The sequence below is a fragment of the Manis pentadactyla genome, chromosome 11 (assembly GCF_030020395.1).
Source record: "Manis pentadactyla isolate mManPen7 chromosome 11, mManPen7.hap1, whole genome shotgun sequence".
NCBI lineage: Eukaryota > Metazoa > Chordata > Mammalia > Pholidota > Manidae > Manis > Manis pentadactyla.
The window spans coordinates 74,571,212-74,640,120 of record NC_080029.1 but is presented as its reverse complement, the minus strand read 5'-3'; the positions used below and the strand labels follow the sequence as shown (position 1 = coordinate 74,640,120).

At 48.4% G+C, this 68,909-nt stretch overlaps 4 protein-coding genes across 11 annotated transcripts in view; 3 read left to right on the top strand and 1 right to left on the bottom strand.

The window, feature by feature from the left end:
- NFATC4 (nuclear factor of activated T cells 4) overlaps positions 1-4,673 on the top strand; it is a 9,203-nt gene extending 4,530 nt beyond the window's left edge. Inside the window, exons 4-10 of one of the 2 annotated variants that reach the window (XR_008992528.1) lie at positions 129-328; positions 642-814; positions 1,291-1,431; positions 2,355-2,410; positions 2,688-2,814; positions 2,970-4,130; positions 4,282-4,411. Coding sequence is in view for 1 of the 2 variants with exons in the window: in XM_036884576.2 (XP_036740471.2) it covers positions 129-328; positions 642-814; positions 1,291-1,431; positions 2,355-2,410; positions 2,688-2,814; positions 2,970-3,551; positions 4,282-4,349 (1,347 nt within the window). In the remaining variant the exon portion in view is untranslated. Of the gene's footprint in view, positions 1-128; positions 329-641; positions 815-1,290; positions 1,432-2,354; positions 2,411-2,687; positions 2,815-2,969; positions 4,131-4,281 lie in introns of both variants that reach the window. The other variant, XM_036884576.2, reaches the window with a different exon arrangement.
- An 18,849-nt stretch (positions 4,674-23,522) lies between these two features.
- On the top strand, positions 23,523-62,912 carry KHNYN (KH and NYN domain containing). 7 transcript variants are annotated; one of them, XM_036884407.2, is made up of 9 exons: positions 54,835-55,105; positions 55,203-55,310; positions 55,488-55,708; positions 56,521-57,635; positions 57,779-57,909; positions 57,994-58,090; positions 60,685-60,792; positions 60,992-61,093; positions 61,653-62,912. In XM_036884407.2, exons 2-9 carry the CDS (start codon positions 55,289-55,291, stop codon positions 61,903-61,905), a joined length of 2,049 nt encoding a protein of 682 aa, XP_036740302.2. In that variant the 5' UTR covers positions 54,835-55,105; positions 55,203-55,288; the 3' UTR covers positions 61,906-62,912. The 7 variants fall into 7 exon arrangements, with proteins under 7 accessions (XP_036740306.2, XP_036740308.2, XP_036740302.2 ...); XM_036884411.2 differs by lacking the exons at positions 54,835-55,105; positions 55,203-55,310 and adding an exon at positions 23,523-23,807; XM_036884413.2 differs by lacking the exons at positions 54,835-55,105; positions 55,203-55,310 and adding an exon at positions 54,636-54,824.
- Positions 31,224-41,510, top strand: NYNRIN (NYN domain and retroviral integrase containing; the record flags this gene model as incomplete). The annotated part of the gene is given in 28 exon segments (XM_057489039.1): positions 31,224-31,380; positions 31,383-31,498; positions 31,500-31,677; positions 31,680-31,728; positions 31,763-32,003; positions 32,006-32,474; positions 32,477-32,524; positions 32,527-32,651; positions 32,653-32,786; positions 32,788-32,805; positions 33,655-33,695; positions 33,698-33,730; positions 33,733-33,838; positions 35,339-35,440; positions 35,662-35,763; positions 36,981-37,033; positions 37,036-37,212; positions 37,215-37,728; positions 37,730-37,821; positions 37,824-37,988; positions 37,991-38,155; positions 38,158-38,424; positions 38,427-38,543; positions 38,546-38,600; positions 38,602-38,738; positions 38,741-38,789; positions 38,791-39,159; positions 39,161-41,510. Coding segments are annotated over 28 exon segments (4,761 nt in total), but the record flags the coding sequence as incomplete, so codon positions are not given.
- CBLN3 (cerebellin 3 precursor) lies at positions 48,872-54,399 on the bottom strand. Its single transcript, XM_036884416.2, has 3 exons — positions 53,630-54,399; positions 53,192-53,311; positions 48,872-52,855 (listed from the first exon to the last, which is right to left on the bottom strand). Exons 1-3 carry the CDS (start codon positions 53,927-53,929, stop codon positions 52,658-52,660), a joined length of 618 nt encoding a protein of 205 aa, XP_036740311.2. The 5' UTR covers positions 53,930-54,399; the 3' UTR covers positions 48,872-52,657.
- Positions 62,913-68,909: the final 5,997 nt, after the last annotated feature.

Below are 68,909 nucleotides of genomic sequence, written 5' to 3'. Positions count from 1 at the left end.
CTGGGAAACCCTTCCAGGATATCCTTTATCTTTCACCATCCTCACCCCTTGGTGGACTGAAAACCCAGGAATGGATGAAGGATGAGACTGGGGATTTCAGCTGGGTGGCCCCTCTCTCCTTCTGCCAGCTCTTAGGTTACAGTGAGAAGCCCCTGACCCTACAGATGTTCATTGGCACTGCAGATGAAAGGAACCTGAGGCCCCATGCCTTCTATCAGGTGCACCGTATCACAGGAAAGATGGTGGCCACGGCCAGCTATGAGGCTGTAGTCAGTGGCACCAAGGTGTTGGAGATGACTCTGCTTCCTGAGAACAACATGGCAGCCAAGTAGGTCCCCCTTTCACTTCTCCTCAGTCTTCAGGTTTTAGGACCAACCTTTTCTGTGGGGCCTAGGCTAGGCCTACTCTTCCTCTTCCCAGAAGAGCCAGACATCAACCGTAGGAGCTGGTTTCAGGCCTTATCACCATTTAGAAGAGGAGTTTGGGGGCTGGGAGCTCTTTTGAGACACCTCCTGTGGTTAGAAAATAGTCCCCTAGGCTCCCAGGGAAGGCCATTCAGGGCTTTGGATGGAGGGTGGGGCTTCTCTCTTGAGGGAGCGTCACCATTCTGGGAGGGCTTGCCTTCCATTCTTTGCCTTCAGCATTGACTGTGCTGGAATCCTGAAGCTTCGGAATTCAGACATTGAGCTGAGGAAGGGGGAGACGGACATCGGGCGCAAGAACACACGTGTGCGGCTGGTATTCCGGGTCCATGTGCCCCAGGGCAGCGGGAAGGTTGTCTCCGTGCAGACAGCATCTGTGCCCATCGAGTGTTGTGAGCAGAAAGGCCCTGTACCATCTCTATCTCTTGTGACTCTCTTGTCTGTGTCTGTCTGTCTGCCCATCTCTTTTGCATAGTGTCCTGTGCCCTGTCTTTCCTGGGTAACCCTGTAAAGGACTCAATCCTTATTTCTGTCGTGGTTGGGGTGGGGGCAGTATTCTAATTTGCCCTTGCCGCAGACTCTGTCTCTGAGCTGGACCAGAGTGGCCCTGTCCTCCAGCTGCCCTGCGTGGTCCTGTGCACTTGCTGGGTAACTTTCTGGGCCACCTTGTTTACCTCTCTTTCTGCTCGGGAGCCGCTCCTTACATGGTCTGTGTGACCTCAGGTGTATATTGGTTCACTTGTGTGTCTGCCACTGATGAGGGCTCCTCCAGGACCCTGTGGCAGTTATTTCATGGAGGGCATGGGCAGAGGGGGCTGTCCTCTCCACACTCAGCCCAGCCAGGCCTCTTTCCTGCACTGCTTTGCAGCTCAGCGCTCAGCCCAGGAGCTGCCTCAGGTGGAGGCCTACAGCCCCAGTGCCTGCTCTGTGAGAGGAGGAGAGGAACTCGTGCTGACTGGCTCCAACTTCCTGCCAGACTCCAAGGTGGTATTCATCGAGAGGGGCCCCGGTGAGTATCCACTGGGGAAGGGAGGGCAGGCAGGAAGAGCTTGTGTCAGGCAGGTAAAAGATCGCTGGCACTGTCACCAGCCTAGCAACTTGAGTCTCAGTGTCCTCTGTAAAATGGGACAGAGCCTGCCCTTCCTATCGTACTGTCTGCTTCTCATGGGGAGCTGAGTATGACAGCAATCTAAAAGGCTCGCAATGATAAACAAATGTAAGGAATAGACACTGGTTTTATTAAAGAGGAGTCAGCTTTGAGATAATTGACCCCCATGTAGATGTGAGGAAGAGGGAGGAAGTAACCTACATCTTCACAGCCTTGAGCCCCTCTCTTGAGCTGTGGGCCTGGTAGCACAGCTATGATTATAGGAGCCTATGAGGTGCCTCAGGATGGTGCTGCAGGGTTGGAGAAGGGCAGACGGAGGGGTCCAGGTGTTCCCACTAACCTGAGACCTTTGTCCTCCCCCATCCCTGCCCACCAAAAGCCCAAGGTCCTATACTCAAACTTAGCACCCTGGGACCATGTCAGAGCAGATTCAGTGGTTCTGAGTCATGAGACATGGGGTCTCATTGCCTACCTTCCAGCGAGGACCATTACCTACTTTTGAAGTTCCTCCCAGCACTGTCATGGGAAGGAATGTTTGGGTTTGGGTGGAAAATTAAAGAGTTCATTCTGTCACTAACTCCCACTGGTCCCTGGGCTGGCCCTACCATTTCTCTTTGTCTCCATTTGCTGCTCTGTACCTTGGGGACAGCTCTAAACCCTGCCTCTTCCATAGGACTCAGTAAACATGCAGTGGGCTTCTCTGTGAACCAGGTCTTGTAGAAGCCTTCTGAGTCTGGCCTTGGCTCTAGCAGGAGGGGAGATGGGGCTGGGCAGGGGGCAGTGACCATGAGGTTAGGCTGGAGCTCTCTGTCCCTCCTGTACAGATGGAAAGCTGCAGTGGGAGGAGGAGGCCACAGTGAACCGGTTGCAGAGCAATGAGGTACCAGCGTCACTAGGGCACCAACCCTGGGGGCGGGGGATGGGACAAGTCAGGAAATTCTCAGCTGTGTCCCTTGACCATGGAAATGGACTCCAGAAGCTACCTGTTCTTTTCTGGAGGAGGCAGCCTGGCCACTCTGGAAGCAGGTTCATCTCTAGGGAATGAACTTTGCTCCTCTGTCATTGGAATAAGCCAGGAGGTGGAGTTTGGGTCCTTGGAAGGGCTTGGCTGAGCCTAGATTCCAAGGGCTCCCTGCCTATCCTGTGCTCTTCCCCAGGTCACGCTGACCCTGACTGTCCCTGAGTACAGCAACAAGCGGGTGTCTAGGCCCGTCCAGGCCTACTTTTATGTTTCCAATGGACGGAGGAAGCGTAGCCCTACCCAGAGTTTCAAGTTCCTGCCTGGTACGCTCTAGAACATCCTATGGAGGGGGTATGGGGAGCTGGGGCAGGGGCAGAGGGATGGATGGAACCTGGGATGGGAAGATGGCTAGAGGCTGTGCAGTGGGGGACTGCCAGCCCTCTCACCAGTGTGTCCTCCTGCTTTCTCATCTACCCAGTGATCTTTAAGGAGGAGCCTCTGCCAGATGCATCTCTCCGGGGCTTCCCTTCAGCATCGGGTCCCCCCTTTGGCACTGACATGGACTTCTCACCACCCCGGCCCCCTTACCCCTCTTATCCCCATGAAGACCCTGCTTATGAAACTCCTTACCTGTCAGAAGGCTTCAGCTATGGCACACCCCCTCTGTGTCCCCAGACAGGGCCCCCACCATGCTACAGATCTGGTCTGCGGTTGTTCCCTGAGACTGGGTGTACTACAGGTTGTTCCCGCCCACCTCCAGTCTCCTTCCTTCCCCGGCCCTTCCCCAGTGATCCCTATGGAGGACGGGGCTCCCCTTTTCCCCTGGGGCTGCCATTCCCTCCTCCAGCCCCCTTCCGGCCTTCCCTGCCTTCATCCCCACCTCTTGAAGGTCCCTTTCCTTCCCAGAGTGGTGTCCATGCCCCATCTGCTGAGGGATTCAATGAGGTAGGGCCAAGCTATGGCCCTGGGGAGGGGGCTCCGGAGCAGGAGAAATCCAGGGGTGGCTACAGCAGCGGCTTCCGAGACAGTGTCCCTATCCAGGGTATCACGCTGGAGGAAGGTGGGTGCGGGACCAAGGGCTGTGAGTGTGAGTGTATGCACGAGATCGCTCTGCATGTTTGCTGAGGGTTAGAGCTTGGCTTCTCAGAGGCTGGGCATCCTAGTCCCTTGAGGCCAGGTGGAGGGTCTCAGGAGGCAAGTTCTTGGTGTGTGTGGCCACTTGAATCCAGCTAACTGAATTCTGAAGGGTGTGTGGAGTACCTGCCCCAAGCCCTTCTCTTGCCTCTGCCCTCTGCCCCAGATCCCACCATCTCAGGGCTAGACGGACTGTCATTCAATTCAGCTCTTTCAATTTGCAGATTCAGACAGTGAGCTTCAGAAAGGGGCAGTGACTTCCTGAGGTCCCAGTCAAGCATGTTTTCCCTTGCCTCAGCTTTCCCCTACACATGGTGACTGTGGTCAGGATTGGTGACAAGGAACCTTTGTGTTATTCACCTCCTTCCTCCCACTGGCTACACCCACCTCTGGCCCTGCTGACAGCGAATGCTCTGACACTGCAGGCCGAGCCAGCAGGAAAGGGCTGGGAAGGGGGCCTGGGAGCCCACATGGATGTTGTTGAGCAAGATTTGATTGGGAGCAGGTATCAAGACACATTCGGGAAACTGAGGTCTAGTGGAGGAAGAGCCTAGAGGCGTCCTAGCTTGAGACCTGTCTGGAATGGATTTGGGGGTATCTCTAGAAAAGGAGGGGCCAGCCACTAGCCCAGTCTCTCAACTGCCCCTCCTTTGCAGTGAGTGAGATCATTGGCCGAGACCTGAGTGGCTTCCCTGCACCTCCTGGAGAAGAGCCTCCTGCCTGAACCATCGTCTGGCAACCCTACTCCCACCCACCCCCAGCACTGCCCACTTTTCCTTCCTCCTGGTGTGGTGGTTCCAGAAGCTTGGGGACAATCTGGTTCCTCTTTCCCCAGCTTTGCCTCCTCCTTCCTGCTCCTAGCTCCCTGCCCCTAGCTGAGGTGTGGCCCCCGGGGCCTGGTGCTGCCTTGGAGGGCCGGGATGGGGTGGAGACTGAGTCTGGGTGCCAGGACTGACTGGAGTGAAGCCTGTGTCTAGATTGTGTCCAGGCCATGGTGCTGGGAGCCTGGGGACAGGTTGATGGGTAATAAACTGCTCACTTACCAGTGCTTCAGGCTCCAGGACTCTTTGGAGAGTGATGAGGCCGCTTACTCCAGCCCTGGCCCAAGGAGGCTTAGAGGTTGGAAAGAGATAGAATGTGGCTGGGAACATTGCATCCTAAAGAATTTGTCACTGGAGAGGGAGCAGGAGAAGATTTGAAGGGGCTCCAGAGGCTCCCTAACTGGGGTGAGGTTAGGGACCAGGTCTTGAGTAGGCCTGTCCTCCCCAGGGATTCAGATTCCTTTAGGAGCCTTGGGATGGGGCCTGGTGATCTGTATATTTTTAACTTCTTTACTTTTGTGGTCACCCAGATGATTCTGATTCATAGCAAAGGTCACGAAACATTAGTCTAGGACCTCTTCCTAATTTTATAGAAGGAATCTGAGGCTCAGAGGGGGAAAGGGGTTTGCCCAAGTTTGCCCAGCTAATCAATAGTAGGTTAATTACTCCTGCCCCAGCCTACACTCAAATGCCCTGACCCACAAGGCTCAGGCCCCTTAGGCCCACCTCCTTGGGGAAGGGCAGCAGGTGAGGAAGGGTCATCATGGGTCCATCCGCTCTGGATCCTCCCACCCTTGGGAACTGTGAGGACATTCTGGAAAGGTCTGTGCTTCAGAGGTATACTGTTGGGAGCCAAGCAGCTCCCCAGCAGTTGTGATGCCACCTGTCCTGACCCAGGGCATTGTATGAGCTCCTGGCCTATCCTGCAGGCACCCACATATCACCACTGACAGGCCAGGGCTGGAAACCTGGTTTGTCCCCTGTCTTGACAGCCTATGGTTTGGAGAAAGTCAGACCTTGTCTGCCCTGCTCACCTGGAGCCTGACACACTGTAAGCTCTGAGTACCACCTGCCTGAGTCGGCTAGGCTCAGTTGCAGGGGGTGGTACCTAAAAGATACTCGGGGAGTTAGGACTTGGGACACTCACCCCTCACCTCATGGGTAGTGGGGTCTCTCTATGCCCAGTGGATCCAAACAGGCCTGGCAAGTACCTGTGTGTTCAGACGCTGGCTCTGAGTTGGAAGACCAGAGAACCACAATGCTCCCTGCAATCCCAGTCTCCAGGTAGCAGCTTTGCAATGAATTTCCTTACCTTCCTCAACACAAATTGCTGTGAATCAAACTGACATCAGGTGATTAGCTTACTGGGCTTTGGCTGCTTTTCAAAGATACCCTCCAGCAGGGGCCAGTCATTACCCTGTAATCTCCAAGTCAGGAGGGACCCTAGAGTGCATGTAGAACATCAGATTTCTTCAGCTCCACCCCCAAAATGTCTGAAAGGGGTGGGTCAGCCTTTGTGAAGGAAAAGCTGTAGTGATTGGCACTCACTGCCTCTCAAGGCAGATGGTTTCATTTTCTGCCAGGGCACTGCCATTCATTCATTGCCAGACATTTATCCCGCAGCTACTAAGTACTAGCCAGTGGGCCCTGCAGGACTTCTTAGCCTCATGGGAGAACAGTAAGTAAACAGCTCATAAAAATTCAACATTCCAACTCAGTAGGTATTTCTTGTACAGTTAGTGTGTCAGGTTTTGGGTGGGGTTTAGAGAATAATTTTAATACAGGGTGCAGAAGGAGCAGAGAGCAGGGCAATCAGTGCAGCTATGGGGGTTAGAGGGAACTTCAGGGCATGACTCCTAGACTGAGAATGTGAAGCTTGATGGAATTGACCAGGCCAAGAATAGGGGAAGGGCAGGTCAGGTGAGCACCGGAATGGGCAATGCTGGAAGAGGAAGGCTAATGGATTGGCACCCTTTGAGGTTCTGTTTGGTTGGGTGGGGGACAGGTGAAGTTCTGGAAGTGGGTGACTGTGAGGAGAAACTGGAGAGGGGAATAGGGGCTGGATTCTGAGAGGCCTTGTGGCCATGCCAGGGAATTCAGTCATCCCAGTATGATGGGAGTTTCCCACTAGACAGTATGCTTTAAGGTGGGAGTGGTAACAGTAGATTTGCCATAAAGGTCTTCCTCAGTTTGGGCTGACATCAGTCTCCCTGGCACTGCTCTGCAAGGGCCTAGTTCTGCCCACTGGGCCCATACTTTACAGGCCTAACCCTTCTTCCTATTGGAATTTTCATGTGGGCCCACCTCCCAGGGTCATTGCTTTTTCCCAGGATCGCTGCAGACATCTGGCTCCCTGAGGCTGGATCTTCAGCTGGTGCCAGAAAAGACTTTCTTGGCCAGGATTTCTCCAAAGTGTGGTCTGAGGATTTCTTGTATTTGAATCACTAAGGAGTTTTATTTTGGTTTTGGGTTTTTTGTTTATTTTCTGTTTTGGTTTTTAATGTAGATTCCTAGGCAACCCTTGACTTACTCAGTTATATTTGTTGGGAGTAAGACCCAGGTATCTGCATTTTAAAGAGGACCCTAGATGATTCTCCAGCATAGGAAAGCTTGCCAACTAGAGTCATTTGTCAATTAAGTGTCACTCCTTCCTACACTAAAATCTCCCTGCCCTTTTTTAACAGATCTTGTCTGGGCTGCCCTGGGTGAAGGATCACCTGGAAAAGTGTATTTAGGAGAGGGGGAAGGGCACACATATTCCTGTTAATGCAACTGATCTCTGCCCTTACCTGGCTGGGTCTTGCTACTTAGATAATCTGAGGATGGCCTCAGGGACAGCCTGAAGTCTAGTGCAGAATTAGCTGCCCCTAGAACTATTGAGTCTCCTTCTCTGCCTGAACTCAGCCTCTAAGATGCCTGGGAAGGGCACACTGGGTAGCTTTCCAGTCGGATTTTGGCGTTTCTTATAGGGGTTCTGTGATGCCTTGGAGTACACCACTGTTGTGAAGGTGGCTACAGAGGAAGGGGGCAAGTGCACTGCCTGGAAATTCCCAGTGTGGAAATGGCATGGGGTTTGGCTGCTTTTTTGGGAACTGGGTTTAGTGTTCTCAGTGACTGACTGCTCACTTAGCCAACTCCCCGCAAAGTCCTCCAGGACCTTTGCTCTGTGCCAAGCTCTGTGCTGGGCACAAGGGACATGGGCATCACACTGGGGCCTTGCTTGGAGCAACAGACCATCCAGTCACTAGTAGGGGAGACTTTCTTGCCTTGAAATGGGGGGGAGGTGGTTCTATCAATGCTGTCTGAGAGGCAGAAATGATATGTTGCTATGGAAACCCTGGGAACTGAAGCCAAGGGGGAGGTCAGAAAACATTTGACACAAACAGGTGGTTTTGATCTAGGTCTTCAAGGAGGAGGGACTTATTTTGGTAAACAAGATAGGCATGAGAGAAGGGGACATGCCCAAGGGTTGAAGCATATGAGGTAAGACCAAACAGGTGGGAAGGAATTAGACTTGGGATAGTTTAATAGGCCATGCTAGGAAGTATGGAAAACAGTCTTTTGCTCACTTGGTGAAAGGGTCTACCGGTGTGTGAGAATGTGTCTGTGTGTGTGATTTAAGGTTTAGAGCTATATGGAGACATAGTGGTAGGGATACCAGAAAGAAGGGGTCTGCAATCCAAGAGGAGTCTGGGCTCTACCTACTGCTTAGCTCATCTAAACACAATGAGAAAAGATTGGGGTGGGGGGCCGGGGATAGGACAGGTCTTGGGGGGGCAGTCCTGGTTCAGCCATCAACTATGTGTGTGATCTCTAGCATGTCCCAGGCCCTGGCTGCCTCATCTGTAGAATTTGTTGAGCTCTCCTATGTGCCAACCTCTTGATAGCTACTGGGGATAGAACAGTAAATGAGACCAACGTGGGTCCTTCCCTCAAGGTACTCAGAGTTTAACAGGCAATTACAGAACAGTGCATAATGATGGGGAAGTAGTAAGGCTTTGGGACCTTATAGAAAGGTCCTGGACAGAAAGTCAGAGACCAAGTTTGGGTGAGGTGGCAGCTCCCTGACTATGTTCCTTTTATGTTCCTCTGCGTAATCCTTTTAGCTTTTTTTGAATGTCTTAGTTTCCTAGGGCTGTTGTAACAAAGCAGCACAAACTGGGTGACTTTAAATAATAGAAACTTAACTCCCTCGTAGTTCATGAGACCAGTAGTCTGAGTTCATGTTGTTGGCAAAGTTGGTTCCTTCTGGAGGTTCTGAGGGAGAATCTGTTCCACTCTTCTCCCCTAGCTTCTGCTGGTTATTGTCAATTTTTGGTGTTCGGCAGTTTATAGTAGCATCACTCTAATCTGCTTCTGTCATCACATAAAATTCTTCTCTGTGTTTCCTCTGTGTCTCGGTGTCCAAATTTCCCTTAAAAAGTTACATGTCATTAGATTTAGGGCCCACCTGAATCCAGCTGGACTGCATTTAACTTGAATACATCTGCAAAGACCCTATTTTCAAATCAAGTCACAGTCAAAGGTACCAGAGGATAGGACTTAAGCATATTTTGTTTAGGGCTGCTGAATTTGCTGAAAAGTTTTGCCAATCACTCTGATCCAGTTGTGTTATGCAAAACTGAGTAAAGATATCCATGTTTGAGTCCAAACAATGCAGGAGAAAGCAGTGTCCTCCGATGCCAGGTTGGTGGAAGTAGCCATAATGCATAGGATTCCCAAGATTAAGATGACTTTTGAAGCAGCAAAGAGTAGGACTTTTAAGGTCAACTGCTTCACTCCTCAGGAGATTCTCCCTCTCCTGCTGTTCTTGGACAATCTCAGTGTTATTTTATTTGGGATGCTGGGAGATCATAGATTTACTTAGAACTACATTTATAAACTGGAAGGAGTTAAGATAAAAAAGGAGTAAACCATTACGTGAGAATGGGTATTAAAAGATCTGAAGATTCCCCAGAAATAAATCCCTTTAACTATGTAAACCAGTGTTTCCTAAATGTACTAAAGCACGAAGCTCTTTTCTGTAGGACAATATTATATTAGTTATCTATTCCAGTGTAACATATTATCCTAAAACTTAGTGGCTTAAAACAATAATAAAAAGTTCTCTCATGGTTGCTGAGGGTCAGAGATTTTGGAAATGACTTGGCTGAGCAGTTTTGGCTTTGAGTCTTTCATGAGGTTGCAATCATCTGAAGTCTTTGTTGGAACTGAGGGATCCATTTTCCAGGTGGCTTATTTACACGGCTGGCACATTGATGCTGGCTGGTGGTGGGAGGCCTCATTCTTATTTCATGGGTCTCTTCACAGGGCTGCTTGAGAGTCCTCATGACATGGCAGCTGGCTTTCCCTAGTATGAGCCATGGAATTCAACCCGTGCCATATCCATAGTACTCTGTTGGTTACCCAGACAAGTCCTGATTTAGTGTGGGGACAGGAGTTGAGGTTCATATGGGATCATCTGGAAGGCTGGGTACCATAAATATGAAATTTGTTCATTCAGCAAATATTTATTGGTGCCTGCTATATGCCAGGCAGTGTTCCAGATACTGAGCATGCAACCAGGAGCACCTCTGTCCTTGTGAGGCTCACATTTTAATGACATCTCACTCAATATCTGATTGAGGCAATTTGGGAAATACTGCTTCACAAGGATGCAGGAGGGTAAGTGAAAAGTCTGAATATAGAATGTTAAATGCTAAGATAGGGCAAACTCACAGTACCATGAGAACCAGGGCTGCTAACCCAGGCTTGACATTCTGAAAAAGGCAAAGTGATAGGCACAGAAAACAGATCAGTGGTTGCCAGGTGGAATGATTAGAGAACAAGGAATAGTTGACTACAAAGGGACAGCAATGGGAACTATTCTCTGTGACATCATGGTGGTGAAAATATGACTATATGTCATTGTCAAAATCCATAGAGCTCTACAAAGACTGAATTTAATTATATACAAATCAAAAAAAATTAAATCCCAGCATAGCTTGCAGAATATACCATATGAATCTAACTGTATTATAAGTATGTATATGAAAAAGGTGGGTAGGGGGAAGAAATGAAGATGAGTAATTTGGGAAAAACAATGCTTTGACTGAATACTGTAAGGCTAAAGACAAAGGGGACCATACATAAACATTATATTTGGTAAGTCTGTTACAGGTGAACAATTCTGAATCTACTTATCATGTGTATGTGTCAAACAAAGAAGTAGATAAATTTTAACTAATGGGAGGTAGGTTTCTCACTGTCAGAGAAAGAAGGGGTGGTTGGCATAGTGTGGGGTGAGAAAGGCTAGAATAAGCCCTGTAGTGTTGGGTTTGAGTTGGAGATATCAGTAAGTATTCATGCTAATTTTATATACACATATATACATAATATTATAGAATATATAATAGATTTACATAGATATCTCTATATAGATCTATAACCCATAGATATCTGTATAACATACATATGTGGGTGTATGTACACACACAGTTGGAGATAAATATAGGTTTGGTGTGCATATATAGCTAATATACATACATATATTTGCTAGCTTTGTCTGTTAGGAGAGCCTAAAAGAAGTGGTACCCCATTAAAATGAGCACACCTAACATCCAGACGTTGGTTTCTAAATACCTATTCTCCAAAAAAAGGAAGCAGTATTCCTTGGGAAAATGGAAAATTCTAGGGCTGGCACATGGAAAATACAAGATAATCCTGGAGCAAACTGCATTGCAAGAAAGTGCTGAAATAATGGGGGTGGGGTGGGGTGAGGAGGTTGGCTATCAAACGTGAGCTAACTCAAAAGATGTTCCAATGGCTAGAGTGAAACAATTTGAGCAATGTAACAAATACTAATAATATTTAATTATAACTCAAAGAATTAAAATAAGTATCTGTATATCCATGCTGATCTAAATAAATGATTGAATAAATAACTCACTGAGGGAGAAGGGATAGCTTCCTTTCAGGAGAGTTCCAATTTATAAATATAGAAGGAATGAGGGAAATAGAAAATCATCATTAGATCATCACAGTAATAATTGCTAAAGGCAAGATTGTTGATGAATGCTAAAATCAGTAGATAAAACTTTAAGGATAGACAGGACATTTGCAAAGTCTCAAATCACATGCTCCAAAATATGTTAATTACTATGAGGGTTTTAAAATACAATTGCAAATTCTTTGATACCCCTTGTGTTAGGAGACAGAGTTCAACTCCTCTTGTCTTGAATGTGGTCTGGCTTAATGACCTGTAAATAAAGTACGGAAGGGGAAAAATACTGTAGCTACTTTACAGCGGAGAAACCAGATAAACACCACCTTAACCCAGCAATTGAGGTTAACATCACCAGCAATAATTTATGTTGATAGCAGGTGCAGGTGTCTGATATGATGCATTGAGAAGCCCATATCACCTCTGTGATACTCATTTCCAAAACCCATAACCTTATTCTGTTCATGACAAAGCACCAAACAAACCTAAATTAGGGACAGTCTACAAAATTCCTAACCACGAATCTTGAAATGGATTGAGATTTTTATTTTTGTTGAGTAAAATACAAGCATATTTTTATATTGATTCCTGCAAGGGAGGGAAGCTGAAGCTCTAGCAGAGGGAGGGGCAATCCATTCTAAAGCTCTGTGATTTTGAAACTCTTGGAGGCACAGCCCTGTGTCTGCAGCTCTCAGATCATGCATCCATTTGGATATGTCACAGGCATCTACTTTAGATGCACTTTCCACTGGACAATAATTCTTGGTTTCTTCCCTTTCCTCCATCCATACAGCATTTGTTTGTGTCCTTGTCCAGCTGGAGAATCTGAAGAAGAGAGACCCACTTCCTTTCCAGTGGGAATCTTCAGTCTTGCTTGGCTGTGCTCTTGCGGAGCCTGGAGCCTGGTGTGGCGGGGATCAGTCTCCGAGTTATCATGTAGGAGTGCTAGGAAGGTGACCGACACCAGGAAGCAGCAAGAACAAGGTGGGAGAGGGCAGGGTGGGGGGCAATTCGCCCCAGGAGGAGAAAGGTTAGAAAAAGCCGTGCCCCTGTTTCTGTGGGAGTTTCATATCTAGATCCTCTTCTGCATTTTTTCAGACAATCCTGACACATTGGTTCCCCTTTCTCAGTGTCATCAGTCCCTTGGACCTTGGTAATCTTCAATTTGCCTTGTTAATTGTACTTTTAGGGAGATTTTTTTTTCTCCCCTACCAGATTGCAAGATCCTAAAGAGCAGAGACTATGGTTATATTTATAACTCTTTGAGCCTCCTTGTGCATTGAGTAATAAAACATGTCTGTGATGCATTAGGGGAGTGCTTTACATGTTTCACTTCCAAGTTTGCTGCAATCCCAAACCAAGGTGCAAGAAATATTTATTAAGAATAGCAGCAACGGAAGATGACACTTAGGAAGTGCTCACTCTGCTCTAAGCCCCTCATCAAGTCCTTTACATAGCCCCTCTCATTTATCATCTCTTTTAATCCTCTTCCAACAACCATAGGAAATTGTACCTATTTTCATCCCCATTTCATAGGTGAGGAAACAGGCACAGAAGGCTTAAGTACTGTCTACAGTCACAGCTCCCCAGGGACAGAGCTGGGATTTGAAGGCTATTGCTTAACTTCAGATCCAGCAATATTCCATGGCACTGCAGCCAATTCCTTATCACATGGGCAAAATCAGATGAAAAGCAAACATTCAAATTAGGCACCCAGACAGCCCAGAGATTGAACTTCAGACTTTTAATCAAAGGCTCTGGGATTCACGCTCATGTTTCAATTTCATCCACTTCTTAAGTAGTGAAACACAGGGGTTGGACTGGTCCAAACTGTGCTTGAGATCCCTTCCAACATGAACACTCCAGGAGTTTATGTGGCAATGGCAGTGTGTAGAGGACCCTGAGGAAGGAGACCTTCCCACTCAGGGCTGCTAGATAAAATACAGGACACCCAAGTCCCTCCCTCTTGTCACCCCTTGGAAGGGAGAGTGGGGAAAGGGTAAACAGGTTGGGTGTGTGTGCAGATGAGGGGCAGAATTTGTTTTGAGCCCACACTGAACCCCTTTCTTCTCCATTCTTTTGGTCCTTTAAGAGTGTTGCTCAGCCTCAGTGAGAGGTCTTCTTCATTTCTTGTCTCCCCGGTGGCCATCTTGTCACCCTGGCTGTGGAGACAAAGTACTTGGAGTCAAGCAGGTGCTGAAACACTTTATGACCACTAACGTGGATGATAATGTAGAGCACATAAAGGTTTTTCCAAAGCAGAGGAGATTAAACTTCAATTCTACTTTGAGTTGTTTTTGTATTATTTTCTCCTTCCTGAAAATTCAAACACTTCCTAATTTAGCAACCCATTGGTTGCTGATGACAGTTTCAGTTTTGTAGTTTTGGGTAGATCTGGCATCCATCAAGACTCTCCATGGTTTCTTTGAGGTTGTAGTTGGTCAACATTCTTTTTATAAGGAATATAAAACTAAGGGAAAAGTGTTGGTCTCTGTGGGGATTAAAAAGGCATGCATGACAAAGGCCTACCCTCAAGGACGCTGCTGGCCGTGATAGGAGTTTGTCATATAGCCATGTTTATTTGTTCACAAAGGATTTATTTAATAGTAAGTACCTGGCAATGGTAGGCACGTGGGACACAGAAATCAGTAAGATAGGATTTCTGTCCTCCGGGGCTCACATTTAGGAGATCACGAAGTGCTCCAGAGGCGTGGTGTTGGTTGGCATGGTGCTGTAATGATTTCTGCCTGTTACCTGTTGCTGTAACAAACCACCCCAACTGAGGGGCTTAAGGCAATGGCTTACTTGCCCTTATGATTCTGTGATTTACCCTGGTGGTTCTGCTCTCACCTGGGCACACTCTCTCACCTGGGCACCTGGGGGCAGCTCTTGCCTGGACACCCTGGGGCAGCTCCTGCCTGGGCACACTCTCTCACCTGGGCACCCTGGGGCAGTTCTCACCTGGGCACCCTGGGGCAGCTCTCGGCTGGGCACACTCTCTCAACCTGGGCATCCTGGGGCAGCTCTTGCCTGGGTACACTCTCTCACCTGTGCACCCTGGGGCAGCTCTCCCCTGGACACACTGAGGCAGCTCTTGCCTGGGCACACTCTCTCAACCTGGGTACCCTGGGGCAGCTCTCGCCTGGGCACCCTGGGGAACCTCTTGCCTGTGCACCCTGGGGCAGCTCTCACCTGTGCACCCTGGGGCAGTTCTCGCCTGGGCACCCTGGGGCACCTCTTGCCTGGGCACACTCTCTCACTTGGGCACCCCGGGGCAGCTGCAGTTCAGCTGTGTGGTCCTGGCTGGCCTCACTCCCATCTCTGAGGCCTCAGCTGCCTGAGAGTACTTCAGGGCTTCTCTCCACAGGGGTTCGCATCCTCCTGGGCCATCCTGGGCTCCTCTCCATGATAGCAGGGAATGCTCAGAGGGTGGAAGCCAGCTCACAAAGCCTTGGCTCACTGTTGCCAGTGTTGCTCCCACAGCATCCCGTTGATCAACACAAGGCTGGGCCAGAATCATGGGGATGGAGGAATAGACTCTGTCTCTGGTGGGAGGAGCAGCAAGGTCACACTGCAGTGGCTTTGCGAATAGGGATGGGCGGAATTTGTGGCCACGTTTTGCAGTCTATCACAGCTGCCAACATAAAAATAAAATTAGATTTCACATAAAGATCAAGTTCACTTTTTCCCTTGGAAAATGGGGAGATTTGGCAACAAGCTGCTGGAGCTGAGTACTACTGGCCCATTTAGACTGCACATTCCTTCTCCAGGTGCTCATAGTCCCCGGCAATCTGTATTGCTGCCTGTAGCTGTGTCAGTGTTAATAAATTGTTATATATATATTTTTAATTAATTAATTAATTTTTTATTAAAGTACCATTGATATACATTCTTATGAAGGTTTCACAAGAAAAACAATGTGGTTATTACATTCACCCTTATTATCGAGTCCCCCCCATACCCCACTGCAGTTACTGTCCATCAGTGTAGTAAGATGTCACAGAGTCACTATTTGTCTTCTCTGAGCTACACTGTCTTCCCCGTGACCCCACACACATCATGTGCACTAATTATGATACCCCACAATCCCCTTCTCCCTCCCTCCCCACCCACCCTCCCCCACCCCTCCCCTTTGGTAACCACTAGCCCTTCTTGGAGTCTGTGAGTCTGCTGCTATTTTGTTCCTTCAATTTTGCTTTATTGTTACACTCCACAAATGAGGGAAATCATTTTCAATTTGTCTTTCTTTGCCTAACTTATTTCATTGAGCATAATACCCTCCAGCTCCATCCATGTTGTTGCAAATGGTAGGATTTGTTTTCTTCTTATGGTTGAATAGTATTCCATTGTGTATATGCACCACATTTTCTTTATACATTCATCTACTGATGGATATTTAGGTTGCTTCCATTTCTTGGCTATTGTAAATAGTGCTGCAATAAACATAGGAGTGCATATATCTTTTTGAATCTGAGAAGTTGTTTTCTTTGGGTAAATTCCTAGGAGTGGAATTCCTGGGTCAAATGGTATTTCTATTTTTAGTTTTTTGAGGAACCTCCATATTGCTTTCCACAATGGTTGAACTACATTATTATATATTTTAAAAAGACCCTAATGTACTGTTGGGTGGTAATGATGTTTTAGTTGATCCATGTCTTGTAACAAAAGCATCACACTAGCTGGGATGTTGATAGTGAGGGAGGTGGTACAAGTGCAGAGGGAGGGGCACAGGGAGCTGTGGACTTAACACTCAACTTTGCTATGAACCTAAAACTGCTCTAAAAATAAAGTCTTTATGTACAAAGGAGGGGGAGGTGGTTTCTGAGGTAAGTTTAAGAAAGACAGGTAAATAAAGTTCTTTTAAAAATGCAGGACTTATCAGGCAGAGAAAGACAAATATCAAATGATTTCCCTCATTTGTGGAGTATAACAACGAAGCAAAACTGAAGGAACAAAATAGCAGCTGACTCAGACTCCAAGAAGGGCTAGTGGTTACCAAAGGGGAGGGGTGGGGGAGGGCGGGTGGGGAGGGAGGGGGAAGGGGATTGTGGGGTATCACGATAGGTGCACATGGTGTGTGTGGAGTCACGGGGAAGACAGTGCAGCTCAGAGAAGACAAACAGGGACTCTGTGGCATCTTGCTGCACTGATAGTGACTGCAATGGGTATGTGTGGGAACTCAATAATGGGGGTGAATGTAATAACCACATTGTTTTTCTTGTGAAACTTTCATAAGAGTGTATCAATGATACCTTAATTAAAACAGATAAATAAATAAATAAATAAAATGCAGGAATTATAACACTAGTTTTCCTTTATAACACTTAATACAATTACAATGAAATAATTATGCAATTGTTTGTTCAGATCTAGACATAGGCTCCACGAGACCAGTGACCATGCTCGCTGATGTACCTCCAGTGCTAGAACACAGTTTGGTGCCTGGTAGGCATGCAACATTTACTGACTGAAGGAGAGAGAAATCCATCTACAAGACTTGGTGAATGATTGGGTGAGAGAGGTGAGGGAGTGAGAGGAAGGCCATAGCTTTGGCTTTAACTAGTCATACCCTTGCTGGAGGCCAACCCCAGCCAAAAAGAGGCTCCCCACTGCCTGCCCAGCTTTGCTTCACTTGTGTTGGTTCCTGACCTCTGGAGCCTCCATTTGACCAGCTTTGCCCTCATTCTTTCCTCAGTGGCTTCCAGGCAAACCTCTACACGTGCCCCGGCACACTGCCCACCGGTTCCCCCACCAGCCCTCCAGCCTGACCACAGCTACTCACTCTAAAAGTCCCTTCCACCCAGCCTCGGAGCCTGGGCCCCAGCACCCAAACAGCTCAGAAACATTGTTGCTCTTGGTTTTTTGCAACAATTGCTCAAAGGGCACCAGCATCTCCTGGCACTAAATGAGGGGTACACGTGGGAGACACCAGGGTCCTCTGGTGTTCTTGGGTAGCCAGGGGTGATCCTCCCAAGCCTGCCCCCAGGCTTGTTCTAGGAGGGGTTGGAACCGTGCCAGGACTGAGGCAAGGCGGAGGGATCTCTGTATCAGGTGTGCTGGCTGGGACAGAGACTCTCTTTGCCAACTCCAGCCAAGATAAACAGTCATCCTCAAGTCTATGGATTACCTCTGTTTCAGAAATAAGTTCAAGAGAGAGGTGGGAAGTGTATCTTTGTGTCAGAACATTCTTAATAACAGAAGGAAGAATTTCCTCCTTAGGTATTGATATATATTTGTCTAACAACAGGTGTACCTTCTTCCTGCTAATATTAAAAAGTTATAAAGGTAGTACCTGCTTATTAAATTAAAAATGTAAAGGACTATCAGGCAGACAGCAGAAGTCTCCCATACTTTCTACCTTCATTTAAAAATCATGCTGTATGTCTTATTTTCAACCTGTGCCCCACCCCCTATTTTAAGGAATTGATCAATTATCTGCCTCATTATTTTTTTTGGCCACAAAATTTTCCACAGTATGAGTGCACCATGATTCTGGAGAACAGTCTAAGCATGCACAGCGTAGACATTTCCCCTTTAATGCAGCAATTGTTCTTCTAAGAATCTGTCCTACAGCAATGCCCGACCAGCGGGAAAGGCCACATTACCTGAATGCTCACCAACAGTGAGCCACTGGAGACAGCCTGTTACAATTTGTGATACAATTGAGGGGAAACAGGGAATGAACCATGTAGGTATGAGAAACTCTGGCTTTGGGGACTATGAAGGGGGGACAAAGGACCATTATTAAATAGAGGACATGTTTCTTACTAATAAAAGTTTCCTTTTTAAGGGAGACAGAGAAGGTAGTGTCAGGCTATCTGGATTCTTGAGGTCTAAGCTAATTAGGAGGGACACTCCAGAAAGCAGCTTTTTAAATTAAAAAAAAATTTTAAATTAAAAACAGAGTTTAGCAAGGTATTATGAATTTGCTTTTAATTTTTGGCATAAAAACAAAATCAAACTAAATTACACATTTTAAAAAACTGGTAAGTAACATAAATACTCTAAAATCCAGAAAAATAGCATGTATTATAAAAAATCATTAACTGCTTGATGTGCAGTTGGTCTGACTTATACCTTTGTGTGACCATCCCAGGCGAGGTGGCATAGTGGGCCAAAGGAATATTTCTGGAAGTCATTTTGGCAGAGGAATGGCGCAGTAATTTAATTCTGTATGGAAATTACTGCGAGCCACATAAATCTATCCCACTAAGCCGACAGTGAAAATGTCTCCAACCCACCTTCCCCTTAGCTAGACCCCCGAACTTCCCCCAGCTGCTCCAGTGCCACCTGACACAAGGGCACGTGTGAGAGAGGAGAGTCCCGAGGAAATGGCTCAATGTCTTACACACCGGGGTTAAAATATCTCTTGAAAGTTTTACGAGAACATAGGACCGTATGAACATGCTGGGGCCCCTCCCAGGGCGTTGGCAGGGGACTGTGTGAGGTAGGGGCCCTCCAGCCTCAGTTTCCTTAGGCACACAGCAAATGTGTCTCCGGGGTGGGTGCTGGCTGGCTCGTGGGACAGCCAGCAACTGGATGGCTACCCCCCTCCCACCTTCTTTTGCACTAGGCTTTATGAAGTTCACCTTTATGTGTCTGTGACCTAGTTCCATTTAAGACAAATAGAGGAGGCTAATTCTACACCCTACTTTGCTTTGAAACTTGTATTGCACTGAATGAACATCTAACTTGTATTGCACTGAATGAACATCTACATTTAGATGATTTCCAATCTGCCATATAAAACAATGCTCCAAAGAATAATCTTGCTCATGTATTTTTTAAAGTACATATGAGTATGTATTTGTACAATGTGTTCTAAGAGTGGGACTGCAGCATCAGAGTCTATCCAGTTAAAGATTTGATGGATATCGACAACTGCTGGTTTTGGAGGTTGTAAGGACAGGCCAGCAGGGCAGGCGAGTGACCAACGCTGAGTCAGCAAGCACTGCCTGAGTGTTGCCACTCTGTAGGTGGAAGATACTATCCTGCTGGCTTTAATTTGCATTTCTCTTATGAAGAGTGAAGGGGACCCTCTTTTCATATGTTTAAGACCCATTTCTATTTCCTCCTTTGTGGACTATTTATATCCTTTGCCCATTTTCCTATCGAGTTAGTCTTTTCTTACTAATTTGTAAGAGTTCTCTAAATATTAAGGAAATTAATTCTTTGAGACATAATTGGCAAATTATTTTCCCAGCTTTTCATTTGTCTGTTGACTCTGCTTAGGGTACTATTTCCCATGGGGAAAAAATCCTATATTTATGTAACTGAATATTTCATACAAATGTTTAATAACTTCTGATATGGTGTCATTTTTAGAAAGGTCTGCATCTCCCAAATAATAAAAAATTCTCTTATGGTTTGTTGTATTTTTATGATTTAATTTTTAATATTTAAACATTTGATTCCTCAAGAATTTGTTTCGGCATAAGGGATGAGGTGTGGATATCTTTTTTTGGTCTCGGAAGGCTACCTCCTTGTCCCAAGATCCTTTATTGAAAAACGCATCTTCTCTCCACTGACTGAAAGGCTCTTTGTTGTATACTAAATTTCAAGTATGTAGGTGCCAGCAACCACTTGTCTTTTCCCTCTCAGGCCTGCAGGTGGTGACAGCTTCCCCATACTGGCCCTAGAGTACTGCCGCAGTATCTTACTGGTTTCCCTTACCCCTAGCCCCGTGTCCTTAGAAGAGCTTTTCTTTAAACTGCCTTCAGTCGTCCCTTTTGACAGGGCCATGTGTTTCCTACCAAGATCCTGACCAATATGGGGGAGCCACCCCACCCTCCACAACTCCAGTGTCCTGGTTCTTGCCTCCAGCGGCTCATTTGGATACGTTCTGACCATTCTATGTACCTCTGGGAAGCTGCTTCTGCTCTGGTGGGAGCCCGCCAGGGAGACATGCGGCTCAGGGACTCTGGCAAAGCCAGGGAGAAGCCTGCCTCCCCTCTCAGTGACTCCCCATGAAGGTCCCAAGCAGGCTGCCTAGCTCCTAGGGCTCCCTGTCTCCATCCCAGGAACTGGCTTGGCTAGGCAGGGAGGTCCTGGAATTATGGCTCTTTTCCTCTTCTTTCTTTGCCCATTCCAGGGGGACAGGGAAATAACCTTAGTCAGTGTTATATCTCAGGACCTGACTCATAGTATTGAATTTGTTGAATGAGTGAATCGATTTGATCAATGAATGAATTTAGATGAGGAAGCCCAGAGAGGTCAAGGGACTTAGCTACCTGTGAAACAGTGCACAATTCTTCATGGATGAAGCTGAGACAGGAACCAGGCTAACTGTGTTCACTGCATCCAGGTGGAGAGGCAGGAGGTAGGGGAATGCATTGGCAGGAGGGGTGGGGAGAGCCTGATCCAGGAGCAGGGCTGGGTGGCAGTGATGAGACGGGGACGGTGGGTGTAGTCAGAGTAGGGTGAGGGCCTCTAGAAAAAGACCCCTACCAAAACTCCATATTAAACAATTAAGCAAAGACAGAGTCACATTAATTCTCTAAAGTAAAATATCAAACTAGGAATATAAGCATTCTTCGTGAAGATTAGTTAAAACAAAAAAGCCAGGAATAACCTGGCCTAGAATGTTTGAACATCCCCCGGATAAGAAAATATCTCAGCATAGCCAGTGTCTCCATTGTGTCAATTGAATGAGGCTATTGTAAAATTTACTTTAGCCTGCTAAAAAGCCCAGTTTATCTTTAACTTTACCCAGATGCTGCTTTTCCTCCTACAGCCCTAATCAAGTCAATAACTCAGCTCACCTTGAAAGCAAGACAAACAGCCTTGACTGATATACTCCCAAACCAAGAAACTGCTACTCTGAGAAAGGATCAAAGCAGTAAATTTCTTATGTTAACTCTGCAAAATAGTCTGGAAAACTGATAAGAAACTTAGTGTCTCTTCAAAGATAAACATTTAGAGGCCATTTGGTGGATCTGCATCCCTAGCTCTTTGTCTCTCAACCGCCTGTAAATACCCTAGACAACGCACCACTACCGGCACTCTTGTCTCCTCCTGGCTCACGCCTGGAGCTCTGTCTGTCCTCTCACTGTCTCTCTCAATAAAAGTCTCCCTGGCTCTCTTACCTTGACTGTTTGCTAAGTTCATTCTTCGACTCTGCAAACAAGAACCCCGGCATCAGTGAGATGAGAAAGGATGGGAAAGAGGGGCTCTCTGGGAAGATATGGTGACATACTGACCAGAGGTGAGTTCGGGGAGAAAATACAAGATCTAGGAAGGGAAAATTAAAATGTATTGGGTATCTGTTCTGTCCCAGGTGTGGCACCTGTACCTGTGTGGTTTGATTTACAACCTGCGCCATAGGTATTGTTATCCCTAGCTTTATGATCTAAAGAAATGGAGGCACGAGAGTTTAAATAAATCACTCTCTTTTATGCATTTGCCAAGTATCTGTCTCCTAAGCTTGACCTCTTCCCACCCTCCATACAGCCTCTTTGAACACAGGATTAAGCCTGAGAGTTTTCGCCAAGATGTCACTGTGCTTGGGGTCCACAGTCAGTTGGAAGAGGGCAGCAAGAGTTAAGTTCCTTTTCTGGGAAAGAATGAGGAGCAGGGTTATGTGGCTCTCACAGAGCTTCAGAGGAGAGTCTGAAGCACAAGAAGGCAGGGCTGTCTTCTGACAAAGGGAGAGCAGTTAGAGGTGGGGAGAGTGGAGAGAGGCCTGAAGTTCACCCTGAGGGTCTTCTGCTTCAAGGCACTGTAGAGGGGCAGGGCACGGACCTCAGCCTGGCAGGGCAGTAGGTCCTGGAGTCAGAGTGACATAAATCTCCTTTTCCTTTTCTGGATCCAATCTGGGGAGAAACAACCTGGATCCAATCTGGGAACTGGATGGTCTGAGTGCAGTCCAGACCAGGAGCAGTGTGAGCCCTTCTCCATCTTCATCCTCGGGCCCCTTCCTTGCAGTGTGGCATCCCCGGGCCCTTGCCTTCAGGGACACAAACGTGATGGCCCAGCAGGCCAGATGTTCCAGGGTAGGTCTCATTTTACCGCTGCCCTTTGTCATGTAGGTACACTTGGGTCTGTCTGCGGTTCTGGTTTCGCAGTCTGGCAAATAAAGGTCACTGAGACACAGACTGTGCTCCCACCAGAGCCAGGTTCTTGTTCAGGCTGCAGGGTAGGGCTGCATAAGGCGCTCATTGTGCTGAGGATGCCTCCAGAATGGGTGTTGGAGGTGCCCCTGATCCCAGGGCTAGTCCTTAACCACTGATGCCATGCAGCTGGCTGTGAGTCAAGGGTTAAGGGAACAGTCAGAGGCTGCATTACTCAGAGACCCTTACTCCCATCCTAAAGCCTTCCCTCAAGACATTACTCACATTTGTTAAAAGGGGCTTTCATAAGCAAGGCAGGTCTGAAAACTGGGTGACTCTCCAGCCCCTCCAGCCCTGGGAGCTTTAGGAGTGTCTGGGCTGCCTGCCAGCACCCCGCTGTCCCAGACTTGTGTGTGTGGGCTGTGCTGTCACCCACGGCTTCCTGCTTGGGGTCCAGCCCAGGGTTTTCTCAGGCCCCAGCCTCCCGGGCTCCCCACCTGGTCTCCCTAAAACCTTGCCTCCCATTGAAAGCGAGGTACGGGTCTCTGGACTCTAGGGAGGCCTGGGATGGGCAAGGCAAGAGGGAAGAAAGGCTAGATCCCTGAAAGCAAGCCCCCTTTCCTCCCCCAACACCCCTCCTTCCCCTTCCTCCTCCTTCCACCAGGGAAAGGAGAACGTGGAAGGAACCATTAGCTTTGATCCCGGGATTCTGGCTCCGGGCCCCAAACTGGGCGGAATCAGAGGCTTCCTGGACCCTCCTCGCCCTCCTGGGCCGGGTCTCGGTCCCTCAGTCTTCTGCGCCCCTTCTCGCGGCCGAGCGGCCGTGGGGGGAGTGCCCGCCGGAGGGGCTGCTAAGTGGTGCGGGGGAAGGGCTGGGGCGGAGGGAGCCACCCCCAGGGGCTGGCCCGGCAGGAAGAGATTGTCGCGGGAGCTGTCGCCGAAAGGGGCTGAGCCCGGGAGGGCGGGCTCCTGAGTGGTGGCGGGTGGGTCCGCGTGCTGGGGAGCAAGGCCGAGGCCTGGGGCTCGCCGCAGGGGGCGGGGGCGGGGCCTGGACCCCTCCGGCCCCGGGGCTGGGGCGCCTCCCGCGCTGTGACCCCGGGGACTCTGCGGGCTCCCTCCTTCAGGGGGCGGGGCGCCAGCCGCGCTCCAGTCAGGGGGCGACCCTCCGACGCAGAAGTGGTTTGTGGTGCACAGCAGATCCAAGTACCGCGTGGCGGCTGCCAATGCAGTTCATCTTCAGGGTCACGCCGAACGCCTCCCAGAGCCGCCCCGACTCCCCCCACGTCCGGCTGCAGCTCGAGGGGCCCAGGAAGACCACGGGCGAGGCCAAGGTAAACAGCTTCTTCCCACCCCCACCCGTCCGTTCCAGCCAGACCTCTCTCTCCTGCTCCCCTGCTTCTGGGGAGACTGCGGTCTCCAGGGCCTCTCCCCTCCCTCGCCTGCCCCCCGCCCCGGATTGGCACCATGGTGGGCAGGCACTGGGCCAACCTCCCGCCTCCCAAGACCCGCAGCCTTGGTTCCTTCCCTCTGGTTCCTTCTTTCTCTTCTTCCCCACCCCTCTTGCGTGTGACTGCTGTTCCTCAAGTGCACTGAGAGTGTCCACTGGGTGTGCCCCCCATTCCTGGCCAGAGCCCCAGCATCCACAGCCCTGGTCCTCCATCTGGGGAGCACCTGAAGGTCCTGCATCCTGTGGCCCTTGCAACACACCTCTTTGTTCTCCACCAAGACTTGTGATGGTCCAGATTCTTCAGTCTCCTTTTAAGTCTCCTTAAATCCTGGGCTGCCCCTTGGGGCTCTCAGAGTTTTGGGACAGTACCTCTAGAGCAATGCTGGCATTTTACAGATGAGGTATTGAGGGCTGGAGAGGGTAAGGGGCCTTCCTGAGCGCTCAGGGTCAGGCAGGTGCACGTGCTTGTGTGCGTGCCCTGTGGGGGCAGGGTGGGGGAGCAGGCGCTGGGACCAGAACTCTGGACTCTGGGCTCCTTGCCCCACACCCTTAATGCCCTAGGCAGCCTCTTGCAAGGGCTCCAGGGTGGTGGTGCAGCTGCTCTGGAAGGCACCAGCCTTTGGGCATGGGTAGAAATCTGGGAGAAGAGCTGTGGGCCTTCAGATGAAAGGGCCTGCTCTATGGCTAGACTGGCAGGCCAGGTCACAGTGCGCCTCTCTTGCATTCTCCCTGGTTTCTTGCACAAGCTTATTCTCCACTTGGGCCTCTCAGGTTCCCTCTGATCCCCAGTCATGGCTAAGGTGTCCTTCTTTCCCCAGATTATCTTTTTCCAGAAGGAATGCTGCAGCCTCCTACTGCTCCTACGCTAGCTGGGCCTGAACGAATACCCTAATTGGTCAAGGCCACGGGTTGGGGAAGTCCAGAACATACTGGCTAGTGGGCTAGCAGGCAGGCTAGAAAGTTCCTCCCTCAGCCCCTCAGTTGAGGTGCATCCTCAGCAGTTTTAGAAGTGCTGGGGGAGGGGAGGGTGTCTGACCAGAACAGATGGGCAGGAACCGCTGAGAGTAAGACTTTTCAGTGGTTGGGTTAGGGTGGGTTAAGGAGGGGAGCCTTTTGGGTAGTTTTGGGTTAATTTGAAATACAACAGCTCAGCCTTTCTTGGGACTGGCACTTTCCAAGGTGCAGCTCCCCTAACCCCCTGCTTAAATTCTGGGTCAGCTTCTCCAGGCCTGTGGACTCCTGCTCTCACTGCTGCCCAGGGCCCCTCGGGCTGCTGATCCCACACTTACCCCTAGGCTCTGCTAATGTAATCAGTGGCCCCCTCAAACCCCACCCTGCCTCCTCATTCCCCTTTGTTTTTCCCTGGGGAAAAGCACTGTTTAAGATGGAAACATAACATGAGGAGGAGGTTCTGGTTGCTCCCTCCCTTACTGCGCAGGATGAGCAGAAAGAAGAGGAGGCTGGAGGTCTGGGGCAAGAGAGCAGGGAAGGTGGGAGAGGGTAAGGCTTTGTCCCAGGAGTTAGGAGATTTGGGATTAGTTTGCTGTCACCAAATTATGGCTGGGACAGAAGGGCCAAGGGCCGTGGAGTGAGTTTGAGGTTGGGGTTTGCTACCTTCTAAGTGGGTGACCTGGATCAAATCATTTACCCTCTCTTGAGCCTATTTCCTCATCTATAGACCAATTTAACACCTGCTTCATGGAGGGGTTGGGAGAGTAAGCTGAAATATTTCATGTTTAAGTATTTTTGCAAAATGTGGAAAAGTATAGTTTGGGTGCCAGTTACTGTTGTTAACTAGCTGAATAACTTTGAATCAGTCCTTTTTCCTCTCTGAACCTCAGGCCCTTGTTTGTAAAGTGAGAAGCTTGGATTAAATGCTCTCTAAGCTCCAGTGGTATGCCACATGAAAATATTTCAAGTGTACAAATGTCCTGTGGTTTCCCGGTGGAGATGCTGTGGCTGACACCAACCCCAGCTGTAGGGACACAGAGTCAGGCACTTTGACAATGGCCTACTATACACAGGCCAGCTGGCAGAGAGGATTGATGAGAGTAGAGATTGCAGGATGGGGAAGAGGTTGAGGGTAAGGGTACTTATGAGAGGAATAGGGATCAAGAAGGATGCATGATCATCTGGAGAAGGGCCTGGGTGTATTTCTAAATTACAAGTGGCTGGTTTTCCAGGAAAATCTCTGTAGAACTCAAAAGTGCCTTTAAATTATTTTCTTGTGGTGGGATTTAAAAAATAATGAAGACTTTGCAGAAAATCACCTTTCCATGCAGCAAAAACAAACACCGGGGAAGCCTGGCCTCTGAGGTGAAATCAGCAAGTGGAAAGGAAGGTTTTAATAATGATCAGCATTGCCCAGGCACAAGCCCTGCTCAGCCCTTCTGTCCTCCTTGGCAACAAGGGTAGGAAGGGCTGGGTGCAGAGAGGAGAGCTGATATGTTTGCTAATCCCCTTTTTTGAAATGGTGGAGATGATGGGTAGCCAGAGACTGGGTATGGGGAGCTGGGGGATAGGGTGTGGTTTGCTGACTTTTGGACTGGCTGTCAGATGAAAGTTGATCTGTTCCTGCTCCACACTAACTACCAGGGAAGCTGGCTCCTACTGATCCCTTGTTAAAATTTCAGGAAGTTTGCAAACCAGTGGTGTCTCATTGGTAGTTTGAAGTCATCCATGGTGGGGGTATTAACACCACAGAAATTGGCAAATGCTGCAAATCAGGGCCATCCCCACCGGTGGCTGATTGTTAGACACTTAACGGCACACCTAATTGTGTTGTGGGCACCTAATCCTTTTCCTTTTTTTTAAACTTAATTTTTCTTCAATTGAAGTAATATACAGTGAAAAAGTCCAGTAATTTTTTAAAAAGCTCAGAGTAGAGCACAGTGATTCTCTGCCTTGGCCCTACTGACTCCCTCTTTAGTGCCCTTCCTCCTAGACAATATTCTCAACAAATTAACAAAGGAGACCAAGAAAGGAAATCCAACACAGCATTTGGACATATCCACATTCCTAAAAATATATATATAGATATTGGCATCTTTTGATTAATCAACTTTAGGTATCTTTTTGCCTCCTGTTGTTGTAGGGGAGGATTTAGCTCCCTTAGATTGCCATCCCCTCTTTGTTCCCGATATAGCTATATTTCAGTCATCTGTTAAATCTGTATTTAATATTTATATCATTATGCCTAGATGTGTATCATTCAATCTAAGCACTGAAGTGTACTATGATTATGTTTTCTTTCTTACTTTTTAACTTCACTGGGGTTAAGAACTCCTTGTTTTTCAGTTTGCTTGTTTTTGTCTGTACCTGTTAATTCTTACAACTTTCAGTAGCCCCACCAATTTTCTACAAGATCATTCTGTCAATTCAAGCTTTGGATTTTTTCTTGGAGACATCCTTCTTTCTGTCTGGCCAGGCCTGCATAGCTGTCATCCTGATACTCGAGTGTACTGTCACTCTTTCATCCCTTTGCCTTTCTTCTTTGTTAAATGCCTTTTTTTCCTGGACTGTGGGTCTTTCCCTTTCTTGGGTTGGTGGGGCACATCCATCAATAGCTTTATCAGGTTAGAAAGCAGTGCTAAGCACATGCTGATGATTGCTCTCAATGTGCTTGCTGTTGTGTCCTGCTCTCCAATCTGAACTAGTTGTCCTTTTTGCCTGCTGACCATTGTCACCCTGGAGCAGTGAGTGGCATCAAGTAGATGCTCAATAAGGATTTGATGAATGGACGAACAAATTCTGGGATTTCTCTGCACTCTGGAGATTGTCTTTGGTTTTTGTCCTATGTTGGATTTCCTTTCTTGGTCTCCTTTCTTCGTTTGTTGGGAAATGCTCTCCAGTAGCTTGCTGAGAGAAGTTATAAAGGAGGTAAAATGTTGGGATCGCATATTTGTATATCTACATTGCATATCTGAAGGTCAGTTGATTGATGATTTGGTTGACATCAAATTATAAATGGAAACTTATTTTTCCACACTTGAGAAGTGTGGAGGCACTATTCTTGATTTTTGAGACATCTGAAGTGATTCTGGCCCCTGGTCCTTTGTATGTGAAGCTTTTTCTCTGAAAGTTTGTAGTTTCTCCTACAGTTCTGAGGTTTCCCACTGAGACTGCTTTGTGTGGGGGTCTGTCTTTGTCCATTGTGGGTCACTATTACTTATTTGGTGTGCTCTTCCATCTAGGCCTGCATGTTCTTCAGAGCCATAAAATTCTCTGGAACTGTTGCTTTGATGATTTTCTTCCTGTTTTATCTCTGTCAGCTCTTCCCGGAACTCCTATTCAGATATTGAGCTTTCTGGACTGGCCTACTGTTCTATTTTTTCTCCCATTTTCCAACTCTGAATTTTTGCTTTGCTTTCTGGAGATTTCTTCAACTTTATCTTCCAACCCTTTTCCTGGGTTTTTATTTCTGCTATCATATTTTTAATGTCTAAAAGTCCTTTATGTTCTGTGAATTCTCTTGTTAGAAATAGTATCCCATTCTTGCTCAATGTACAATACTCTATTATCTCTGTGAGGAGAGGAAGGATAGTAAACTTTTTGAAGTTTTCTTCTCCGTGTCTGGTTTTTCTTCCTTCAGGTTGCTTCCCATCCCTGTCTGTATATGCTCTGTATGTGCTCTGTATCTTTGTTTCGCATTGGGAAGTTGCCTCATGTGTCTGATGATCCTTGCATGATTTAAGGGTGAAGATTAAAAAGCCAATAGGGAGCCGAGGCTGAGGCTTGTGAGTCTGGAGCTTGGTTGTACAGAGAGCTGGGGACACTGTTAGGGAACCAATCTGATGATCTTCACGTCTTTGCTTTTGGGCTGGCCAGATTTCCTGAGTGTATCGCTCTGTTCTCCATCCTTGAGGGTCAAGGTCTGGCTGCTGAATCTCTGAATTGCAAGAATGAATCTCTCTGCGCTGAGCTTCCATTGTAGACAGCATTATCTGGCCACCTCCCTTCCTCCAAGTTTTTTGCATGGATCCCTATGATTAAGAGTGCTGATCAACCTCTAATCCTAAGACTTTGTTTTCCACTCTCTAAAGAACAGACCTCCAGAGGGTGGGAAGGTACTTGCCCAGCCTTTGTGTAGGGCAGTCGTTGGGACCTCCTACCTAACTGCTCCTCAAACAAATTTACCTCCATCTGCCTTTTTAAGAAATGTTCTTCTTCACTCCCAATTCTAGAGTTTCTTGATGCTGTCATTTTCTGAGCCTTCTGAGTATTCTGTAGTGTAAGTTCGGGTGGTTGTGAAAAGCAGACAATGAATGGTAACTGACTTATGAGGAAGGTGAGTCCCAAGTCAGGTGTTAAATAATAAAGCACTTTGATCAAATGTAGAGCAGTATTAAACTCTCTGGTGTTGCTGTTTTAACTTACATGTTGATTAAGGACCTGCAGGGCATTGGACAACAGTTTTACAAGTACACCGTTCTTTTCTGTGCTGGCTGGATTCCTGCCTTTTCTTTAATCTTTGTCCTCTTGCTCTAGGTATTTTCTGGGTGTATATGTCTTTTGTCTCCTTATCTTTTCTTGCTCTGAGGTATAGACAGCATCAAGGTTAAGACCCCCCAGACTTAGGAGCCAGAGGCCTGAGTATCCTGGCCTATCTGTGTGACCTTGAACGTGGCTCTTCCTTGCTCATCTAAAATGGGGATGACAGTAATTTCCTTGTAGGGCTGAGAGAGGAATAACTGAGATAATGTGTGTAAAGAACCTGGCACATGGTGAGTATTCAGTAAATATTAATTCAGATTTATTATTTTGAAAATTATCTCCATTCCTATATACCTTTTAGGTAAAAAAATATTGAACAGTTAATGAAACAATAAATATTTCAAACTCTTTGAACAAAGTGAAAGAAACTACCCATAACCTTCTTCCCCAGCACATTTCTTTATTGTTACATACTGTTTTCATGCAGTCAGAATGAAATGGGGTAGGGGTTGGGGGTATTTGTTGAAGTCTGAGTTTTCTGGCACCTGGTCAGATTCCGCCTTGCTGGGCAGTGGGACCAGCTGAGGTTCTGGGTGGGAGGGGCTGGCTTGGGACGTCCATCAGGTTTGACCTGTATTGGACAGATTGAAAAGGGGTTAGATGTGGGTCTACCTGGGCATGCTTCAGGCCCTTGGGGAAGGGGTTGGCGGTGTCTGTGGCTGGGGCCAGATGGGAGAGGTAAGTGGAGGCCTGAGCAGGGAAGGATGGCCTGGGCTAGAGTGCTCTGCAGGTTGGCTTCTCGGGATCCAAAATGGAGCATTTGTTTCCTAATGGAGTTGTCAGGGCGAGGCAGGGAAGAGGGACGGCTGTCATCATCACGGGGATGTGGAGGGACATGAGGGTGCATGCAGTGTTCCAGCAGGGGGACTGCTCGTGCTCCCTTGGAGCTCATGGGGTCCTACTGGTTGGCCTTAGCCATATTGGTGGAGGAACCCAACCTCTCCCATCTCAGGCCCTGTAAAGGTGAGGACTTGGTCTGCCCAGAGGGCCTTGAGTGACTTACCTCCTTGTCTGTCCCCTCTGGTCAACAGAGTTGCCATGGTCACAGGTACTGAATGTGCTAGAGACTTTCTGGATGGAGATTAAGCAGAATCCTACAGGATTATCCTCTAGTCACTGTGCAGGCAGCCTGAGAAGGCAGAAAGAGCTCTGGTTTCAGAGTCAGACAGATGTAGGTTGTGGTCCTGGCCCAGTCACCCTCTAGCTGTGTGTCGTTACCCAAGCTACATAGCTCTTCTGAGCCTGCAAAATGGGAATAGACTCAGCGCTTCATTCAGAGAAGCTTCATAGCAGCCTAATGAGGCGGGAACTGTTATCCCTATTTTACAGATGAGAAACTTAGGCATAGAGAGGGAAAATAACCTTCCCTTCGTCTCATAGGTTTCTGGCACATGGAGGGTACGCAGTAGTGTGAAATCTCCCTCCCCTTAGCTATTTCACAATTCTAGAATGCCAGAGTAGGACTAGACCTCTGGAATATCTTGTGTAACTGTTTTACATTTAACAGACTGAGGCCCTGAGAAAATGTCAAATTTCTCACAGTTAAGCTAACCTATAGAGGTCAGGTAGGAACTAGAATCAGGTCCCAGCCCAGGTGCTCCCTCTCCCCGTCCATGCCTCCTCCAGTCTATCAGAGAGCTCCCTGGAAAGAAATGAGTGTGTGTGAGGAGGCAGGACCTGGAAGAGAGGGGCTGGCTGTGGAGAAGTCATTTGGCTTTGGCAGGCAGGGGAGGGCACATGCTTGGCAAGAGGAAGGGCTTCCAGGTGGGGAGTAAGTGCCAGTTAAGGGCTGACTTCCTTTGCTCTCCCTGCTGTCGCTTCAGGAGTATCTGAGGGCCTGTGCTGTCCAGAGTTGTGGAAGGAGGTTCGCTACCTGCCAGCCCTGGGCTGCACCTTCCTTGAGGCACAGGGCCTCTTCCTCAGCTGCCTCTGCTGGAGTCCCCTGGCCTACCTGCTGCCTGGACCCATGGCTCCCTGACTGGGGGTGGGCTGACTGAGTCTTTCCTCCTGACCCAGAACTGGCTAGAGGAGCCAGAGGGGCAGCTGCACTCGGGCCCCGCCCCTCTGCTTACCCCGCCCCTGGGGGATCTGGGAGGTTGAGGTGACCTGGGCCTTTGGGGCCCTCATTTGGATCTGTGGTGACCAGTTTGCAGGTGACCTGCTGCAGCTACCCCCAGCAGTCCAGGAACTGTGTCTGAGCCTGGTGCAGGATGCTGCAGGCCAGGAGGACATCATCGAGTGGCTCAATTCCATTGGCACTTCTGCTCTGACCTGGAGGTCCTGATCTGCCCTCTTCATCAGCAGGAGGAAAGGCAGCCCTACAAAATTGCCTGAGGGCAGAACCCCCCAAAAAGTCATGAGTTTATTTGTGGTCTCAGGTAGCTGGGGTGCAAAGGACAAGGCTAGCCCAGGATTTCCACAGATAGAAATAGGGCCACCTTTGATGTCTACACCCCCACTCCAAGCTGGGAGTGAGCTGGGGGATCAAGGAAGTGTGCAGTGGGATTGTAAGGGGCCAGAAGAGGGGCCCTTCCCAGCACCACTCTCAGGGCAAGGGGTGCCTACTGCTGAAGGGAGGACTGTGACGCAGGGGGGCTGACAGCTCAGTCAGTACGTGATGTTCAAACAGTGCCTGAAACTCTCCAAGTGCCCATGACTACCATAGTGCCCACAGCTCAAACCCCACCCACAAATCAAGGGCAGCCTGCAGTCCCCCAAGTGCCTACAGCTCAGGTGATGCCAGCTGTCCCCACAGAACCTGCAGCACCTGAAGTGCCTTCTGCTTCAAAAAAGCCAGCAGCTCAGGTGTCCACCGTTCAAAAGGCAGCCATGGGTCAACCAGTGTCTGCAGTTCAAATGGTACCTGCACCTCCCAAAACTACTCCTGCTCAGAAAATGACTGCAGCGAAAACATCACCTGCAGGTCCGCAGGCCTGCGAAGCTCAAACTGGGTCTGCCTCTAAAACAGGGTCCACAGCCCCCAAAACACCTGTGGCCCCCAAATCCTCCAGAGCTCCGAAAATGCCTGCAGCTCAGAAGGTGCCCCCAGAGCCAGGGCCAGCCTTTCATGCAACAAACTCCTGAGCGAGGTCCAGCCTTCAGCAAGGGGCATGCCTCCTTCCCAAAGGGCCAGGGGGAGGTGGGAAGGCAGGGTCCCCAGTCTGGCAGCAAGTTGGCTCCCAGTGGTAAGCAACAACCTCAGGTCGATGGGCTCCCGGGGGCTTGGAAGGGGTCCTGCAAAGCAGCCACCTTGCCATCCACAGACAAAGAGCCCAGTGACCAGCTTTCAGAGGTGCCATGAGGCCCTGAAAACACTCTTCAAGCTGAACCTATTAAGGGATCCTGGGAGCCAGGGGTTCCCCATGGTCATTGAGCAGTGTGGCCATGGTGTGAGTAGTGTGGGGTGGGCTTGGGATGCTGGGGAGCTGGGGCAGGGTGTCCTGGGGGGACAGCTTATGGGCATTCCTTCTGGACCTTTATATGGATGACATGGGGTTCAAATGGGGAAAAGATGGGAAGGAATTGACCCATGTTGAGTGGTGCCTGTGTGATAGGCAGTGTGCACAGAAGGTCATAGCAGCCCTGCAAAGGTAGGTCTCTGTGCTCCCTCTTTGATAGAAGCAGAAATAGGCTCAGAGAGGTGAATCTTGCCCAAGGTTCCAGAGCCAGTAAGGGGCTCAGCTGGCCTTTGGGTTCAGGTCTGTTTATTGTTACATCTCATGCTCTTCCCAGTGCAGCTTGCTTCACATGGCACGGTGTCTGTCAACCCCAGGCCAGCTTTTAAATGTTTAGTCTGAACCTTAGGCCCAGATGTCCTCTGTGCAGCTTTTCCTGACATGTTAGTCCTTAGAGGCTGCCCTCTCTGCATTGCGCTTACTGCTGTTATGTGTTAGCATTAAATGTAGGCAAGACCTCTGGACTGGCCTGCATGGTGGAGTACACACTCCCAGCACACAGCCGGTGGTCAGTGAATGTTTGCCTCCAGCCATGAACTGAACTCTCTGGTTGTAGAGCTTGCCTTTTTCCTTTTGCCCTGGAGGCCTCTACACACATGCAGCAGTTGAGTGCACCCAGTAGGTGCTCAGAATGTTTGATGGTGGGGGAAGGGAGGAGGGCATGTCGGTGTCCATGGTACTGACACTGGCGCCCTGGCATTGCCCTCCGGCTGGCCTGGGCTGGAGAGGCAGGGCCATTCCTCAGGCAGGAAATTGCTCCCTCACTTCTTACCACCCGCACAGGCATGGCCTCCAGCATTTCTCCTCCTGCTGTGGAATTGCCATGTGCTGCAGTCTTTCTGGAACCGGGGGCACTCAGAGTGTTTGTACCCACTTGGCAGCTGAAGAAGAACTGGAGGGTGAGAGGTCTACTGCATACCCCCTCCCAGCTTGAGAATGGCAAGAAGATCACCACCTATGATTGTAGGTGTGCTGGGCCCAGGCCTCCTCTCTGTGGGTCTCTGAAGGCTGGGCTGGTGTGGCAGGAGGGGTCCTGCCTCATCTTCTCTGGGGAGATGGAGGCAAACAAGTCAGAGGGGGTCATGTCAGAGAGGATGGCCCCAGTGCACGGGGCCTCTGTAGGCAGAGGGAGCAACACAGTGAGGAGAGGGCTCCACAGTCAGCTGTTCCCAAGGCCAGCGGGCATTCCTGGCTTTGGGACTCTGCAGCTCCATTTCCCTTAGTTAACAGTCTTTCTTTGCCTTGACCTGTGGGTTGAGACCCACTGCTTTGGATGGGACTAGCCCAGGTGACTCCTGGTGCCTCATGTGGGCTTCCCTAAGCAGCTGATTTGGGATGCTAGTTTGGCTTGAAATTCATGTGTCGGAAACTGCCCCAGTGTTTTCCTCCCTGAAGACCTGTCACTGGGAGGAGGTATGTGTGTGGCTGTGTGTGATTGGAGTCCTGGCTGGGCTCTGAAAATGGCGTTAGACTGGTTCTGTCTTCTAGCTAAAGCCCTAATGCCTCCCTACTTAAGTATCATAAGCACCCACTGCCCAGCATGCCTGCAGGACCAGTGTGCACAGGAGGAGCCTGTGATGCTGCCTCTGTTGGGACCAGGAAGGCCCTTCCAAAGTCTCTCGTCCTGAGCTGGGGTCAATGCCAAGTCAACACAGGTCTTGGCTGCTCTTAGGCACCTCCCATGCTGGGCAGGGACAATTTCTGTTCCTCTCCAGTTTTCCCAAGACCTGGCACCCACTTTGCTTTCAGGCCTGGGAAGGACTGGGCAGAGCAGCTCAGGCCTCTTTCCTTCAAGAGCTAGCCTCTTGGGTGAGGTCCTTAAGTGCATGGGGCCACCCAAATGGGAATCTTCAGGCCTTTGCCTTCTTTGCTGGTCACAGCCCTTTTTTGAGAAGTGATCCTTGGAAAAGTGGATTTATTTATTCATGTATGTGTTTTATATGTGTATACACACATCTGTATGTATGTCTTGGCATGTATGTGAATGCTGTGCATTGGTGAGGAATATTAATGGAATATTTGTGTGTATGCTTTGTGGCAGGCACTGAGCTAGACAGTTCATTCTATTGTATCACTCAGTTTAATCCTCATAGCAAAATAAGGTAAGTATTTTATGTCCATCTTACAGATGTGCAAACAGAAGCAGTAAAAATGCAAGTGTGAATGTGGACATATCTGTGCATGTGTATGTAAATACCTATGTGTAAAATAAGTGGTCTATGTTTGTATATACAGTTTGGGGGTTATACACCCAAGTTCATTCATCCAAGTTCACCCTTCCAGGAGCTAGTGGGGATCCCAGATAGCTGCATAGACAAGGAGAAGGGCTCCTGAGCCCCTGCTCCTGGGCTACAAAAGGCATGGTTTTTGTCCAGTACAACTCAACACAAAGCGACGAGTTCATTTTCTCAGAGGAGCAGGGGAGTGAGTGTTACTGGGCTGTTAGCAAGTACCCCTGTCCCTGCAGGTTCATAGTGAAGCTGGCGGAGGAGACAGATGGCATCATCGTCACCAATGAGCAGCCCCACATCCTCATGAATAAATCTAAGAAACTGATGGTCAAAGATCGGTGAGGTGGTTCTGAGGGGCTTGAGCCATTCCTTCTCTTTGGATGTCAGGCAGCCCCTGGCAGGGGGACATTGAGGCAGGACGAGGGGCCTTGGAGTAGTGCTCACCAGCACCTGTGGGAGGGGCTGTGGGTCTCAGCCCCTGTGGAGATGGGCAGGTGGCAGTGGGGTGCGGGTGGGGCAGGGGGTCCTCTGTGAGCATGCCTGCTCTTCCCTGGTTCAGCCTGCTGCCCTTCACCTTTGCAGGAGATCTTTTCATGGTGCCCAATGACCCCCTGGGCCATGATGGTCCCATCCTAGATGAGTTTCTAAAGAAGCCAAGCAGGTAATGGGCCAGGCCTCCCTGGCCTCTCAGCCCTTCCTGGGACTGACCAGAAATTTCCCTTTAGAGCTAGCCAGCATTTGTCTAGGGCATAATAATGAGCAGAGTGATTTGACTTTTTCAGGTCTCTATATATCTACCACATACTTAGGCATCCACAAACCACTTACATGGTTTTGTGGTTTTACAATTTTGCACACATGTTTTAATACTATATGTATCCTTCCATGACTGGCATTTGTACTCAATGTTACTGTTTAACCCAGACATATGCCATGTGAATTCCACATGACTCACTTTAATGGCTGTGTGGTGTCCCATTACATGAGTGCCCAGCCCATTTACTAGGTCCCTTGTTGAGGGCCACTGGACAGTTTCCATGTTATGCTGCTGGGACCAGTGCTGCAGTGAACAGCTTCATTCTTGGTTCATTGTGCACAAGAGGATCTGTGTCTAGAGTATATATTGGTGCTTTTTCTTCACATTTATTACCTCCCTGGATCTTTACAGCTTGGGTTAGACATCTATGACTACTATCCTCATTTCACAGATGAGGAATCTTAGACACAATTGCTTTCCCAAGGTCGCTGTGCTGGTGCTGGCAGACCTGGTCTGTAGCAAACCAGACCCTCTGGCCTCTGCCCCCTCGAGCCACCTTGCTGTCCACCTCCCAGTTCCCTGGACCCAGTGGGAGACTGCGTTAGGACCTTCTGGGCCGGGCATTGTTTCCTGGACCAGTTCCCTCAGTCCCATTTTCCTGGTTTGGGAAAAGGTGATGTGGACGAGGTGTGTCTGCTGTGCCGCCCCGAGTCCCTTCTCAGGCCCCCTTCCTGCTCTTCATCTCCCCCTGGCTCGCTTGTCCTAGGGGCAGGTTGGAAATGCCAATCATCTAACTCTTTTGATATTAGTCATCAAACCATTGGCTTAAAACTGGTGGAAAATGTCACTTTGTCAGTGAGGATCTGATTGGATGAGCCTTCAAATCACAGATGAATCTCTAATACTGAGGCCTAGACTAAGGCCAGAAGTGGAGGAAGTATCTGTGGGCAGGTGCGGGCTGAGGCTCTGCCACGTTGGAGGCTGATGAGGGCTCAGCCTCAGTGGGGTGAGGCTCTGCACAGTCCCCACAGGAGTGGTTTTCCCCTTGGATGGCTTCTAGGGGTGGGGCGGACCCCCTCCACCGGGCCCCACTGCCCCTCTGCCCTGCTGTTCTGGGATAGGCTGGACACCGACACGGACAGCTTCCTGGAAGTGTGGAAGCCTCTTCCGCCAGCCTGGCCGGCCTCTCTGAGCTGAGGAATGATGCTGCTGCCCCTGTGCCCCTGGAGAGTCTGCAGAGTGTGGAAGAAGTCAGGGAGAAGGAGGAGGAGGGGCAGGGGAGGCAGGAGCAGGCTGAGGAAGATGGCCTGGACTCGTCGCTGGCTTCGGGGTTCAGGGTTGAGTGCCCTTCCCTTTTAGAGTCCTCCGGTGCCTAAGCCTCCACGACCCCCCTCCTGGGGCCCTAACATCCATCTCCTGCCAGCTGTTGCTTTTCCCTACCTGGGATAGGAAGGCCATCTGCCAGTAGGCTTGCGCTCACCGGGCCCAGCTGACCATCCCCAGCAACTTCACCATGCTCTCCTTTATGGGGTTCATGGACTCCCACCAGGATGTCATCCTCAACTACGAGGCCTTTGTGGGTGCCCTGCACAGCCGCCTCAAGCAGAAGCCCAGCTGGCAGTGGGACTGGGAGCTCAAGAAGGCCTTGCTGGTCCTGAGTGAGTGAGCCTCGGTGTTCACCCTCTGCCAGTCAGCACCCAACTCCCAGCTGCCTTTCCACCTGGAGGTGACAGTGAGCCAAGTGGCCCTAATGGCCACTGTCTATCAGGAGCACTCAGGGAGGAAGCACCCCGTAGCCTATACCCCAAAGCCCCTCTTTCCTGATGAGGAAAGTGAGGGCCCCCAGTTAGGGGGAGACAGCCCCTACGCTGAACTGGGCCCTCAAGCATTTTTCCTGCTGCACTGGAGACACCCCAGTGGTCCTGGACCTTTCCTGTGCCTCCCGGACCGAGGTGCAGGATGCTGCAGTGTTTCCAAAGCATTGTTGATCTGATGGTCCCTCTCAGTGCAGCACAAAGGCAAGAGGGCCCTGGAATTGACGCTCTTCCAAGGCCTGCTGGGGGAAAACTGGCTGCGGACACCCATGTCCTCAGTGCCTCACTTTTTCCAGGTTCTGCCTCCTTTTTCTGACCCATTCACTTTGTCTCCATCCACATGTCCAGCGACTGCTTTAACCAGGAGGACAAGTGGTATGCTGGCTTTGGTCTCTATGTCCTGTCCCCCACCAGCCCCCCTGCCTCCCTTTCCTTCTCTTGCTCTGCTTACACACCCACCTATGCCCACCTGGCAGCCGTGGCCTGGGGCTGGAGTGCTGTGGTCAGTCCCACCTGCTTGTGGTTTTCCTCACACCTTGCAACTGGACCTTCAGCCTCCTCTGGGAGCTCCTGCCCCTGTGGAGGGCTCAGGGTTTCCTCTCCTCTGATGGGGCTCTGCTACCTCACCCAAGTCTGCTCTCCTGCATCACATCCCTCACCTCTGGCCTCTCCTCCCTTCCATTTATCTACTGAACCTCCTACAGGGGCTCCCTTTTTGCCGTGACAGTAGATGCCCTGGCCAAGCAGGGTGTGCAGGGGGTGGGCAGCAGTGGGACTTGCCAGAGGATGTGCCTGTCCCCATCGTGTCCCCCAATGCCATGGCCAAGAGGCCTGACTTGCTGGCATTGCAGCCGAGTGATGGCACCTGGGCAATATCATTGCCAGGCTGAGGGCTGGGCAGAAATTGTCTGGCTCCTCACCCTTCAGTTTGCTTTTACTCATGCAACCTCTACAAGGAGAGTGGCCTATTCAAGGGGCAGTAGAAGCCCAGGGTCTGGGTGCTTCCGAGGCAGCTGTGCAGGGATCTGATTTTCTCTGTGGGCGACCTCCCCCTGGGGGCCCCCCAGAGCCCAAGGAGACTTACAAGAAGTTGTGGTTGCTGGGGTGGTGGCCTGGGATGCAGGAGCTGCTCATTGTGCATCCCCTGAAATCTCATAGGCAGTGAGCTGAAAGTTATTGAATCCCCGTGGCCCCTCAGGTGGACCACCCGCTGGTCGAACCTACAGATCGAGGTGGTGGGCCCTGTCAACATAAGTGAGGAGGGCCACAAGCATGTGCTGACTGCAGCCAGCCCCAATACCAGGTGGGTGGAGGCATTCCCACTGAAGCCTTACACCCACACCCCTGTGACTCAGGTGCTGCTTCAGCATGTGTTTGCCAGGTGGGGTGTTCCAGTGAGGGTTGTGGCTGCCCAGGGCCCCCAGTTTGCCCAGCATGTCCTGATGAGCTGTGGGCTGGCGCTGGGAACCCAGGTGGCCTCCCTGAGTTCAGTTCCCCTGCCTGACCAGCTCAGAGGCCCACAGGGAATTCAAGAGGGTCCTCAAGGATTTCATCTTCCTGCACAGCAAGAAGTGGGCAGCTTTCCTGCACCTACTGCACCTAGCCTTCAGGGCCTCCTCCTCCCAGGCCACGCCCGTCCAGATCCTGACCGGGGCCCAAGTGAAGTGGGCTGAGCCCCTGTGGTGGGAGCTGAGCAGTACAAATATCGAAGGGCTCAAGATGGACGTTTTCTTGCCACAGCTGATTGGGGAGCTGCTGGAGATACATGGTGGGTGACAAGGGAAGTGAAAAGGTGAGAACAGGAGTTTCAAGCAGGAGAGACAGGAGAAGGTGTGGAATGTGGGCGAACAGGTCCTCTTGCTGTCCCTCCCCAGGAATGGAAGCAGTGACAAATGGGTGGGTCCCTTCTACATGGGAGACTGGCTCAGCTTGTCTCTTGACAGGGTCTAGGGCTTCCCAACCCCAGAGAAGCTTGGGTGCATCTATCTTAGCAGTCTGATGAAGGCCTTTGCCAAGAGTGGCATGCCCCTGGCCTTCTAGGACTTGGAGCAGGGACTGGGGTTGTGGAGGCATACCTGCCCCAGGGCCCTGGGCTTCTGCAGCTGGGCCTCTCCCTGCCCCAGCAGAGGTCTCACAGCGCCCCAGGGGCTTCTATTGTGCCTTTTGTAGAGAAGTCAATTCATACAGCTTTGCTGAATTGTCTTGAACTGGGTACCTCAGTTTGGGGTATTGGGAGAATCCGCTAAAGGCTGTCAGATCTGGGCCTCTGGCTATCTTACCCCGGGAAGCAGGAAGTCCCCTTAGTAAGGTAGGCCAGGCTCAGTGTTGCTTGCCAAGTGCTCCCTTTGCCCTGCTGCCTGTGTGCAGGGGTAAACCCCCAACCCCTGGCCTGAATCTCACTCCTGGTGGCCATCCTAACCATGAAACAATGTGGCTCTGGGCCTCAGAATCTGAGCCCCTTTTCCCTCTCATACAGAAACCTTGAATGTGGACTCCTCCCCTGACTTGTTCATCTGGGGACACTTTGCCCTGGAAGTTGTCACAGTTGACAAATCCATGTGGGCTGTGGAGAGGCAGCCTGTTTGGTCTCATGGTCAGCTTTCTCAGGCCGAGCTAGGCTTGCCTAGCTGTCGAGGAAGGGCTGGTGGTCCTGGGCCTGAGGCCTGGGGCTGGGGTGGGGGGATGGCCGGCCACACAGCACCCTGCTTGTCAGCTTGGGAAGGGCGAGGGGAGAAGTCAGCTGACCTCATTTGACTTTAGTCAATGGAGACAACTCCCCGACCTCTGCATCAGTGGTATCAACTGCAGGAATCAAGGAGCTCGATGCCAAGGGTGGCATCTCTACCTGAAGAGCTGCTTCAAATAGGCCAAGGGGCCCAGGCCTCTGTTTCCCAGGGGGGGTGCGGTTGTCTGCAGGGAGCAGCCTAGCAGCCAGTGAGGTGCTGGCGTGGCTCTTCCTCCCAAAGCCCATGGCCCTCTCTCACACACCCACCGTCCCCTGAGTCCCCATGCCCTACATAGTGTGTGACAGCTTTGGTCGGATCACCCCCCAGCCCCTGGACCTGCCCTCCGTGTAGAGCAAAGCTGGGGCTCCTTCAGAGGCCCTCTCGCCAAGATCACTCTTGTAGTGAGAGCGAGCTTCTCCTAGGTAAGTGTGCTTACATTTCTCCCGAACAGCTGCCACTGCCAGCAGTGTAAGTGCCAGGTGAGGGCCAGCACCACGCCACTCTGCCTGGGCCTCTGTGTAGTTCTGTTTCTCCAAAGCTGAGACAGTCTCAGCCTAGTTTAGGCAGCCAAAACACTTGGTGCTGCTAGGGCTGGAGCAGGGCCTACCATCAAGTCCTGTTTGCTCATTTTATAGTCAAGGAAAGAGGCCCAGAGAGGGGAAGTGACTTGCCAGAGTCACACAGCTAGTCTGTGGCTGGGCTGAGACCAGGATTAAGTTCCTAACTCTCAGTTCACCATAAACAGGGTTCTGGTGACAGGTTCAAGTGAGGGAATCCCTCAAAGCCTTATACCTACATTCTCTCCAACCCCAAATCTTGTAGACAAATTATTTAGATGTTGCCCTTAAAACATTTCCAGGTGTTAGTTCTTTCCAGGAAAGAATGATTGGGTGACAGCTGAGAAACTGAAAGGTGAGCTTGGGAATTTTAGCAGATGCCTTCCTTCCTCCTTTTCTCCCTACTCCTCCCCTCTCCCCTCCTTCCTCTGGTATGGCCAACCTCATTCTCCCTTCTCCTTGCTATACCTATTTCCCCTGTTAACCCCATTTGTGATCTTATACCCCTTTATGTGTCTTTAAAATTTTGATTTGTCAATAAACATGAAAATGGAGCCCGTGTCCAGTTCTTTTCTAGCTTCAGACTGTCACGAGAGTGAGGTAGGTAGGAGGCTAGTGCTCTTTCCAGTTCACGTCTTCGCAATGGGCGGGGTGGGAATGAAGATGAATGGAGGCTGGTGTGAGAGAATAGCGTCTGTACTGAACCAGCTTAGTTGGATTGGAAACATGATAGAACCAGGTTTGGATTCTGACTCTGTATCTGCTACCTATGTGGCCTGTTTCCTGAGGCCTTGGTTTCCCCATCTACCAAATGCAGAGTAACAGTAACTAAATTACAGGATGGGTCAAGAAGTACATGAAATAATCTGTGTGGAGAGGCCACTGCGATACCAGGTGTAGAGGAAGCATCCACCACAGTGACAGGGATGGACTGCGTGTTTGTGTCCCCTCTTCCCCGTTCATATGTGAAACCCTAAACCCTAGTGGGATGGTGTTAGGAGGTGGGTGGGGCCTTTGGGAGGTAACTAGCCCTCATGGTGGGATTAGTGTCTTTACAAGAAGAGAAAGAGATTAGAGCTCTCTCTTTCTCTCCACCACGTGAGGATACAGTGAGAAGATGCCATCTGCAAGCCAGGAAGTGGGCTCTCACCAGACACTGGATCTACCAGCATCTTGGTCTTGAATGTCCAGCCTCCAGAACTATGAGAAGTACATTTCTGCTGTTTAAGCCACACAGTCTATGGTATTTTGTTATAGTAGCGGAAACTAAGATGATCACATGCTAGCTAACATTTCTCTTCTTCCTGCCCCTGGAGCGTTGCTGTTATTGCTCCTCAGGCTCAGAGACCTTTCTAAGGCTGGCCAAGCTTCCCCACTTCGGGCCTCTGCTTCCTGCTGCATTTCTCGCCTGCCCAAACTTCTGTTCAGCACTGGCAGGGGTAGGGAGTGGCAGGAAGGAACCCTCCTTCCTAAGAATTCCCCAGCTTATGTGCATGCATGTATGTAAGCAAATGACTTACAGAAGGCCTACTATGGGCCAGCTCTAGGCATGGGGTGGGTAGCAAGTAATGTGTGTAATATGGTCTCTGTCCCTTTGGAGCCCATAGTCAGTGAGGGAGACAATTCCACAAGCAAATGCAGGGCAGGGTAGTAAGGGGAAGAGTGTGGCATAGGAGCCCTTGGCTCAGGAGTCTGGAGTCTCAGCCCACATGGCACCCAGGAAGGTCTTGGGCTTCCCTGACTCCCTGCACCAAGAGTCGTGCACATGTACTTAACACAGGTCTGTGAGTGAAAGGTTCAAAACCCTAAGTAGAAGAGTGATCAGAAAGGTGTGTCAGCAAAATCTCTATTTCCTACTCAAGATAGCTTTTCAATAATCAGATTTTACCCATATTTGCTTCTGAGTCCTCTGGTAAAATTTCTCTTCATCTTTGCTATTGAATAATTAACAAGATCTGAGCAGAGATCTGCGATTCCTCCTATTTTTGTAGGCATGGATAGAAACGGTTTGTCCACATGAGCACTACGGGCACTACAGACTGTTAGCCACTGCTTTTCTGATTTTCTCACGGTTTCCCCTTCTTATCTGGGACACTGGCGGAGGGGGGCGTGTCCCAAAGTCTCTAACAGAGAAATTACAAAGTAGTCAGTATGCAGCCCATGACATGCAAAATCTAAAGATAAAGAATGCCCAGCATTGTATCCTGTTCCCAGGTTAAAATTTACTTAAACTGTCTGGTGAGGCTATCTGGTGAGACTGGGATTCCCTAAGCTTTGCTGTACCATGTTTGCCTAGCAACCATTTACTAAGTCTTTGGCCAAAACACAACAGAACAAAAATCCTACCTACTTTTTAAAGATTGCTCAACAGTCTTTGAGACGTGCACTAGTTTGAACTTGTTTACTAAATCATATGGTAACAGTAACTTACAGATATTGAGTATTTGCTCTGTGCCAGGCACTATTCCAAGTGCTTTCCAACATGTAGGGTAGATGCAATTATTCTATTTTATAGAGGAAGACAATGAGGCGCAAAGAGGTTAAGGAACACTCCCTGAAGGTCATGAGCAGGCACTAAGTGGAGGCTCCGGTGCCCACCATCCTAACCCCAGTGCTCTCCATCTCTCATGCAGTTACATTCACTTGGTTGTTGGAGTCACTTCCTAGCTAATCTATGGCCTCTCCATCTCTTATTAATGTATTATATAGTGTCAGTTATGAATTGTCCATTTCCGTTTGGTCCAGATTAACATGATTTACAAACTAAAACAAGTCCTGACTTAACCTCAGTTGAGTCCAAGAATGATTCTCTTGGCCCTGACCAATTTTGACTCGGATGCTGTACCCTCTTTTTTTGAGGTGTGATGAAAGAAGAGCTACTCTGTGTAGCTGCCTAAGCATTTTACAGTATGACAACCCTGCATACACCCAGAGTCTGGACGTGTAGATAAGGACCTGAGTTTAGGGTTCCTACTTTGCTTTTCCCAGGGCACCTTTTAGTATAACCACTTAGAGGTGAGCCTGTGAAAAGTTAGCAGCCTCTGCAACACCCCCCCCCCCCCATAAGGAATAGGTGCTTGCTCCCTTGCTCTCTGTCTCCTGCTCACTTGTGACCTGGGACAGAGAGCTGCGCTTCTCCTGGCCCCCTGCTCACTCACCGCTGTCCTGTTTCTGGTATGTACAAGTAATAAATCTTATGACTTTACTTCTTTTGTATGAGTGTGCTGAAACTGTACCTGTAATCAAAGTGACTCCCGGATGTTCACTTCCCCCCAAGTGGGAGCTAGGGTGCTGAGGGAGCTCCCTGCTGACCCCGTGTGGTGGCTTGTGCCTCCTCATTCATCAGGTCATAATCTGCATATTCTTAATTTAATATACCAGTTACAGGCCCCACAACATATTAGGGGTGCCATTTTTCAAGCTAATAAATGATGCTATTTTGTACGTTTCCACATTCTTGTAGATGGTGGAAAATGAAGCAGGGGAGACTGCAACAGGGGGTTGCAAAGGGCTTCAAAATCACGTTAGGAAACATGGATTTTATTCTGAGTCCCTCCCTCCCCTGGGATCCCCTGAAGGGCTTTAGGGAGTGAAGTTCATTCAGATAGATCATTATGGCAACCCCAGCATGGAAAATGGACTCAGGGAGGCAAAACTGGTGGCTACAGGGTTAGTTAGGAAGCTTTTGTAGAACTCAGAGGTTGAAAGTTTGAGCCAGGATTTTGGATGGGAAACAGTGGATGGAACCTATGTGTGTAAGTGATTGGATATGGGGTTTGGGGAGAGGGAAGTACCAAGGATAAGAGCTGGTGTTTGGTTGGGACAACAGAGAAATTCCATTTACAGACACAGAGAACTTGGGAGAGAGATCAGATTTAGGGAGGAAAGACTGTAATTTTAGCAGGTTGGCTTTAAGGTGGGACAGACATCCAATGTATGAGCCTGAGATTTAGGGGAGAGATTCTGGCTAGAGATGAAAAACGTGGATGGTGTTAGCACATGGCTGGGAATTTGTGCTTTTGAGAGTGTGTCAGCACAGAAGGAATCTTAGGGCAGAGCCTTGAGGAAAACCAACATTTAAGAGACAGGCAGAGGTAGAGGAGCCTGAAAAAGAAACGGGCCTGGGCGGAGAGGGGGCGGGGGAGGGCAGAGTGCATAGTCAGGCAGTCCCCAGGAGATAGGCCCACAGGGCCAAATGTTAAGAGCCTGAGTAACAGAAGGACTGGTGAGTGTCTGTTGACTTTAGTGACTCAGAAGTTGTGAGTGGCCAGTTGAGGGTAGTTTAGCTGGAGCCGCAGAGGCCATAGTTGACTTAAGAAGAGAGCAACTAGTGAGCACAGGTATTTGGCTCTAAAGAGGAGAGATGATGCTAATTAGCTGCAGTGGCATATAGAGCTGAAGGTAACTATGTCTCTACAACTATTTCCATACTCATCTTCTATTTAAGAGACTTGAGTCTATTTAACTGCTGAGGGAAGGAGTAAGTAAGAGGGAGAAGTTGAACATACAGAAGAGAGGAGAGGAAAATAAAAGAGTATGTTTGGAGGAAACAGGCTCCATGGCTGGTGGATGAGGATGGCCGGCACTGCCTTGACAATAGGAGGGATGCATCCTCTACTGAGCCAGATGGGAAGAAGCAGAGATGAGAAGGACGGTAAGTTTCTAGATGTGGTGGTGGGAAGGGTTCTTTCCTGCCTCCTGTTTTTGCTTTTTCTGTGAAGTAGCAAGGGAACCACCTGCTGCTGACAGTGGGGACTGAATTGGGTGAAAAGTTTAAGGAGAGAACAGAAGGCTTCAGCTGGATTCTGGGAAGGATGAGGAAAGAAGCTGGCAAAGGAAATCACAAAAGATAGCTTGGAGGACTGAGGACCAGGGGTGGCTGGAGACCATGGATTTAGATCCACACTTCTTTCAGTGGTGAGACTTTTCTCTGTAGTAAACAGCTGCTAGGCTGTGGGCATAGGGACGGCAGGGCAGTTGGATTCTGTTCCTAGGATCCTTAAAGTCTGAGTTTTTCTACCGAGAGAGAAACACTAACACCATCTGTGCTTTATTGTATAATCTGGTTACTTCATAAACCTATTTAAGCAAAACTTGTCTAAACATTTAAACATTATTTATATAACCAAATAAAAACCTACATTTTTTTCAGTTTTATTTATTTATTTTTCATATTTGAGGTATAACTGACATATAATATTATGTTAGTTTCAGGTATACAACATTGTGATCTGACAATTCTGTGTATTGCAGATGATCACCACAACAAGTCTAGTTACCATCTGTCACCTTACAAAATTAGTACAATGGTATTGACTGTATTCCCCTTGCTGTACAATACCTGTACATTACATTACATCCCCATGACTTACTTATTTTTAACTGGAAGTTTTTACCTCTTAATCCCCTTCACCCATTTTGCCCCCACCCACCATCCTCCTTTTCTCTGGCAACTATCAATCCCATCTCTGTGAGTCTGGGTTTGGTTTGATTTTCTTTGTCTTGTTTTTTAAATTCCACATGTAAGTGAAATCATGTGGTGTTTGTCTTTCTCTGTCTGACTTACTTCATTTGTCATGATGTCCTCGAGGTCCATCCATGTTGTGGCAAATGGTGAAATTTCATTTTTTAAATGGCTAAATAGTATTCCATTGTATTTATATCTTCTTTATCCTCTCATCCAGCAGTGTACACTTAAGTTGCCATATTTTGTTGTAAATAAAGCTGCAGTAAACATTGGGGTGCATATATCTTTTTTGAATTAATGTTTTCCTTTCCTTCAGGTGGACACCCAATAGTGGAATTAAAACCTACACATTTGTATACGTCAAATTATTTAAACATTTATTGCAAACTTAAATCCTCTTGAATATTTCAATAGAATCACCAGTAGGTCAAGCTTCTGTAAAAGCATCAAACATTTTGCTAAAACACACACCTGAGAATTATAAAATTTATTACACCAATACCCATTAAAAATGGGTTTGTAAGAGAGGGACACTATCTCAGTTCAGACCAATTTTTGAATTTGGATATCCAAAGAAAAAACATTATCTCAGTGCAGATGAAGTTTTGGATTATTAATCAATGTATTCTTGGTTGTGTTGGGGGAGCGTTGTGTATTTTCCTCAGTCCTTGTCCACAGGGCAACAAATAATTGAAGGGCAGAGACACAGTAGTGAAGCAGAGTAAAAGTTTTATTTAGAGTTACTTAAAGAGAGAAAAAGTATAGGCCACCTCAGCAAGGAAAGGCACCCTGAAAGGTTGGTGAGAGAAAGTTTAAAAGTTTATGCCCTTGAAAATTGTGGATGACCTCAGAGAGAGGATCTGAAAGGTTGGGGGTTCCCCCTTCTGAGGATTTTTTTTCAGAAATGTAACAAAGGGCTAGGGGTGTGGACTTGTTAAGTGGTCTCAAGTATCTTTGATGAGTGAGACATTAAGTTTCTTATCAGTCCTCTAGGTAATTCTGCAAAATTAGCTCATCAATCAAGACTGTCTGCCCTTCCTCCAAGGTGGGCAGGGTTATTTGTTGTTTGGTAAAGAGTACATTAAGAATTTTCTTAACTTCCTGGGTTTTTTCAAAATACAATTTTGGCTTTAAGGTGGGATCTCCCTGACTTTATTATGCTGTTTATAGGTGGGCCTTTTAGCAGGCTAGAGTAAATCTTACAATGATAATTGACACAGTGAAGACATGGGCTCTGCTCAGATACTTCTCTTTATCTGGGGAATAGTCAAACACTAGAGGCCAAGTTGCTCTTGACCTTTTGGGCTTAACTGATTAACTAATTAACTCAGTCTTTTCTTGCTTTCTAGTTTTGACTGGTTAACAGTCCTTTCTAGGGGCCCTTACTGACTTTGTTCTCTTTCCACCCCGCTTATATCTATTTTCTGCCTAACAGTTGGTACCTGGGAACTGGTTCACCGAAAATCATTAAATCCTGAGCCAGTGTCTATCCTGTATATCACAGGAATTTTTCAAGCCCACGTTTTCCATGCAATTAGTATACTATAACTGAACGCCTTTTCTTCACATGATCTTTAATTTTAATGACTATGATATGCATATGTTCCAAAGATATCCATGTCCTGATCCCTGGAACCTCTGAATATGTTATGTTTCATGGAAAAAGGTACTTTTCCATAAGTAATTTAGATTATAGGCCTAAAAATAGGGAGATTGTTCTGGGTGGGTCTAATCCTAATCACATGAGACCTTAAGACACAGAACTTTCTTCACTGAAGTCTGTGGCAGAAGTGATGCCAGGGTTCTTGTTCACGAAGCCGAAGAATGAGCCTCACAAACACTCAAGGTAGGGGAGCAGGGTACAGGCTTTTATTTAGAGATAAAGTGAAAGGACAGTGAAGGGACAAGAGAGTCCGGGGTGGTGGGTTGTCTAGGAGTTTTATAGGTAGGTGAGGATTTTTGAAAACACGAAAAAAGCTTAGGGGTGTGGACTTATTAAGGGTCCCTGAATATTTAGAATTAACACAAGCAACTTCCTGCTCTGATGATTTCTCCCTGAGATACCAGCATCTTGGTCTGGGGGCATATGAAACAAGGCCACCTGCCCAGCCCCCAAGGTGGGCTGAGGTATTAATGTTTGCTAAAGAGTAAGTTAAGAATTTCTAACTTCTTAACTTCTTGGGTATTAAAATGCAATCTTATCTTTTAGGTGGAATCCTTCTTGCCTTTTACTGTGTTGTTTATGCCTGGGCTTACTTGCTAAATTAGTTTCCCAGTTTGCAAAATCACTTCATCAGATCTGAAGGAGGAAAGACAGCACAGAGGCCTGGGCCTTTTAGTATGCTAAAGTGAATCTTACACATGATTATAAATGGTTAATGTAAGTCTGGGGAAAGGAAATCCCAGGGCAAAATACCTCTAAAAACCAAAATCAGTCAAAGGGAGAAATAAAGTTTAAAACCCATTTATTGCTTACAAAACTGCAGTCTGACTCATCTCTCTCTCCTGCTCCAGAAGCCACAACACTGGCCCTCCCCCTCACCTCTCAGGTACAGATAAGCCCTCTGTTGCCCTGGTAATTACCCACTGCTATGGAGATGAACTTCTCCACCACTGAGGAAAGATGCAAATGCACAAAAGTCTACTTGTTTACACCTCTGTACTCCTGTTGATATGCAGATGCACCAAAGCCAGGCGAGAAATTCTGGAAATATTTCAATTTTACCCACAGTTAGCATAATAAAACATGTGCTACTTTTCTTTATCTGGGGAATATTAATGATCTCACTGAAGAATGACTCTAGAGCTTATTGGTGTAACACAGAGTTTTGGTAGGGGGTTTCCTTGCATGTAGTTACATTGCTCTGACTGTAAATATCCTGCCTTGCTTTTTCTGGAGGCCCTCACCCTACTCTGACTACACCCATGGTCCCTGTCTCAGAAGGGTAGGACAGAGAGATTCCAAGTGTGAGAAGGACCTGGTGTGACATTGTTGGCTGAAAGGTGGAGGAGGCCTCAGTCCTACAACCATAAGGAACTGAATTCTGAATGAGTTTGGAAGTGGATTTTTAACCTTCAGCAAGGAAGGCAGCTCTGTCTATACCTTGCTTTTGACTTATGAAACCCCAAAGAGAGAATTCAGTCATGTTCTGCTGAACTTCTGACCTGCAGAAATTGTGAGATAATAATAGGTGTTGTATTTGTAAGATAAATTTTAGCCATAATAAGCAGTAATAAGCAGGCAACGAGAGGCAACAAAGGGCCAGGTAATTTATTTAAATACCCCCGGGTGATGTTCTCCCACCAGAGAAGTCACGCCCGGTTAGGGAGGTGGGGGGCTTATAAGGGGTTAGGAAGGGGAGGAGTGGGCAAGCTATCCTAAGGGGTGTGGAGAGGTATGATTGGCTAAAGGTGACATAATAGACAACTAGAAACTTTTTTTCCTTCCAAGAGGGAGGAGGCTGACATCCGGGTCTTAGTTGGCACATCAGGATGGAATTCAGGGAGAGCTGTCCCCTTTCCATATACAGCACGGATTTTGGGGTCTGGTCTGTTCTCCCCCTATGACATCTCTCTGTTCTGTTAGCATGTCCTTGTTTTTCCTTTCTCCAGCCTAACAGTATTAAGCTACTAAATTTATTGTTATTTGTTACACAACAAAAAAACAATACAATGACTATCATTATTCATAAATTTATTTAGCTCCCTTGCATTTTAAAAAACATATGGTTGTTTTTCCCAATATGCAGTTTCCTCATCCTCCTTAATACAAAACTCCCGACTTCTAGTGGGGCATGGCTACCTGGAATAAAGATTATTTCCTAGTCTCTTTTCCTGTGGCCAGGTGTGATTAAATTATTGCCAGTGAGATGCAATCAGAAATGTTGGCTGTACTTCTCAGAAAGCTTCTTTTAAGCAAAGGGGGGTGCCCTTTCTTCCTCCTCACTGGGGCTGTAAGCCTGATGTAATGACTGGAACTCAAGAAGCCATCTTGGGTTATGAGGTGACATGTTAAAGACAGTAGAATAGCAAGAAGGAAAACTGGGCTGTTATGATCGTAAAACTGCCATCCATCCCTGGACTCTATTTGAAAATTTTTCTACGTGAGACACAAATAACTTTCGATTTTATTTAAGTTACTATTATTTTGGGCTTTACTCTTACTGTAATCTCATTATAGTTAGTATGATGACAGAGAGGTTCCCTTTCCCAAGAGATGAAGGATTAAGTTTGAGCAGTGAGCAGTTATCTTTTGGATGTTTGACTGATTCATCATTTTGTAGCACACTGTTGGACTCTTTCTCCCTAGTTGTAATGTATATCCAGATGGCACCAATCAGTCTCTTTCATTCTTGGTACAGTTCCAATTTTTTCTGGAATATCACTCATGGCTTCTTATACAGATTAAGAAAAAGAAATTTACCTTATGAATAAATAAAATACTTGCTGTATTTATACTCTTCTACTTACCAAAATTAACCAAAAAATCTTATTATATTTATTCTTCACTCAGCATATTAACCACCTTTTCCCACATTTTATAGAGACTTTTTCCTTTTTGAGTATCACTACGAAGTCATGCACTTTAAAAGTTCACCTTGCTCTAATTAACTATATCATTTTCCTTCTGATGATCAAATTGTCACCACATGTCAGGTTGGAAGACTTTTAAAAATTGGTTCCTTTGCTTTTTCAGCTCTACTCTAACATTTTGAGAAGTTTCCTTACTTTCTGTCATCAACAACATGCTCCAGGCCTAGAGTTATTTAAGACATGGAGCTATTCTCCAAGGAACTCTGAGTTTGTTTAAAGGTGAATAATAGCTGAGGCAAAGATCCAGGTGTTAAGAATATATGTCAGATTTTGCCTGATGTTGTTTCTATGCTACTATAGTGAGAAAGTTTGAAGAAGTTATTTCTTGTAAAAAACCACAAATTCAGATTGGTATTTTCTATTTAATTCAAGCATTATTAACCCCCCTTTTTATTTGACTTTAATAAGCAGTTTTAGATTTATTTTCTCTACAGTATACCTGCTTGTGTCCTATAACCCCTGATCCAAATTGTAATGGCACCTTCTCTCTCTAGTGATCCTACAGTTTCTCATTGACCGTCATTCTCTAGTTGCTTTATTGATAGATTCATCCATGCTGGGCCAATGGGACAGCAATCTAAGTTTATAATCGTGGCAGGAGAGTGGCTGAAGAAGAGGGGCTTGAATCATGGAATCCAAGGTAGTAGGAAGTTTAAGAAGGAGGATAAGACAGTATAAATCGGGAGAAGAAGGAGGTTGTGGGATAGTCTGGAACAGGTACAGCGTACGTTCTGAGAGCTGGGAGGAAGGAGGTGGTTGTCAGGGTGTGGAGTTACTGAAGTTCAGACTACAAGGGTGGAGCGGTTCTGGGACGTGACCACAGTCACTGGTGTGTTCCATACCTGGAGATCTATACTTGCCCACGTGTGACCTTCTACCCGTACCTCCAGCTATCTGAGAAAGCTTGGTACACCTGCTCTTGGCTCAGAGCAAACACACACACCTTATGTCTTGGGTGAGGAGATGAGGGCCAGAGTTCATATGGGACCTGGCAGATGGACGCTTGGGTTCCCTGCTTACTGGCTGTCCTAATGCACATGAAAAATGTGTACCATCCATGTTCAGGCTGGGCACAGGCCCCCTTCCTGCCCCACCAGTCACAGGGGCCAGGCTGCTCTGTGGCCCTCTCCACACTCCTGGTGGCTGATCCTCCCGCCCTAGCCCATATGGTTCTGGCTAAGCTCTGACTGTGCTGGCCCAGATCCATGATGCTGGCACTCCTCACAGGAAGGAGCATGCAGGGTATGCTGAGGCTGGTCCATCTGGGCACCTGTGGGGGCCTGTCAGGTTCACTTGTCCCCAAATAGCACTGAGCAGGAAGCTGGGGGCAGGGGAACAGAAGGAGCAGAGTCTGCAAAGTAGCACAGGCCTTCCTACCTGCCGAGCCCTGCCCTGACCCTAGGGCTGCAGGCATGAAGAGATGAGTGGGAGGCTGGGAGGGCAATTGGGGTCAGGGGCAGGTCAGAGGGGCCAGATCCCCAGACACTGCAGCTCTACCTTCTCTTTGGGTATTTGGCACAGGGTCCCATGCAAGGCAGTGGAATACAGACAGCTAGAGGGAGTCTCTCCTACCCCAAAGATGCTGCTTCTGGGACAAGAGAGGGCAGGACCTATATTCCTATCCCTGAAAGGCTTGAGCCCTCAGAGAGGGAAGATGAGGAAGCCAGAGAAGCTTGAATACTTCCAGCCACCCAGGAGGTTCCCCCGACGCAGGCGCAGGGACACCCTGTCCCCAGGGTCCAGTGGGAGTAACACAGAGCTAGTGGCTGCCTCCCGGGTCACATCAGGGTCGTTGGCAAAGGCTGAGATGACAGGCCATGTGTTCAGCATCAGGCTTACCTGTGGAGGGGAGCCCAGTCAGCACCTCTCCAAACCTTTGTCCCAGGACGCCTACTGTCCCCAAGGCTTCCCTCTTCTCCAGTTCCCAGGGACATTTTGGAATCCTGGGAACCTGGGGCTCAGTGCACTCTTCTGGGACAGCTGAGGGGTGGCCGGTGCTGTACTCAGCACCTCCTCCATGCTCTCTGCTAGGCAGGCCCTTTTTTCCCTTGCTCCAGGCCCTTCCAGGACCAGGTCAATGGAGGGTCTGGTCAGGGGTCAGCTGGATTCCACTTACTCCCCCTCCCTGCTCTCTGTCCCCTCCTGTGCCAGGATGGGGCTCAGCGCTCACATCACCTGGACAGTTTGGCGGTTGTATACCTTCACCACATGGAATCGGAAGCTGTAGACACCCCGGACAGGGGCCACGAAGGAGCCTGAGGCCCGGTCAAAGCCACCACCCTCGTTCACCAGGACCTGTGGGAAGCATACCCTGCTGAGTGGGGCTCGGGGATGCCTGGGCCTTAGGAAAACCACTGGGTTGGGGAAAGGGGCAGTGAGTAAGAAGGAGAAGGGGTGGCAAGTGGATAGGAACAGGAGGAATCCATGCATTCAAAATAAATGGTGAGACAGGCCAAGGAGGGTTGTGGGTAGGAGTGTAGGGAGGGGAGGGAGGCAGTGGGGTTGAGGGGCAAATGACCACAGTAGGGGGTTTGTTTCCTTAACAGCAAAGTGGGCTTGGACAGTTGAGTCCAGGTCCTTGCAGGGTCCTGTGGACAAGGGTAGGGGGATTACCTGATCGAAGTAGATGGCCCCACTGGTGCCATTGCTGATCTCCCCTGCTGGCTCATGGTGGTGGCTTCGGACTGCAGCAAATGCCACTCTTCCAGGAGGTGCCTCTCCCAGGGCTGCTCCCCCAGGTCCCCCTGCAGCAGCTCGGCCTGGTTCGCAGACTACCAGGCACTCCCCCTCCAGGAGGACAGGGTCTGCTCCCTCTTGGGCCCACCCAGTCCCCAGGGCCAGAAGCATTAGGGCCAAGGGCAGCGGGTGGCTGGGTGGGAGACCTTGTGGCCAGTGTGGCTTTGCTCCCAGCATGGTTCACCGGCTCTCTGACCCACAGTCCTGCTGTCTGCTTCTCCTTCTTTCTGTTCCTTTCAGTTTCTGCTCCCCGCCAGACCCTCTCCACCCCTCACCCTGCTCCTCAGCCCTCCGTCAGGGTCTCACTGTCACCTGGTCCCAGCATCTCCCTCCCCATACCTCTCTGCCCCACGACTGTCCTGTCTCTGACTCCTGCTGTCACTGCAATTCCCTCCTCCTTGGCAGGGCATGAAATGACAGCAGGTGGGCTCTAGGAGGGAGAGGAGGGATGAAGCAGCCAGACAGGGCCAGACAGGAGGGCTACGGACAGAATCCCAGGGCAGCCGCTCCGGAGAGCAGTCAAGGCTGGACCTGGCATAATGGAGAACTTGGGTGTTTCTGTGAGAACGTGTGCGTGCCTGTATGTGCCAGAGACAGCTCCGACAGCCCCTCCCCCTTCTCATTCCTTTCTTCCTCAAAACCCCTCACAAGCCAACAGCCCTCTCGGTGGCATCTTTTTCTATTGGAAGAAAGCAGGTGTCCTGTCTTTTACCACAATTGTTTTGGCGGTATATGCTTAGATCAACAATGTCAGGTGACCCTGGGCCAGTCTCTTTCTCTCCTTGATCTTTCATATCTTCATCCGACGGTGCTGGATTAGTCCCTTTAAGGCCCTCTTCACCTCCAACTCTCAGTGAGTGGCCCCTCTTTCCCGAGAAAGGGCTGCGCAGAATAAGCGGATCCCGAGGGGCCGGGAGAGCCCAAGCACACGGCTGCCGCGAGGACGGGAGGGGCGGTCGGCAGCCGCGCACTGGGACCCCCGAGCAGGCCCAGCCCCGGGAGCACCGGCTGACTCCGCCCCGGGCCAGGAAGTGACTCAAAACACAGCGCGAAGTAGAGAGGGGAGGTCCCGGTTGGGTGAGGAATCCAAGGCCCGCCCAGATTCGGGCCCCCTGCCCTTCTCCCCTGGGCCGGGGGCGCCGGGTACCGTGAGGCGCCGGCGGGACTGCGGCCGCCGCAGGCCAGGCGGGTAGGCGCGTTTCCCTGCGCCGGGCGACGGGAGCCTGAGGCCGTGGAGCCCTGCGCGCGGGGCGGCGTTGGTGGATCGCGGAGGAGGGCCTGGGTGAGGGTGGCTAAACCTTGGAAATGGCAGACAAGGACCCTCCCCAGAGGGCGGCCTCCGTCCAAGCCCTGGTGAGGATTCATCTTTAAGAAGTGTGTCGGCCCCGGAGATTGCAGAGACCCCGAGGAGGGGACTCTTTCGTCACCCGTCCACCCCTCTGGCCTCCAGACCAAGGTGAAGCCCCCACCATTCCTGCTCGGGGCTGCGGTCATGCTCTTCCAAGGCCAGACGCCCACCCCAGATAGACAGCCTGTATGACTTCTTTCTGGAGAGAAGGTCGGTTTCCGGCTAATGGGATATTCCCTTCCTAGCCCCAAGATGGACCGAGGTGCTTGTTTCCTCCTGGGTTGTTTACCAGATCGTAACTAGGTGCGACCTGTTGATAGCTGGTGTGAGCTGGGAGAACTGGGTTGAAGGGACGGCGAGGCTCCGAGCTGCCTTCTCTCCTCGCAGGGCTAGGCGGCCAAGCAGCCATGCCTACCTTGGGGGCAGGCTTCCCGTCCCCGGACCGCTTTGCCGTTTCTGCGAAGGCGGAGGACAAGGTGTGGGCGCAGCAAAGCCATGTGGAGCACATATTCAGAGTGGGGATGAGTGTCCTCCCGAAGGACTGTCCCGAGAACCCTCACATCTGGCTGCAGCTGGAGGGCCCTAAGGAGAACGCCCGCAGAGCCAAGGTGAACGGCCCTCCCTGACCGTTCCTGCATGCAAGGTCCCCAGCCCCTAAACAGTTAATGGAGAGGACGGTCGGGAGTATCTCCACTCTTTTGTTGTTTAGCTGGCAACCTCAGTGGCTCAGAGCTTTGAGGGACTTTGAAACTCTGTGTTTATCTGAGTTTCAGTTTCATTTCTGCAGTGATGACCCAGGTTCTGCCAGGACTTGGAGACAGGTGATTCAGTTCAAACCAGCCAGGGTTTAGTGGGATTAGAGAGAGTCTGGTTGGACAAGTGGGGCCCACCAAGGAATTCACTGTGGGGTGGAGGGCAGGCCACATTGTTTTCTTTGGCATGGGCCAGGGCTTCTAGCAGAGTGCACAGCTCCACCACCTACCAGCCTTGTGACTGGAGTTTCAGTTTCATTATCTATGAAATGTAAGTAATAGCAGTATCCACCTCACTTATTTTATTGTGAGTGAGGTAACGCATGTAAAGCAAAGCATAAGTTCAGTAAAAGTAATGACATCTTTATGATGGAAATACACAGAACACATAAATATTTAGAGACAGCCTTGTAGCCACATAATTACAATATTATCTTAAATTGTATCAAGTTCGAAATGGAAATAGCCACTGGCTTTCAGCTGAAAAGGTAAAGCAGTGAGGTTCTAGATCCTTTTTTAATCCCCACCTTTGTCAGGCTCTGTGGGGCTCCATTGCTCTGCACAGGCATGCTCAGGGGGAGCCATGGGCCTGAAGGGACTACTGGGACATTTCAGATTGCAGCTGTTTCCTGTTTTCCTCCCTCCCCTTCCCCAATTCCTCCTCCTAGGAGTACCTGAAGGGTCTGTGCAGCCCAGAGCTGCAGGATGAAATCCACTACCCAGCCAAACTGCACTGCATCTTCCTGGGAGCCCAGGGCTTCTTCCTTGATTGCCTGGCCTGGAGCACATCAGCCCACCTGGTGCCTGGGGCGCCCGGCTCGCTGATGGTCAGTGGCCTGACTGAGGCCTTCGTCATGGCTCAGAGCAGAGTGGAGGAGCTGGTGGAGCGGCTGAGCTGGGACTTACGACCAAGGCCATCCCCTGCAGCCTTCCAGTATGCTAGAGTGCGGAGGGACTTCTCTGCCTTGCTGCAGCCCCGGGGCGATGCCCACACAGAAGCCCTCCTGCAGCTGCCCCTGGCTGTTCAGGAGGAGCTGCTGAACCTGGTGCAGGAGGTGCTCAGGGAGCAGGGGTTCCATGCACTCCCTTCCTGGGAGTCGGGGAGCCCAAGCCCACTGGGTACTGGGCACCAGAGAGTCGGAGATTACGTGAATGAAGAAGACTGGGAGTTCCTGGATGCCAGACCTGTGGAGCAGCAAGAGTCAAGGGGAGAGAGACATGCTATGGAGAAGGAGGGAGGGCAGCAGGGTGGCCTGAGAGAGATGGATTTGGGGTGGAAAATGCTGCCTGGGGAAGAGGCCTGGGAGAGGGAAGTGGCCTTCAGGTCACAGTCAGGGGGCAGAGAGGCAAGACAGGTAGGGTCCCTGAAAGGGAAGGCCCTGGGGAAAGAGGAGGTGCTTCAGGAAGGAGGAAGGTTCTGTGTCCAGGGTGAGCCTCCTGGTGCGATTGGCCCCTGTGAGAAGGCAGCTCAGTTCCCGGGAGCCTCCCTCCTCCAGCGGCTCCACAATGGGAAAGTTTCACCTCTGAGAGTGCCTAGTCCCCCTCCTGCGCCCGGACCCCTGGGGCACTGTGGAGAGGGAGGAGACAGAGGACACAAGCAGCAGGTTGTGGCTAGAGGTCGGGGGTCTCCGAGGAAACGAGGCATCCGGGGAGGCAACTTGGTGACTGGCACACAGCGTTTCCAGGAAGCCCTACAGGACCCTTTCACCCTGTGCCTTGCCAATGTGCCTGGCCAGCCAGACCTGCGTCATATTGTCATCGATGGCAGCAATGTGGCCATGGAGTGAGTACCCGGTGGGGCTGAGGACAGGGGGGTGAGATGAGAAGTTGTGTTCCCCATGGCGATATGTGCCCAGAGGCTGACCCTCCAGCCAGGCCACCAGGCCCTCCTTGGGGGCCTCAGAGTGTGGCCCCTTCCCCCTGCAGGCACGGCCTCCAGCACTGCTTCTCCAGCCGGGGCATCGCCATCGCTGTGCAGTACTTCTGGGACCGTGGCCACCGCGACATAACCGTCTTTCTTCCTCAGTGGCGCTTCAGTAAAGATTCCAAGGTCAGAGGTGAGTTGCGGCTGGTCTTTCGTGTCCAGGGATGGGCCCTGCTCCTGCCTTGAGGAGAGCCTCATTGTGCTCCTGTTTCTCTAGAGGGTCACTTCCTGCAAAAGCTGTACTCCCTCAGCCTGCTCTCCCTCACTCCCTCCCGAGTCATGGATGGCAGGAGGATCTCTTCCTATGATGACAGGTACTTGCTTTTCCCCTGGCCCCAGGCTTCTTATTCAGGGAGCTCGGTGGGAGACCAAGGATACACAGCGGCTCCGGACCCTTTGCCTGCCTCTAAGCCTGGGTAGTAGGAAAACGGCCGGTTATTCCTGTGTGCCTGTGTGACTGGCGAGGCAAAGCTGCCTTGCAGGCGAGATGAGATGGGGGTTAGACAGCTGTGTTTGCCCATTCATCATTCATTTTCCATTAATCAAACTAAATGATTTCTTGTATTTATATAATGTCTTCCTGTCTAGAAAATACTAATTTAATGGGAAGATGGGAAAGCTGATGCAACGAATAGCTGACAAGTGCCCTTCGTGCAACCTTAATTTCCAAATGCATAGAAAAATGCCCCAACCTGCTGGAAAAACCAAAGTAAATGTTCAGAATAACAAGTCTAATGAAGAAACATAGTCCATGCAAGTACTAAGACTATACAAAACATGGTGCAGTAGGAAGATCACTGGACTTAGATTTGAAGAGCTGAATTTGAGCTCCACATTGTCCTACTCATTGACTGACTAGTGGATTAGTCTCTGAGCAGATTAACCTCTGTCCCAGGGTCCTCTTCCATCTGTTCGTCTTCTGTGAATTCAAAAGAAGCTAAGATGTGTGTTCACCTCACTCGTGTTCGGCAAGTGTACAGTGATATTCCTTAACTTCTCACAGACTCAATCAAGTGTGCCTGAGGGTCTCATTTCTAGTATACAGAGATGAAGACAGAGGGTGAGAATGGTTGACTCTCTGGGCAACAGCTTCTATGTGGCAAAGGAAAAATGAGTTCAAGCTGCCGGAGAGTTTAAATAAAAAAGGAACAGCATATTCCCTCCCCAGGTACATGCACGCGATGTCAGAAATGGGCAGATTTTAAAAGCTAATTAACCACCTAAAAGATTTTATATCTACAAGTTCTTTAGTCTTTAGGATTTTTAGTCTTAAATAAAAAACTAGTTTCATAGCCACAGTGATTAGGTATTTTGTCTTTTCAATACTTAATTTTTTGTCCCTAAAAAGTAAATGGTATTTTATAAGAAGGCAGTTCACTTTCTCCCCATGCTATTTCTGTTTTATGTCTAGGTTTCACAGATTATCCAAGGTATGGAAACTTCTTTCCACACTGGCATTGCACAAAATCAAAACTGAAGGTTGAGTCAGTTGTAATAAATTTTAAAGGCCTATTGTCTGTAGAATTGTGTAGGTCCCAACAGGCAGGCAGCACAGTATGAATTTGGAATTTTGGAACTACTTACAGTGAATAGTAGAGTGGCACACAGCATAAGCCTACTGAATGAATACTGCTGGACTGCATTTGATGTAATATGATGGTAGTAAAAAATGCTTAAACTGAAAATACTTTTCGTATATCATATTATACCATATACACTATATGTCATCTCCTTAATTTATTTTCCAAACTCGGAACCAGACATCTGTCACACTTAGTCCTGATTACTAGTTGCCTCTATACCACACTGTGTTTCAAATACTGACTGTCTACTCTGTGCGTGATTTGCAGGAGGCAGGGATGCTAGGAACTAGGGAAGACCTGAAATTTGACCCTAAAGGGCCAAAAAAACTACAAATCAAATGTTACAGGAATTTGGAGGAAAAAGGGAGTCCCCTTCAGGCTGGGGTTTTGTGGGAAAAGGGAGGGTCTGTGAGGTGTTTTGTTGGTGAGAAGCGATGGGCTGGATCTCTGGCTTTCTAAACCTGTTAAAAAAATATCCTCACCCACCACCTCATGCGTCCTACCTTTATCCTATGGAATCAGAATTGCTAAAGGAGCTCAGGCATCTCCTTTTTTAAAAGCTCCCCTGGTGATTCTGTTTATCAGCACCTTGTGGATGGAGGGAACAGTTTGAGAAACATGGAAGGCAGACAGCACAGGGCATGTTTGGAGAACAGGGTGTAATTGATCATTGATTCTGGCAGGAGTCGGGAGTCCATGAGGGAATACTGGAGGAGATAAGACCATAAGGGTGGTGGGGAGCTGGGTTCTAGAGGGCCACAGCTGCCAGGCCTGAGTATGTGGACTTTATTCAGTAGGTAAATAGCAAGTAGAGAAGAATTTTGTGTAGGGGAAGAGCATATTCTCTTGGGGGAGGGCAGGAGAGATTGGAGGGTGGTAAATGGCTGGGGACAGGGGGCAGTCCTATCAGAAGGCTATGTGGTATCTTAATTGCAATGTGCAGATAGCTAAGGGGGTATTGGTGGGACTGGAAGATAAGGGGGCGGAGTGGAAGGCTTTCCAGAGGATGAGCACAATGGGTTTGTGATGGATTGGTGGGGTAGGGTGGAAGAAGACAGAGCCAGAGTCCTGTTACTGCCTCTTCCTAACGAGGCACCGTGTGGGGACTGTGGTGAGTGGAGGGCATGCTACTGGGAGACCTCAACGGTTTGCCTTGGTTTCCTCTCTAGCCCATTGCACCTGTATCGTCAGTCGGCTGGTGGCTTGCTCAGGGTGAGGTGGGCACCGGATCTCTATCACCAGAATGGGGTCACTGGAGTCAATAATGCTGTTTGGAGTTGGAACTTTGGAGAATCCTAGCGTGGTTGCTGTGGTTTTTGAGACAGGTTCATGGTGAGGCTGGCTGAAGAGACTGATGGGATCATTGTCTCCAATGACCAGTTCCGGGACCTGGCAGAGGAGTCTGAGAAGTGGACGGTGATCATCAGAGAGCGGTGAGGAAGCCCTCCCCTGGCAACAGTGCACAGACTCCGGAACTAGGTCTGTAAAGCCAGTTCTGCCCTGCCACTGGGTGAAGACTCTGGGAAGGCTACCAAAGAACGGTAGCCAGCAGCTTCTGGCAGTTTTGGTCTCAGCTGTCTGGGAGGTGGGCAAGGGCCCTTCTGTGACCACTCGTTCTCTGTCCCCATCCAGTCTCCTGCCTTTCACCTTTGTGGGGAACCTCTTCATGGTTCCTGATGACCCGCTGGGACGAAATGGCCCCACACTGGATGAGTTCCTGAAGAAGCTGGTCAGGTAATGCCTCAGACTCTCCTAGGTAGCCCCCAGCCCTGGTCCTCTTTCTGTAGGGACCTTGCAGGCCTGGAGATCTGGGGGAAGTGTGAGCTTAATCTGTCTGCTTAATTCTGTAGTGGTTTAGGTTGCATTGCACTTGGCCTTTAATTGCTTCCCAGGGAATCCTGCGTAGACCCTCTTGGCTGGGAGGGAAGTTCCTGCCTCTTGTTTTTTCCCTTATCAGTGTGCTCGAAGGGGTTATTTGGAACATGGTTGCTTTTATGTATAGCCAGCCAGTTGTGTTCAGAATGCCCTCTGCTGGACTGTTAAGTAAGTGATTAGTTTCTTAGATTAGAATTAGATCAAAATAGCAGGGTTCATCTTTCTGCTTCCACAGGAACTTTAAGTTCCCCCTTCAGACGTGAGTTGATACTGCTACTCAGTGGTCATCTGGGGGAACTTCAGGACTGGTACCAGACGGCCAGGAGTAGGCTGGGCGGTGAACTGGGGTGGGAAGATGGGGCCTCACCCAGCTCTTGGATGCTCGTCAGCTCTTCATGTTCTCTCTGCTTCTTCCTAGGACACAGGGGTGTCCTAAGGCTCAGTATCCATCACGCGGCTTTGCAGAACACAGTTCTCAGGAGCAGGGGAGAGAAGACGAGGAAAAAGGCAGTGGTGGTATTCGGAAGACCCAGGAGACTGAGCAGCTGAGGCGCCAGCTGCTGGAGGTGTTTTGGGGCCAGGATCACAGGGTGGACTTCATCTTGCAGCGGGAGCCGTACTGCCGGGACATCAACCAGCTCTCTGAGGCCCTGCTCAGTCTCAACTTTTGAACCTCATCTGCAGAGTGGCTGCCACCCTGTCACTTTAGCCTCTTGCACTTCAGCTCCTTCTGTGAGGGTCTCTGTGCTGCTTAGACCCTGATCCAGATTTGCTCTGAGTTGGTGCGACTCGATCTTATCCTGAATCAGGACCTCAAACAGCTTTCAAGAGGTTCTGCTCAGCCTTGACTTCTCAACCTTGCCATAGCACAGGGTTTCTGTAGGGAGTGGGGGCTGCTGCAAAGGGTAGGTCCTGGAGATTGGGACCACTGACTCCTCTAAGCTGAGCTGGGGATGGAAGCTAGGGTGGGTGGGAGGGGAATGAAGAACAGGTAACAGGGCAGCTAAGCTTTTATTTCCCTGGCAGTTGCCCTGGATGGCTGGAGGAGAGGATGTTTCCCAGACCTGGATGAGCTCCCAGGTGCACTGAAGGGCAGTGCTGGGCCATGGAAGCCTATGGTTGCAGGGTCTGGGTCACAGTGGGCCGGTAGGGAGCTTGATCTTGATCGAGCTGCTTGGCCTTACTTCTGCCTGTAAATCGGGTAAAAATGCCTGTTGGGAGAAGAAATGAGAGCACAAAAGAAAATTCCTTGCAGGAAAGGTACTTGGACCAAGTCTCAGGTGTGTCTGTGGCTGCACAGTCTTCCTAACCAAAACCTCACATTCAGGAGCTGGGGGTTCTGAACCTTTGCTGGAGGCCCTAAAATCCTCATCATAATGTGTCTTATAATATCTGTGTCCCTTTGGGGCAACTCCCCAAATCCACATTTACAAAAGTTAATTGGGGTGACTATTTGCCAGAATACTCTCAGGGTTCCTATAAATGGCAGCTCTCCGGCTGCATTCAAGTGTTTGTTTACAGATGAATGGGTGTGTCAGAAAGCCCCTGGTTTGATGCCCTGGCTGGTGTTGAGCACCAAACCGAAGAAGCCTTGCTCTGCAATGACAGTGTTAATGTGATCTGACCCTAGCATTTTCTCTAAAGAACATATGTGTTGTATAAAGCGAGGTTCACTTTTGCTTTGTGTGTGTGTGTATGGGGATGGGAGGGTTTACAGAGGTTGTGTCTAGATGAACCAATTATCTGGAAAATGAAAACTGAAGAATTGGAGTTGGACAGTGACTGGCCACCAGACTGACTGCTGTTCCATCAAGACTCTGTCTATTCTGTTTCCGACAGTCATTGTCCTGTATCTGCTTCAAGCCCTCCCATGCCAGGGAATTTACTCTTCTGAGGTAGCACATCCCATCTGTGGACAGTGTCAGTCCATAGTCCTTCCTTTAGTGAGCCCCCAACACACTGTTCTCTTCTCCCTTTGAGGCTAGTTATTCCCTCAGGAACAGCACAGAGCCAGTCAACTTCCTAGAGCTGAAGGCCAGATGAAGTAGGGCAGGGGCCCTAGGTTCCGTGCTATCAACTCTGCAGCGACCCCCTGGACAAATCTTTTTCAGGCTGACTCCTGCTCCTAGTGCACAGGGAGTAGAACACTGCCACTCCATCCTCATTCTGTCAACTAGTGTGGGGAGCTGAGTGATGGTGGAGAGGGTCCCTGGGTCCCAGTGTCCCTGCCCTTCCTCCCTGTTGGTGATTTACACTAGGTGGGAATGAGCTGAGCTGGGAGCAGGGTGTTGGAGAGGCTGCTGGGGGGCGGGGTAGTGGTGGTGGTGGTGCCAGTGACTCAGACAACTCAGCCTCCTTGGAAGAAGGACTGGTTAACATGGCCTGAAGCATGTTAGGGTCTAAGGGAACTACTGCTCAAGTGGCAGATGCCAGAGTAGGGAAAAAGGAGAGGGTCCTAGATGAAACTTGGGAATTTTTTCCAGAGAGGGCTGTCTGTAGTTTTTTTTTCTTTTTGGTATCATTAATATACAATTACATGAGCAACATTGTGGTTACTAGATTTCCCCCATTACCAAGTCCCCAACGCATACGCCATTACAGTCACTGTCCATCAGCATAGTAAGATGCTATAGAGTCACTACTCTGTGGTATAGGCCATCCCCATGCCCCCCTACATTATGTGGGCTAATCGTAATGCTCTTTTTTCCCCCTTATCCCCCTGCCCACCCATCTCCCCAGTCCCTTTCCCTTTGGTAACTGTTAGCCCATTCTTGGGTTCTGTGAGTCCACTGCTGTTTTGTTCCATCAGTTTTTGCTTTGTTCTTATGCTGCACAGATGAGTGATATAATTTGATACCTGTCTTTCTCTGCCTGGTTTATTTCACTGAGCATAATACCATCTAGATCCATCCATGTTGTTGCAAATGGTAGGATTTGTTTACTTCTTATGGCTCAATAATATTCCATTATGTATATGTACCTCTTCTTTATCCATTCATCTACTGATGGACACTTAGGTTGCTTCCATTTCTTGGCTATTGTAAATAGTGCTGTGATAAACATAGGGGTGCATATGTCTTTTGCAAACTGGGCTCCTGCATTCTTTTTTTTTTTTTTTTTTTTTATTGAAGGGTAGTTGACAACAGCATTGCATTACATTAGTTTCAGGTGTACAACACAGTGATTCAACATTTATATACATGATAATTCTAGGTACCAGGTATCACCATACCAAGTTGTTACAATATTTTGACTATATTCCTTATGCTATACATTACATCCCGGTTACTTATTTATTTTACAATTGGAAGTGTGTTTATATATATATATACATATATATATATATTTTTTTTGTGAGGGCATCTCTCATATTTATTGATCAAATAGTTGTTAACCCCAATAAATTTCTGTATAGGGGGGGTCAATACTCAATGCACAATCATTAATCCACCCCAAGCCTAATTTTCGTCAGTCTCCAATCTTCTGATGCATAACGAACAAATTCTTACATAGTGAATAAGTTACATGGTGAACAGTGCAAGGGCAGTCATTGCAGAAGCTTTCGGTTTTGTTCATGCATTATGAACTATACACAGTCAGTTCAAATATGAATATTCATTTGATTTTTAAACTTGATTTATATGTGGATACCACATTTCTCTATTATTATTATTTTTAATAAAATGCTGAAGTGGTAGGTAGATACAAGATAAAGGTAGAAAACAGAGTTTAGTGTTGTAAGAGAGCAAATGTAGATGATCAGGTGTGTGCCTGTAGACTATGTGTTAATCCGAGCTAGATGAGGGCAATAAACATCCATGTATGCCAAAGATTTCTCTCAGAACATGAGGGGGGAGGTTCTAAGCCTCACCTCTGCTGCTCCCCATTTTCTCACCAGATGGCCCCCTGCGACTGTGCCTGTCTTAGGTTGTTCCTCCCTTGAGGAATCTTACCCGTCTCTGGCTAACCAGTCATCTTCCGGGGCCATACAGGGAAATGTTAAGTTGGTAAGTGAGAGAGAAGCCTTATTGTTTGAAAAGGTTAGCTTTTTACTTCTTTGCATATTTATGCCCTGTGGCTTCTATGCCCAGCATTTGTCTTGAGGTGTCTTTACCACTTGGAAGAATTATGATACTCGGTAAATTCGACATGTGGCACGAGTTCTATTTAAAGGTTGTGATTAGGTAGGAAGAAGAAAAGCTATAGAAGTAGCAGGCAGAAGAAAACCTGGGAAGATTGATTATTTCTTGACATATCTTCTTGTAGAGTAACTTCAGCATGGATAGGTTTTAAACGACTAATTAAATTGTGCACACACATTAACATAATAGGAATATAGTTACCTAACCTAAGCATACCTGTAATTACCAGCCATCTCCAGTGAAACCAAGAAAACCAGTTAGGCACCTTAGGCATTTGTGAAAACTTATCTATGATATGGTGGATATTGTCCGACTGAACTTAAACAGTCTGAGAGAGTTCAGATAAACTAGAACACCCCATTCCTGGGGACTGTTCATATCCCATATGTTCTTTTAACGATAAATAGTCTGTGGTTGTAAGACTTTGGAGCGCTACAATTTGCACTTCTCCTAATTCTTGGTTGAGTTCCAACAGTATAGATCCAGTCCAATTTTTGTTTTACTGTATGCACAGGCCAGCTTAGATATCTCCTTCCTCATTCCCATGGCAAGTCCAGGAACTGGTGGGATGAGTGCATCTACACCTGTGACAGTGCATGGATCTTTGTTGAAGTTTTTTTTTTTTTTTTTTTTTTCTGATCATCTTCTGTCATGAGTCTTCCCAAGAGTGCTGATGTTGGAAGTTCTCCCTGCATTCTTTTTTAAATTTATTTTGGTATAATTAATCTACAATTACATGAGGAACATTATGTTTACTAGACTCCCCCCATCACCAAGTCCCTCCCACATACCTCATTACAGTCACTGTCCATCACCATAGTAAGATGTAGAATCACTGCTTGTCTTCTCTGTGATGTACAGCCCTCCCTGTGCCCCCCCCCATTATACATGCTAATCATAATGCCCCCTTTATCCCCCGCCCCCTTATCCCTCCCTTCCCACCCATTCTCCCCAGTCACTTCTCCTTTGGTAACTGTTAGTCCATTCTTGGGTTCTGTGAGTCTTGTTTTGCTCCTTCAGTTTTTTCTTTGTTCTTATACTCCACAGATGAGTGAAATCATTTGATACTTGTCTTTCTCCACCTGGCTTATTTCACTGAGCATAATACCCTCTAGCTCCATCCATGTTGTTGCAAATGGTAGGATTTGTTTACTTCTTATGGCTGAATAATATTCCATTGTGTATATGTACCACATCTTTATTCATTCATCTACTGATGGACACTTAGGTTGCTTCCATTTCTTGGCTATTGTAAATAGTGCTGTGATAAACATAGGGGTGCATAGGTCTTTTTCAAATGGCTTCTGCATTCTTAAGGTAAATTCCTAAGAGTGGGATTCCTGGGTCAAATGGTATTTCTATTTTTAGGTTTTTGAGGAACCTCCATACTTCTTTCCACAATGGGTGAACTAATTTACATTCCCACTAGCAGTGTAGGAGGGTTCCCCTTTCTCCACAACCTCGCCAACATTTGTTGTTGATTGTCTTTTGGATGCTGGCGATCCTTACTGGTGTGAGGTGGCATCTCATTGTGGTTTTAATTTGCATTTCTCTGATGACTAGTGATGTAGAGCATCTTTTCATGTGTCTGTTGGCCATCTGAATTTCTTTGGAGAACTGTCTGTTCAGCTCCTCTGCCCATTTTTTAATTGGATTATTTGCTTTTTGTTTGTTGAGGTGCATGAGCTCTATATATTTTAGATATCAACCCTTTATCAGATCTGTCATTTATGACTATATTCTCCCATACTGTAGGATACCTTTTTGTTCTATTGATGATGTCCTTTGCTGTACAGAAGCTTTTCAGGTTGATATAGTCCGACTTGTTCATTTTTGCTTTTGTTTCCCTTGCTTGGAGATATGTTCATGAAGAATCTAGGGTTTTTTATGTACAATATCATGTCATCTGCAAATAGTGACAGTTTAACTTCTTCTTTACCAATCTGGATTCCTTGTATTTCTTTGTTTTGTCTAATTGCCGTGGCTAGGACCTCCAGTACTATGTTGAGTAACCGTGGGGAGAGTGGGCATCCCTGTCTTGTTTCCAATCTTAGAGGAAAAGCTTTCAGCTTCTCGCTGCTCAGTATGATGTTGGCTGTGGGTTTATCATATATGGCCTTTATTATGTTGAGGTACTTGCCCTCTATGCCCATTTTGTTGAGAGTTTTTATCATGAATGGATGTTGAATTTTGTAGAATGCTTTTTCAGCATCTATGGAGATGATCATGTGGTTTTTGTCCTTCTTTTTGTTGATGTGGTGGATGATGTTGATGGATTCTCGAATGTTTTACCATCCTTGCATCCCTGAGATGAATCCCACTTGGTCATGGTGTATGATCCTTTTGATATATTTTTGAATTCGGTTTGCTAATATTTTGTTGAGTATTTTTGCCTCTACATTCATCAGGGATATTGGTCTGTAATTTTCTTTTTTAGTGGGGTCTTTGCTTGGTTTTGGTATTAGGGTGATGTTGGCTTCATAGAATGAGTTTGGGAGTATTCCGTCCTCTTCTATTTTTTGGAAAACTCTAAGGAGAATGGGTATTATGTCTTTTCTGTATGTCTGATAAAATTCCGAGATAAATCCATCTGGCCCAGGGGTTTTCTTCTTGGGTAGTTTTTTGATTACCGATTCAATTTTGTTGCTGGTAATTGGTCTGTTTAGATTTTCTGTTTCTTCCTTGGTTAGTCTTGGAAGATTGTATTTTTCTAGCAAGTTGTCCATTTCTTCTAGGTTTTCGCACTTGATAGCATATAGATTTTCATAGTATTCTCTAATAATTTTTTGTATTTCTGTGGGGTCCATCGTGATTTTTCCTTTCTCATTTCTGATTCTGTTGATGTGTATGGATTCTTTTTCTCGTGATAAGTCTGGCTAGGGGCTCATCTATTTTGTTTATTTTCTCAAAGAACCAGCTCTTGGTTTCATTGATTTTTTTCTATTGTTTTATTCTTGTCAATTTTATTTATTTCTTCTCTGATCTTTATTATGTCCCTCCTTCTGCTGACTTTGGACCTCATTTGTTCTTCTTTTTCCAGTTTCAATAATTGTGACTTTAGACTATTCATTTGGGATTGTTCTTCCTTCTTTAAATAGGCCTGGATTGCTATATACTTTCCTCTTAGAACTGCCTTTGCTACATCCCACAGAAGTTGGGGCTTTGTGCTGTTGTTGTCATTTGTCTCCATATGTTGCTTGATCTCTGTTTTAATTTGGTTGATCCATTGATTATTTAGGAGCATGTCATTAAGCCTCCATGTGTTTGTGAGCCTTTTTGTTTTCTTTGCACAATTTATTTCTAGTTTTATACCTTTGTGGTCTGACACGTTGGTTGGTAGAATTTCAATCTTGGAATTTACTGAGGCTCTTTTTGTGGCGTAGTATGTGGTCTATTCTGGAAAATGTTCCATGTGCACGTGAGAAGAATGTGTATCCTGCTGCTTTTGGGTGTAGAGTTCTGTAGATGTCTGTTAAGTCCATCTGTTCTAGTGTGTTGTTCAGTGCCTCTGTGTCCTTACTTCTTTTCTGTCT

Excerpts from the sequence above, each read along its gene's own strand:
- CBLN3 (XM_036884416.2), bottom strand. The coding sequence starts at position 53,929 with ATGCTGGGAGCAAAGCCACACTGGCCACAAGGTCTCCCACCCAGCCAC. Across the intron at positions 53,312-53,629 it reads GGGCCATCTACTTCGATCAG|GTCCTGGTGAACGAGGGTGG; the intron begins GTAATCCCCCTA and ends TGCTTCCCACAG. Across the intron at positions 52,856-53,191 it reads ACAACCGCCAAACTGTCCAG|GTAAGCCTGATGCTGAACAC; the intron begins GTGATGTGAGCG and ends TCCCCTCCACAG.
- KHNYN (XM_036884407.2), top strand. The coding sequence starts at position 55,289 with ATGACTTCTTTCTGGAGAGAAG. Across the intron at positions 55,311-55,487 it reads GACTTCTTTCTGGAGAGAAG|GGCTAGGCGGCCAAGCAGCC; the intron begins GTCGGTTTCCGG and ends CTCTCCTCGCAG. Across the intron at positions 55,709-56,520 it reads AGAACGCCCGCAGAGCCAAG|GAGTACCTGAAGGGTCTGTG; the intron begins GTGAACGGCCCT and ends TCCTCCTCCTAG.